The 68,218-nt window shown below is 43.1% G+C and overlaps 6 protein-coding genes across 22 annotated transcripts in view; 4 read left to right on the top strand and 2 right to left on the bottom strand.

The window, feature by feature from the left end:
• Positions 1 to 4,680, bottom strand: part of CA4 (carbonic anhydrase 4) — a 21,382-nt gene extending 16,702 nt beyond the window's left edge. For both annotated transcript variants that reach the window (XM_033004861.2, XM_033004860.1), the window contains exon 1: positions 4,510 to 4,680. In XM_033004861.2, the coding sequence (XP_032860752.1) occupies positions 4,510 to 4,567 (58 nt within the window). In that variant the 5' untranslated portion in view covers positions 4,568 to 4,680. The remainder of the gene's footprint in view (positions 1 to 4,509) is intronic.
• Positions 4,681 to 11,302: 6,622 nt separating this feature from the next.
• On the top strand, positions 11,303 to 13,252 carry LOC104359640 (lysophosphatidic acid receptor 1). The gene has a single exon (XM_009965437.3). It carries the CDS (start codon positions 12,161 to 12,163, stop codon positions 13,127 to 13,129), a length of 969 nt encoding a protein of 322 aa, XP_009963739.2. The 5' UTR covers positions 11,303 to 12,160; the 3' UTR covers positions 13,130 to 13,252.
• Positions 13,253 to 15,040: 1,788 nt separating this feature from the next.
• On the top strand, positions 15,041 to 16,540 carry ZNHIT3 (zinc finger HIT-type containing 3). Of its 2 annotated transcripts, none has more exons than XM_042791318.1 (5): positions 15,041 to 15,183; positions 15,430 to 15,461; positions 15,531 to 15,601; positions 15,682 to 15,769; positions 16,042 to 16,540. In XM_042791318.1, the coding sequence occupies exons 1-5, from the start codon at positions 15,104 to 15,106 to the stop codon at positions 16,230 to 16,232; spliced, it is 462 nt and encodes a 153-aa protein (XP_042647252.1). In that variant the 5' UTR covers positions 15,041 to 15,103; the 3' UTR covers positions 16,233 to 16,540. The 2 variants fall into 2 exon arrangements, with proteins under 2 accessions (XP_042647252.1, XP_042647250.1); XM_042791316.1 differs by having other exon boundaries at positions 15,042 to 15,183; positions 15,531 to 15,614; positions 15,689 to 15,769.
• Positions 16,541 to 16,594: 54 nt separating this feature from the next.
• MYO19 (myosin XIX) lies at positions 16,595 to 44,329 on the bottom strand. Of its 11 annotated transcripts, XM_042791308.1 has the most exons (26): positions 44,152 to 44,329; positions 43,668 to 43,730; positions 36,233 to 36,322; positions 34,229 to 34,373; positions 33,330 to 33,478; positions 32,985 to 33,098; positions 32,095 to 32,227; positions 31,807 to 31,876; positions 31,323 to 31,425; positions 31,012 to 31,108; positions 30,447 to 30,523; positions 29,999 to 30,089; positions 28,781 to 28,949; positions 28,414 to 28,487; positions 28,199 to 28,320; positions 26,332 to 26,445; positions 25,777 to 25,953; positions 24,727 to 24,873; positions 24,140 to 24,247; positions 23,187 to 23,257; positions 22,132 to 22,241; positions 20,101 to 20,264; positions 19,292 to 19,421; positions 19,019 to 19,104; positions 18,372 to 18,677; positions 16,595 to 17,419 (listed from the first exon to the last, which is right to left on the bottom strand). In XM_042791308.1, exons 3-26 carry the CDS (start codon positions 36,242 to 36,244, stop codon positions 17,291 to 17,293), a joined length of 2,898 nt encoding a protein of 965 aa, XP_042647242.1. In that variant the 5' UTR covers positions 36,245 to 36,322; positions 43,668 to 43,730; positions 44,152 to 44,329; the 3' UTR covers positions 16,595 to 17,290. The 11 variants fall into 11 exon arrangements, 9 of the variants coding, with proteins under 9 accessions (XP_042647242.1, XP_042647241.1, XP_032860648.2 ...); XM_042791307.1 differs by lacking the exon at positions 43,668 to 43,730; XM_033004757.2 differs by lacking the exon at positions 44,152 to 44,329 and having other exon boundaries at positions 43,668 to 44,143.
• On the top strand, positions 31,041 to 42,615 carry PIGW (phosphatidylinositol glycan anchor biosynthesis class W). 4 transcript variants are annotated; one of them, XM_033004764.2, is made up of 3 exons: positions 31,069 to 31,126; positions 35,715 to 35,718; positions 38,424 to 42,615. In XM_033004764.2, the coding sequence occupies exon 3, from the start codon at positions 38,434 to 38,436 to the stop codon at positions 39,952 to 39,954; it is 1,521 nt and encodes a 506-aa protein (XP_032860655.2). In that variant the 5' UTR covers positions 31,069 to 31,126; positions 35,715 to 35,718; positions 38,424 to 38,433; the 3' UTR covers positions 39,955 to 42,615. The 4 variants fall into 4 exon arrangements, 3 of the variants coding, with proteins under 3 accessions (XP_032860655.2, XP_042647248.1, XP_042647249.1); XR_004408855.1 differs by lacking the exons at positions 35,715 to 35,718; positions 38,424 to 42,615 and adding an exon at positions 32,152 to 32,248 and having other exon boundaries at positions 31,041 to 31,126; XM_042791314.1 differs by lacking the exons at positions 31,069 to 31,126; positions 35,715 to 35,718 and adding an exon at positions 37,422 to 37,638.
• A 42-nt stretch (positions 44,330 to 44,371) lies between the features above and the next one.
• Positions 44,372 to 64,422, top strand: GGNBP2 (gametogenetin binding protein 2). 2 transcript variants are annotated; one of them, XM_033004823.2, is made up of 14 exons: positions 44,372 to 44,495; positions 45,284 to 45,413; positions 49,327 to 49,407; positions 51,505 to 51,758; positions 52,795 to 52,893; positions 56,066 to 56,179; positions 57,874 to 58,077; positions 59,084 to 59,258; positions 60,877 to 61,071; positions 61,707 to 61,857; positions 62,037 to 62,162; positions 62,244 to 62,395; positions 62,797 to 63,045; positions 63,771 to 64,422. In XM_033004823.2, the coding sequence occupies exons 2-14, from the start codon at positions 45,321 to 45,323 to the stop codon at positions 63,972 to 63,974; spliced, it is 2,097 nt and encodes a 698-aa protein (XP_032860714.2). In that variant the 5' UTR covers positions 44,372 to 44,495; positions 45,284 to 45,320; the 3' UTR covers positions 63,975 to 64,422. The 2 variants fall into 2 exon arrangements, with proteins under 2 accessions (XP_032860714.2, XP_032860713.2); XM_033004822.2 differs by having other exon boundaries at positions 57,874 to 58,083.
• The last annotated feature ends 3,796 nt before the right edge of the window (positions 64,423 to 68,218 follow it).

Below are 68,218 nucleotides of genomic sequence, written 5' to 3'. Positions count from 1 at the left end.
CACACTGCAGTTCTGCATGAAGTCAGCCAAACAGTGAGTTAATGCAAATTGATGACAGTGTAGTGTACTCTCTCTAGTCAGGCTGATCCTTAAATGGAGCATTAATAATGTGATTGGGTCCACTGTGTACACGGAAAATTGCCCACTCACTGCATGTCACAAGAAACGGGCTGCGAACTAGTGAACAATGATTTTTGACCTTGGAGCTGTGATGCCTTGGGATGCATCAGCCTAGTGAAAAACCTGTCTGATCAAGAACCTCAATGCCTATTCAGGCATCACACAGACATATGCTGCTTAGACCCAGCATAGATAAAAAAAAAGCAAGATTCATCTCCTCTACGACATCAGCCATTCTTCACTACATGTAATACGCAATCACTCTTTGGCAGTTTGGAAGTCATGCATGGGGAACAGGGGCAGTTGTTGGATTCATATGTGATGGAGACAGAAGAGAAGATCTTATAATGCTTACATGCGTAATTCTTTGAGAGGAAATCTGGATCTGCAGATGAATGTAGATTACAGCAAGATGTGTCTGCACAGTACATGTTCTTGAAGAGCTTCAGACAAAGATTAGTGCGAAGAGAATCAAGGCATTCTTGGTCTGACAAATTTATCCATTTGTGCAATGGAGATATATCTGAATGTGACCCTGGCAGGCTACAGAAATGTAAGAAGTTAAAAAAATTTCAAAGATTATTTCATATATTACTCTAATACTGTCTCGTAGCTGCCTTTCAGGAATCTTCCAGTGATGCACAACGTTGTTTCTTTGCCTGCAGGGCTTGGTCCTCTGCCCCCCAAAATGGAACAGGCTGTTAGTGCTAACTGAAGAGCTGCTCGCTGGCTCCACTCATCTGCTGCTCTGCTGCAAGTGCTTTTCTGTCTTTTGCTGAATTTCAGTGTCAAAGAGTGAGTGAGAATTAAATTGTTCCAATGCCTTATCACTTTGTGCCTTTATCATAAACTGTTGAAGGAAATAAGTATACTCTGAGATTACAGGATTTGCATCCTTAGGTATCCTGATCAAGCAGTCTGTGTCCATTCCTGTCTCAGCCATAAAACTCTGGCAATTGTAAGTCAAATATGACAGTGGCTAAACCTTTGCTCACCATAACAGTCCCTCTTATAGAGTTCATTTGCTAAAATTGAAATGCAGGATCCATGTTTTATGGGGAAGTTTATTAGTAAAAAAAAAAAAAATCGGAGTCTCAAAGATATTAAGTACTAAATGCTGCTACTAGTTCAGCACACATGATAAAGCTAGAAAGTTCTTTGCTGGCTGAAGCCTGCTTAGGCAGTTTCTGTAGCTGCATGGAGAAGGGAGAGGACAGAGCGGTATCGGTGGGCATCTCTTACTCTCAGTGCACACTCAGCAACTTGACAAATGTGAGTCCTTGTTTCTTCTTGCATACAGTGGATCTGACAATGATGGCATGCACTGATATGTATGGATGATGGTAGGCAGACTCAGATAAGCCTTTAAATCTATGTTGGCAGCTTGACTTATTACAAGGAAGAAAGAGAAGGAAGCCCTAAGCAATGTATCCTGCATAAAGATCATAACTTGAGACCAAAAGTCTGTCTGCACTGAGATAGTCGAGTTAACTACTTTGAGATGTCAGTGATAGCTTGTCAGTTATATTTAATCATGTATTGGGTTAGGTGGGTAGAGACAGGAAAATTCAGGCAATTCATACCTCTTAAATCACCTACGGCTTACTGCCTAAACCAGCTACGGCTTACAGCCCTTCCTATGTGTTCTAGGTCTTACATTGCAGTTATTATTCTTCTTTCTTAAACAACTGAAAATGAAAATTTTCATTCCAGAATGTATCTAAGTTCACCAGTATCCCAATTTTGCCAACCCTAAAATGGATTTGAAATACAACTATAAATATACATGCAGTCTATATTATTACAACTGGAAATGGAAGAAGTTGCAACATTTATTTTTTATTATTCTGCTTATAGAGATATCAGGTATAATTTGTATTTGAATGGCCCTAAGGAAACATCAGACTGAGAATTAATGCTGACAGAGTCAATGTCATCATGGTTATGTAAATTTTATGGTTTTGAAAATAAAAAGTCTGTAAGTCAAAATATAGAAAATTAGAGGAACCATGTTCTATCATGAATCAGTCTTTTGAAGCATTAGAGCATGGACTGTGGGAGAGTGTCTTCTCCTGGCTGAGTCCTGGTCTGTGATAAATAGAAAGGTTAAGACATGCTGGGGTTCATTCAATTCCTCTCAAAGAAAATTATTATTCAGTTACACGTTGGAGTTGTAACCCCACCACAAGACTTCTACATGGACATATATTACTGTCCTCTGTAATTGTTCTCTGAGCGACTCTAGACTGAATTTACCATTAACAAACCTCTGTCTTAAAATCTTTGGAATATTCCTGTTGGAACACTGCAGACATTTTGCCTCTCTTCTGCCTGCCTAATAACAGTACCAGAAGGTCACTGATCTCTCAAAGGAACTAAGCAAGCCATTTGAGGTGCATCAGTGCAGCTATTAATGGCATATGTTAAATGAGGTCCATCTAGGTCAGTGGATGAGGTGCTGAATGGAGATTCAAGCTAGATGGTTTCTCTTCCTGGTGCTGGTTGATCTCTGAACAGGTGGCTGCACCAGTGTGCCTCGGTTTCCCTTTTGTAGAATGGGGATAATGAAGCTTGCTTCTTTATAAAGCCCTGCAAGGTCTATTAGTAATAATTTTAAGACAGAAGTACTCTGATATTGAGAGAGGTCAAGGCTGAAAGCAATTTGAAAGATCAGCAATCAGTCATAGTGACTATTTAGTCATAGTTTGGTGAATTATGAGGCTGCCCAGATTACAAAAAGAGCCCTGGTGGAGGTATGTTAACTGAGCTGATAAGTGGGTATCACTCAGGCTAGTTCTGAAAAGCAGTAAGATAGAAATTATATGCTTATTTAAAAAAAAAAAAAAACAAAACTTTCCAGTGTAGCAAAAAATAATTTAGGCTGATTCTCAAAAATTGAGGGTTTTTTTGGAATGTTTAGCCTTTAACTTACCATAATGTAACCTGTGAAGCTTCTACCTCAGGAAAAGATTTGGAAAAGAAGGTGGGGGAGAGAGTAGGTTTCCCGTGTGTCAATGACTGTGTGGTTTGCATTTGCAGTCAGGGAAGAAAGTGGAAATAATCATGGTTGGGGAAAAAAGCAACACAAAATATTGTACACGTTGCCTATCTTACTTCCGTCTGCTAAAGCACTAATTATTAATGCTAATCTAATGAAGCCCAGAAGGGTTTTCTAAATAGTCTTTCAAGATCCTGTAATAAATCACTTAATAGAGCATTAAATTTAGAAAAGTGTTAATCAGTCAGTAATCAATATCAAGCAAACACTAGTTGTAGACTTTGGAAGAGCAAAGGTTCGTTGTGTTTCTGTTTGCCTGTACCACATGTGGGAAGCCTTGGGAGAGAGAATACCCACAAAATACAGACTGAAGAAGAGGGAGGGTATTCGAACTGCCAGGTAAGAATCTGGAAGAGGCAACCTACTGAGTCATGGATATGGAGAATTAATTAAGAACAGAGAAAAAAAACATGCTGTGAAAATGCAGAGAAATAAAGGCTCTGCTCCATAAGGTACTTTCTGAGCATCTCAGACCTCTGTTACTTTAAGTCTGGCAAATGAATCTTGATCTGCTTTAAAACCATGTCCCTTTAACAGGCTCTTGGTGCAGTGCTTCCCTCTGATATCTCTGATAATATTGTATCTCTTTTTTTTTCCCTTAATGCAGTCTAGTCTATTTTAGTGCAAACAATAGACCCTTCATTACTTTTAAGAACTGCAGTGTTTATCTTTAATTTTGAGGCTGTGTGCTGATATTTACATAGGGAAAGTGATTTATTCAATATTATAGCATTGCTGGTCTAATAGAAGCATAAAAATATCTTCTGCATTTTTCAATACTAATTATAGATCACTATTTAATCTAGTCATCGTAAGTGCATACTGTACTTATGTACATAGTGCACAGAATGCAAAAATAGATGGATCTGCTGGGCTAATGCAGCAAAGACATATTGTTCTTTCTCTCTCAGTAGGCAACCATAAGAATTTCATCTTATATCATAAACAGCAAAGCAATATGAGTAGAAAACTAAAACAGGCTATTTTAAGTTTTAAGAAGTTTACAGATAAATAAATTGTTTTGATTTTTAAAATGTACATATATCATTAACTATAGAGATCAAGTCAAACTTCATTGATTTTTCTTGGAGGAAGAAGGCAACTAGAATCTAAAGGTGAAAAAACCCCTAACCACTCATCCATTCATGAGAAAAGTTTATACTTGATTTTTTTGCCATAAATAATAAGAAGCAGAGAAATAACTAAAACATTCTTAATTTGTCATATAGAAGAATTAGAGAGTCTGTACTGTATGTAGTGACACTCAGAAACAAATCATACATAAGAGTAACCTTGGTACATGGGGTTAGAAAGAGCAGGCAAGGACTTACCTACTGCCTCTGTCTTGAGAATGTGCAGAGAGAACAGAACAAGGAACAGCAATTCCATTATCTATTTTAAATAGGCTCAGTGTTGAAACCAGAATTGATTAGACTTCTTAGTATGTGATCATATTTCTGCTCTCAGTTTTATACTGGAGTAAGTAGTCCTGGACAGACCTGAAAGCCATAGCCAGGAAGGTGAACTCCTCCCCTTTGTAATTTCTCCAGATTTACCCTACTCCTGATTTGCCTAAATTTATTAATTTCTCCAAAATGAATGGCAAAAGGAGGAAGACTTTCTAGCACTAAGCAAGTAGCCTGTAGTGAATAACTGATACTTTGCCACCTATGCACATTTAGTAACCTATTACTAAACTGCTACATTTTTATTTACTAGTAGCTTTTTTTTCCTGACAGCCACATGCCATTCAATTAATGCATGTGTTAAAGTTACTGTTTTGCTTCAAAAAACCCAGTAAAACAAACAGAAAAACAACTCTCTTACCCCCCCATCCCTACCCCACAACCCTCCAAACAGCTCCTCAGGATTGGAGTAGATTTGAGGCTGGAAAATGGAACTTCTGTGTGCAGTAGCAGGAAATGTTTATTAGATGGCATACCAACACCTTACTTACACATGTGCTTTTGCACTTAGTTAATTAACTGAAAGCACAGCTTTTGTTTATTTGTTGGGGGGGGGTTGTTTTTGTTTTTTTTTTTTTTTGTTTGTTTGTTTTTTTTTTTTTTTAATTATACTTTTTCTTTGCTTTCCTGCTTCTGGTACTATAGTATAATGTATACAAATTTTTTTTTTTTTTCTGTCCCCATTACTTTCCTATCTGAATATTTTAATTCCGTATGTCAGATGCAGTGGCAATTCAGGCTTTATCTTCAAGAAACAAAGGTGTCTATGGAAAAGTGGCACTACTACGTTTTGCTCTATCATCTCTATTATAGACACATTTTCATCTTTTCATCTGGGGTTGGATTTTGATATATCTGAGGAAAACAAAAGAGGGAGTACAACTTCTTCCCCTTCCCCCAATGCCTCTCTGCCCATGAGGATGCAATCCATGTGCTGAGTTGGGTGCAAGAAGAAGATGCTTCACCCAACGGTCCTCCATGAGGGGGTGGACAGAGTGAAGTGATGTGCTGGCTGCACTGAGCAAGCCTCAGCATCCAGCATGGACTGAATTTTTAAAAAAAAAAAAAAAAAAAAGAGCCAAGAAAGTGCTGCTTGCCTTTCCCGTGAGCTGCGGGCTCCCAGGTGAAGAGTAGGGCCATTCTGCTGTTAGTAGTAGGGTTGCACAGGATCAGGACTGCAATAACAATGGGAAATCTGACAGCTGACTTATGAGCAGGTCTTTTATTCATAAAAAGGGTGGCTATAAATAACATTCCAACAATGAAGATTTGCTGGCTAGTGTTTTTCCATCCTGGATTAGTTAGATTAAAGCATGAACAGATGATGATTTGCCTAGCACATGGTGCTAAGATAAATTGTTACTGCAGTGACAAGAACAATAAGGGAATTTGTTGCATTTTTTAACTTCCTAGTTTGGCAGTCTCGGTGGAGCTATCTAGGCAAGGTGCATGCTGAGCACGTAGAGAGAAACAGGGGCGTGAACGTGGCGGTGTCAGATGGTGTCAGCCTTCAAGGGCATCTACAAGACATTTTACTCTTGGGCTTTTCTCTTTTTCTTTTCTGAGGATGGTCTTCAGTGGGGAAGCCGAACCAAAGCTCTTTGATTATTTTTTTTTTCACTCTATTTGTGTTTAGTCTCCTGAAAGCTAGGAGCCTGCTAGAAATCCTCTGTTTAAGACTGAAAAATCTGAGGGTTAAAAATTTTGATCTTGAAATTCAGGATTCTTGCTTTTGGCTTTTATTTTTTTCTTTTTTTTTTTTTTTTTAAACTTTTGTAATCCTTCCAGCCTGTCATTATTAGTGGCCATAAATTGCGCTGCAGTCATGTTAACTAAGTCTTTATTTGTGCTTGAAAGTGAAGGCAGAGTCAGAGAAAGACATTCCCTGTCCTTATAAAACCTGTAATCTAAATAAGCAGGGCAGACATCATGAGATCTTGGGTTTTTTCTAAAGAAACTTACCTGACAGGTGCTTGGTTATTGGTTCTCGATGGCATCTTTGCACCTAGGGATATTTTTGGAAGGCACTGCAATGCGGGTGGGTTTTTCATAAAGGCCTTTGGACATTGAACCTAAATACCTATAAGGATCTTAGTCAGAGAAGATAAGAGACAAAGTTATGCAGGGTGTCTATTGTAGATCACTGAACTCAAGGATGTTTTTTTCTGGCACAATGACTGCAGTTGTGTCATAGCTACAGGATAGGTAAGAACAGGAGGGAATATCAAAACCAGTGAAAACTGCTCTTATTTTGTGGCCTTGAGAGCCACAGCAGCAAGGATTTTGTAGCTGCTAGCTCCAAGCCTGGTGTCTGAAATGCATGAGATGTGACATTAGCCTGTTGCTAACAAAAGGGCTTCATGAGTGATTTGGAGGAACTGACGTGAGGGCTAATGAAGCTTGCATGTGTCTGAGCCAAATGATCCTGCCATGTGCTGAGGGAGGAAGGCCAGAGCTGTTCCTAAACCTTCCAGCCGAGCGGCTGCAGTCCCCTGTGTCCCAGCAGCACAGGCAGGAGGAGATGAGGGCAGGCTGGGTCTGATGCTGTGACACAAATGCATGAGAGTCCCAGTCAACATCAAGGTGGTGGCACAGCTCTTTGTGCTTGGAGGCTGAGCTGGTGCTCTTAGAAGGAAGATCTAAGGCTCGTGGGGGTGAGACTGACTTGAATCCAAATCCTGTTCACAGAAGAACTGACCTGGGAAAAATTATCACCGCAGTGGGAGAGGGAAGCACTTCCGAGAGACTTAAAACACAGATGAGTTTCATGATTAGTGACTGGGTAATTGGGAAACCTACCCCTCAGACTGAGAGAACACATTAAGTGCTCTTCATTTAGTTGCAATTTTCTTCATTAGAGCTCCCTCGCCACTGAACAGGAAATCTGGAATTTCATAGCTGTTGGTGTATCAGAAACATTAAGTCTTCATCTTTCACATGACAATGTGAGCTGGCTACCAGTCTCCCTGAGTCTGCTTTATTGTCAACCTTGTTCTACTACAAGGTCATTTCCGTGGAATAGCTGGAAGCATCTGCAATGTCTCTTTCTTTGGCCTTCTGCTCAGCTCTGGTGCATTAACCACTTACTATCTATTTTAGGCTGTACCTGAGGATTAGACGCTGTATTATGTTTTGTCATCGTTAGGAAAGCTGAACTTCTCTCCTTTTCCCAGTACTCATGTAAAGCATTGCTCTTTATGTGGATGAATGGTCTTCATCTGGTGAGTGACAAAACGCTAGCGATGTGCAGCTCAGCATTTCCTAGAATTATGAAGATGTATTCTGAAGGATGAATGCCTCTAAGCGGTATATTTAGCTCTGTGTTTGCAGCCTCTCTAGAGGCTTTGCCTGGTTTTAAAGCACACACACTTCTGACCATTGCTTTCTGGTAACAAGAGTCCTCACTGTGTCTCTGTAGTTGTTTAGTTCAGAAGGAAAATGCTCTTTATGTGGACCATTTCATGTCTAAAGGGGTAAGATGCATTCTGTCTTCTTTGCATATAAATTATCGGTGAGAGGCTTTGTTTCCCATGCAACCTTGGTTTCAGGTATTTTTCAGTGTTTGTCTCCCTTTAGACAGCATAATACAAGTTCCTCGAAGGTGAAAATAACAGTTCTAGCATCTCCGAGAAATGTTCAGGCTCTGCATTGAAGGGGAGAGGGCCTGGTTTGTGGGGGTGTTCTTGCAACAAGCTGTCCTTGCCATTATTTTGTGGCTTGCAGCCAGCATAATGCTAAACAGCAGTTGGATGCATTCAAGCCTGATGATTGCCTTCGCTTTATGTTCCTGGTGAGGGCCATGAAAACATAGCTGGGACGTCAGATAATTCAAAACCCGTGAGGCAAAAAATCCTCAAAGAGAGTGGGTGGAGGAGGAGCAGAGACCCTCTGTTTTGAAAACAACTCAAAAAAATCTTGGAAGGAGATCATACATCCCATTTGTGTCTTCCTCTCCAAAGAGGAAGACTTTAATCTGCATAAATTAAAACATGAATTGGATAAATATGCTCCTTATTTGTATTACTCCCTTTCCTGAATATTCTTTATTTACAGGCCTCATGATGCCCATTGAATGACTGAGCAGATGGATATTCTTGTCTCAAGGCTTTGCGGAAGGTCATGGCAGGCAGGAATTAATCTCCCTCAATACTCGCCCAGCTGCATGGCATCTGCCATTTTCTAGGTCAGGTTGTATGTTATCTGTGGCTTGGTAAAGTGTATAGTTGGAATGCAGGGGCAACTGAAGAGAAAGTTGAACTGTTGCATTTCACAGCAAAGGACTGGTCTTTCGAGAATGGGAGTGGGAATTGGATGTGAGTTCAGGGAGAATGTAACAGGAAAGAAACCAGAAGAGTAAAATCCCTTGTCCTTTCAGTGCCTTCTTTTTCTTGAATGTATAGCATATGTAGATGACTTTCAGAGTAACACCAATTCATCTGTAGCTTAATTGTGATATTTTGTTCTGATTTTCATTACATGGATGCTGCTTTTTCTCCTGCAGTTTCAGGCATACCTCAAGTTTCTTGGTGTGTTATCAGCATAAAGGACATCATAGAGAATTGCCATTGCATCACACTAAGGTAAAAGTGTATGTTGTCCAAGGGTTACTGCACAGAACTAAGACTCTCAGATCCTGAAGTTAATTTCCTGTTTTGAAATCAACTCTGGCATGTCACAGCTGGGGCCCATTATTCTGAGAGCTGCTGAGCGCTTGTGATTCCTGTTGAAGTCTGAGAGCTGTAGGTTACAGACACTTCTGAAACTGCAAGCTCAGTTGTGTGATGTTAGATTTTCCACAACAGCCACTTGAAATGAATGGTCGTTAAAAATTCAGCCTGAAGCTTCTCATGCCTCTTTCTTAGTCTCTTCAACATGTTCAGTGATTACTGTCATTTCCACAGGCAGAATCGTCAGATAATTATTATTGAACTTTGAGGTTCTGTACAAAATAATGCCATTTTGTACGCGTGACAAATATCAAAACACTGGCAACTTGGACATTCAGATGAAGAAATAATAAAATAATTATAGAACTAAAAAGTGTTATAGAAGGTGAAATCTAGATAAATACTAATAAAAAGCTTGCCAACAGCAAGGTACAGCCAGTGTTTAAAGTGTTAACCTGAGATAAAGATTAGATTCAGTTCCCTCCATACTGGACTTCTGCGTGATCTTAAGCAAATAAATGTGATTGTTCTTTTCCCACTTATAAAATGTAGATAACACGCTTTCCTCGCAGGTGTGTTGTGAGTGTAATCACAAGAAAGATTGCACAATTCCCAGAATATGGGAGGGTAAGAATACCCTTGAATCGAGATTGTTATACGTAGAGATTTGGCTGTGTAGGAGCCCTCTGCCTCACACAGTGTTTTCAATTCAAAGTGCTTTACATCCTGCTTTGAGAGCTCAAACTTTATTACAGAGGGTCGGAATATACAAATCTGGGTTTTTCTGTATATGTAAGCCCACTAAAAAAGCAGTTTCCACAATAATACGGTCTCCTTTAATCTAGCAACATTATGCTAATTTTTAGGCATTTATATTAGGGAAATAAGATTACAAAGATTTTGAGAAGAGCTATTTATATTACTTGATATTATTTTTAATTACGTTCTGATCTCATATCATTTAGTGTTTCATGCTTGAACACCAAATTTTCAAATTAGAGAAATTTCAAGTAGCATTTTCAGGAATATCTAGGGCACTTGGGAGTCCAAGTTCACAGATATACTCTTCTTAGTAACTAGAGTATTTGTAAAGATGTTTTACTTTGTGCATAGCCTGCTGTTATTAAGATAACATTAAAAAATAAATTGAATCAGAATACCTTTGTAAGTAAAATGGCTTTACCTGGATAATTTTGCTAAAGGAAAGCTGCTCAGTTGCAGATAGATGTCAGGTAGCAGCCAGAGCACATCGGAGATTTCTACTTGTACGTGGGCATTTTGAATGAAACGTGGGGTGACAAAGAGATGACCCACACCCAGCATTACAAAATATCTAGATTTTTTTCTACATTATTTCATATGTAGAAAAACATATCCATGGTGCTGTTTATATTGATGTACTGGTGTACTGTTCTGCTGTTTAAAATCCCCATATTCCCCACCGGATACTGCCTTGTTTGTTGCAGCAGTGCCCTCTCCTGTCTGATAGCATTGAATGTATGTCCAAAGAGCTTTTTTCCCCAAGTCTCAAATATTTTAATTCTCCTTCTTAAAAAATTATCTACCTTTAAAAAGACAGAAAGAAAAGTTTTAATGATATCGTGTTGCTTCATTAATGTACAAGTTACACAGTAACTTTAACTAAGCAAACACAAAATATCACGTAACAAAGCTATGAGTATAGATGTGTAATTTCCTATCTACATTCTCATCTAAGAATTAAGGTGGAAAAAATGGCATTTCGGAACTGCTTAGGCATCTTAAGTCTCCAATACAATTAATCTACTAAAGGGTTAAGCCAGTCTCCTGCATTCATTTCCTAATTTGAAAAGTTAATTCAACATCTCATTGAATGCATAATGCATCTCTCCTTTTTCTTTTTTTTTTTTTTTTTTTTTTTTGCTTGTAAAGCATCAGTATCTCTGATTTACACAAGAGAAAGAAAATCCATATAAGTTCAGGTGTATTCTGACAATTTCTGAGTACTCCAGTACTCAGTATGGAGATATTTCTGTGGGCCCAAGCAGAGGGAGCGTTTGTGGAGACAGACTCCCACCATTTTGGATCCCCTTTGAAGTGCTGCAGTTCATAGGGTTTTGCTGACAAGTTGGGGTTTGTTCTGTAGGTATGATTTAACTGTGCTTAGAAAACCAGCCACTGTTGGCTGCATCACTTTGTAACTGTAAGCAAGAGACAGTGAGCAACTAGGTTCTGTTCTCTCTTGCTCGATCTTGAGCACTTTAGAGGTCTCATGATGTCACTAGAGTTGAGCTGAAATTAGGACTTACATCCTCACTGAGCTGGGGTCCAGGTTAGTGACACAGCAGCGAGTTGTGTGTCACTATCTTTGAGTTCTCTCAGTCACATACTCCCCCCTCCAAAACCTAACAATTACTGCTCTCCATTTCCTGACTCTCTAATCCTTTATCCATTTAATTTATTTGTGAATTAAAGCTGAGTTAATTCCATATTAGAATATCCTTAAAGACTTTAAAACTACTAATATGACCCTTCATCTTCACAAGAACTGGCCAGATTTTGCTCTTGATAAAGATTGCTTTAAGCAGATCATCTGTATCGTAGTAAATGTGTTTTCCACTTTTGGCTACCCTAGCAACTTAAAGGTAATTGGCTATTCCCTGAGTTGGTAACCCAAATATTTAAAAACATGAATGGTTAAAGTTTAATCCACTGTCATGATGATGATGTGGCAATAGAAGCTGACTGCCAGGATTCATTCTTCGCCTGGAGAACAAGTTGGCAGTAACACTCACGTAGCACGGTCTCTTACGGAATATGGGATGAGTAAAGCAGACCTCGTCAACAGTTGAACGTAGGATTTCCCCACAATGAATGGATACTCAAACTGCTCTGTTAACCACACTGAAATCTGGAGTCATGATTTAGTACTTGCGCTGGGCATCCCTCAGCTGACCATTAACATAGCGTCTGTGATCTTCAACTGCACAGTCATCTTCACCAGAATGGCGACAAAGGACCTGCACAAGCCTATCTCTATTCTCTTCTGCAATCTGGCTTTTTCCGATCTCTTCACCAGCTTTTCTGGCTTTTGGATTTCAATGCTGTTCATCACCAACCCTGACATTACAATCTTTGGATCCAAGGATATGCTTGCCCCGTATGCCTTTTATACCATGTCTATTTTATCCACCATCTATAACTTGGTAAGCATTGGAGTTGAACGCTACCTGGCTGTGGCTGAAAGCATGAGGACAAGATTCAGGGTTACTAGGAACCATTCCATAGCTGCAGTTTTAATTAACTGGGTCCTTGCTTTCTTTTTGGGCTGCTTGCCATTGATGGGGTGGAACTGCTTGCATATGGAAAAAAACCTCTCTGTCCTCTACAGCCCATTTTGCGTCGACTACCTCATCTTCATCGCCATTCCCAATGTTGTGATGGCTTTTATTGTACCTTTGTTCACTTACCTTAGAATCATTATCATCCTGAGGAAAAGAAAGCTGAGAATGAAAGCATGTGGACAAGCTACTGGCACCTACAAATCAGCTGAAATCCAGGTTGCCAGAACCAGTATTTTTATTTGGCTCCTGACGCTGATCTCCTACGCCCCTTTTTTCGCAGGAGTCATCTTCGATGCAACTAACCACCAGTGCCACATTGATCTCTACCCCGGCGTCTACATCTTTCGAAACTGCACGGCGATGCTGATAACCATGAACTGTTTGGGAAACCCCATAATATACACCCTGAAAGCCAAAACGCTGGGGGCTAAACTCAAAGCTCTGAAATGCCTCTCCGCCAACCGTGTCCGCGCCTGCACTGTTGAGAACCTCTAGCCGGGACCGCCCTTGCTCCGAGAGCGCTGGTGCCCCCGGCCAGGCAGAAATCGGGAATTCCCGCCCGTCCCCGGCGCTCTGGGCGCTTCAGCACCCAGCGGGCGGACAGCTCCCGGGCGCGGCCGGCTGCGCGGGGCGCGGAAAGCAGCGCGGGCGGGCGCGGAAGGGGGGGGGGGGGGGGGGGGGGCTGGAGCTCGGGGGGCTTCTCGGCGGTTTTGGGGAGCGAGTGAATGGGGCGCAGCGTGGAGGCGGCGGCCGCTTTCCTGCGCGGCGCCGGGAGAGCTGCTGCGCGTCGGGGATAAAAAAACGCCCTCCGTTTGCGTTTGCTGTGCGCTTGGAAATGGGCTGCTGCTGCGCTCGCTTGGCTGCTGGGGCTCACATCCCTTTCGTGTCACTCGTCCGGTGCTGAAGGCTGTTAAACGGCTAGAAAATTTTCAGTAGTCGGGGGGAAAAATGTAATTTTACTTTCTCATTTACAGTCCGTCGAACTGTATCTTTGAACGTTTGATGAACCTATTAACGGGGGCACCCAGCCCTGTTTTACTGTTGTAATTTTAACTGCAATATGTAGCTGGATTACGTGGTTTTGTGAGACATTTGTGGCTACACTTTTCATATTTCTGCTTATAAGTAAAGGCACACTTGAGTCCGTGGCTTTTGAAATTTGCACAGTTATAAAATAAAATCTCATTTGAATTCTTCAGTATCAGAATTGCAGCCAAGTTGCCTGTACAAAACAAAATAAAAATGTCAAGCCCAAGTAATTTGTAAAAGGAAAAGGTCTTAACCCCCTTGTCTCTAAATAAGGAGTTGGCTACTGAATAGTTAATCTGTCAGATCCTAGTAGAGACAAATACTTATTCTTAGTTGTACAGGGATATTGTCTAAACAATACTTAAATTCCTTACCTCTTGCACAGTTACCAATTCAGAAGCCTCGATCAAATAGATCCTGGTGACATCAGCTCATCTTTCTGGTTTTAAAGTAAGCTCAAAGGTATCACACCCACACCGCGATAATGTTCCCACATTCACAAAACACACGCACGCATGGTCCAACCCAAATCATCCAGGCCGGGTTGGAGCTTTCGGGGATTTCTTTCCAGTTTGTTTGCTTTGCTGTTATTGTTTCAGCATTTCAAAAGGCTTGAGTGGACTAAGAACAAAACCTCATGAATCAGTTCCTGAGTGGGTATGAGAAAAGAGCATGTTCTGTGTAAGAAATGGGTTCACCCACTAATGTAAGAAATGGGCAAGCGCCATTACATGAACAAATCCGACACTTAGTGGTTTATGTTTATTGCCATAATTCCCCTTTTCTGTGCTACTTTACATTGAAGAACGCGGGGAGAATTTCTTCTGTTGGAATTCAAATTCAGACATTTAAGGAGATGGATGGCACTAAGTGATACATAATTAAAATGAATTATTTAAATGGATAATGTAACTCAGGCAAGACAAATCTGGCTCCATGATTTTTCTTCTGAACACAACGGTTCAGTGTTTTCTGTTAACTCCAAAGCCCTGTTTAGCTAAAAACTGAGCATCTGTCCCCTACTGAACGTATTTCAACCTCAACAACAGGAGATTCAGCCAGAACGTACCACAGGGCAGATGGTAAAGAGCAACGTGGGGGTGGTTTTATTACGTGACATTTATTATATGATGTGATTTCTATTCGTCCCTGTATTGACACTGTCAAGGTGATGCTCAACCACCAGATTATTTAACGCATCACTGCCTGTCGCAGTGATTGTCCTTTCAAAAGCAAGGTGGCAGCTGGAATCCAGCAAGAAGTCCCTCAAGATAAGAGTGTGTGTGTATATACAGATATATATTTATGTAAAAAATAACCCCGAGCCCTGGGGTGGGCAGGGTTGCGCTCGGCACCGCCCTCCGCTCGGCGGTGGATTAGCGGGCCTGGGCGGAGGCGCTCGGCGCTCGGCTGGGCGGGCTTGGCGTGGCGGCGGGCGCCATGAGGGCTCCGCGGCCGTGCGGGGTCTGCGGGGCGGCGGGAGCCGCCAAGTACCGGTGTCCGCGCTGCGCCAGCGCCTAGTGAGGGGGAGCGGGGGCTGGGGGGGGAGCGGGGGCTTGGGGGGGGAGCGGGGGCTTGAGGGGGGTCGGGGGTGAGGGGGAGCGGGGGCTTGAGGGGGTTCGGGGGCTTGAGGGGGGTCGGGGGTGAGGGGGTTCGAGGGTGAGGGGGAGCGGGGGCCGGGGGTGGGGGAGCGGGGGGCCGGGGCTGAGGGGAGCGGTGCTTCCCGCGCTTTCCCGGCGCCTCTAAGGGCGGTTCTCGCCCCACAGCTGCTCCGTGCCGTGCTGCAGGACCCACAAAGGTGAGTGGCGGGCGGGCCGGGGCCGGGCGGGCCGCACCGCACCGGTGCTAACGCCGTCTCTTCCCGCAGAGCGATGCACAGCGGAGCCGGAGCGGCAGCGGGAGCCGGAGCGGGCGGCGGGCGGGCGGCCCTGCCCCTGCCCCTGCCCCGCAGGTAGGTGGGCCGGGCGGGCAGTGAGGGCGCGGGGAGCCCCGGCTCCGCTGCAGCTCGGCCGTCCTCGCCCGCAGGCAGCCCTTGGTCGGTGGAGGACATCCTGACGGAAGATGACGAACGGGACCGCGTCCCGCTGCAGAAACTCAAGCTCTTAGGTAATCTCGAGAAAGCAGAAATCAGCTGGGTGTGCAGGTGGGAGTGGGCCTTCAGCACAGCAAGGGGAGACACGGTGCCCAGCAGTTCTTCATGGAGCACTGCAGTTTAGCCCAGCTGTGCCCCTCACTATAAGGCATCTGAGATTTAAATGTCAGATACCTGGTCTTGCACCATGTCTCTTTGAAAGCTTATTTGCAAAATAAGGGAGGTCTCAGCCACATTTGTAACTGCTCAAGATTAAGACTGTTTCGTTTTTTGTTTTTTTAAAAAGGGGAATCAGAAGAACTGAGAGGCTTGCTTCTGAACCCACATCTCAGGCAGCTACTGCTGACAGTCGATCAAGCAGAAGATAAAAGCTCCCTCCTGAAAAAGTACATGCAGGAGCCGTTATTTGTTGAGTTTGCAGACTGCTGTTTGAAGATTGTTGAACCTCCAGAGAAGGAGAACATCCTTCCCGAGTGAGCTACTTTGGGAACATTTTTCTTCCCTCTGACAAAAGATTTAGTAGCACCTCGTGCTACTGCGGTGCACCATTCTGTGTGCTTCCTCAAGGTTTGGTCACACTTTGCTCATGGATGTCAGCACTCTAATTTTCAGTTTAGAGTTGATAAATAGTGACGTGGTCTTTGACAGATATCTAGATACTAGGAATTAAACTTGATGTTCTGAGAACTTGCTTTCTGTTAGTACAGAAATACTGTCAACCATAGGAAATGTTGCTTCCCAATGACAATATTAAATATATTTGCTTTTCTTTTTTAATCCACAAACTAATCTGAAATGTTTTTGTTAACTAAACCTTGTTGTGGATGGTCAGACGCCTCTGCAAGGTATTTAAGAGTTTATTTAAAAGTGGCATGTACAGAAGAGCAGAACAATTTCAGGACCCACATGAGCACAATGAGACGGTGTGGCGCGCCTCCGCTGAGGCGCCTGGCGAGGTAACGCTGTTGACTGGGGAGTGCTGGCAACGAGTGGCAGTTGTGAGAGTATGCATGTTTTGGTCCTATAGATAAAAAACAAGAGTCCAGTCTCGCTTTTCCCTGAGACATCTGCTGTTAGTGTTAGAGCTGACTGCTACTCGCTTCCTCAGCCACAGAAGTGTTACGTTACTGAACGCTCTTGGTCAATCCAAATACCGTTGTACCTCCCAATGAGAATCCAGCACACAGCAGAAATGTTTTGCCTTCCTTGCTCTCTCTTCACCAGCCTCTTGCTTCTCCCAGGTAGTCCCACAAGAGTTCAGTTCAAGTATTTATTGCTTAAAGCGCTTGATCTATTTTAATTATGTTGAGTGTTCTCATAGTACTGATATTTTCTCTAATATGTGCATGTGTGTGAGAGGAGGAATGCCCCCCCATGCGTTCTAAATTTAAAGTATATTATCTTGTACATACAATGCATCAATGTATAAAGCTCTGAGGTAGCAGCAGATATGGACGTTGAGTAATTTGAAGGCAGCAGCTTGCAGACAGTCCTTTCCTGAAGGAACAACGACACTATATGCAGATGGCCAAAACCTATGTTGGAAGGAGTTTTTTTCTGTCCAGTAATATCTGGTTAAATCCAGTGATGGAATAGGCATCTCTGTGGGGGCTGACGTTTGCGTAATGCAGGGGAGACTTCTTACAGTGGAACTTGATAGAGCCCTACAAGAAAAAGAGGTGGAGAGATCAGTTGATGTTTTTACTAGACTTTGAGCTCATTTTGCTGTTCGAACTAAGTAGTGCTGTAGTACAAATGCAGCTAGTGAATATGAATAAGGATAGAGGAAAACCTCAAAAGGAGTCCTAGTACAAATGGGTTGAGAAGAAATGATTACTACAGAGAATACCAAAACTGTAATTTGAACTGAAATTAAGTTAAACTGAAGATTTGAGTATTCAGTCAGTACTGCTTCTTCCTATTTGTAGTAACTGACCAGGCACGGGCTACGCGCTTGCCCACATAATTTTATGCAACCTGGAAAATTTATCAGCAAAAAACCCAAGCACAGGCACAAGGTGATTTGTAACTAGAGTGGAGTTTCTGAGAGAAGTGCGTGTGGGTTGGGGCTTGTTTGTAGTAAATGGTATCTAAGACTATTCTGCATGTGCATAGGTGATGAAGTGCCAGAGGGTTGCTCCCCAGTTTCTGCCCTGAAAATCCTCTGTGCCAATTAGTCTGTGCAGTTATCTGCACAGTGAAGTAAATTCTGAATTACTGGGATATTATGAATACGCCCAGTGGCTCCTCCCCAAGCAGATGCTTTTTCATGTGTTCACCCGTGGTGCAACTTGAGTCCCCTAAGCAAAAAAAATACATAGGTCATCATCAGAGCCCCTGTGAGAATGCTCTGCTCTCCATCTCTGAGGCAGAGCTTGGGGCGGTTTGTTCCTATGACAGAGATTAAGGAGTTTTTAGCTGAAAGTCTCAACTCAGCCCTGGGTCTGGCTTGACCCACTGATGTCAGAGTCACCCTCGCGTATGTAAGCAGTGGAGAAAGGAAGGCTGTAGCTTCAGAGCAGACTGCGTGGTTGCTCAGCTCGGTAGCAGAGTTCAGGTTGCTGAACTCACGGCAGCTGAGCTGTGCTGCTGACCAGAGGGCGGGAGGTTTGTTACCTGTGGGAGAGCTCTGATGGAAGTGATGCCACAGCCAAAGAAACAGCTTTCCACCTTGTAGCAGCCGCTCTCCTGAAGTACCCTGAGGCATGCCAGCAGGGCCAGGTCCCTCCGAAGCCCCGTTACAGTAACGGGTGCAGCAGCCAGGACAAGGCCGAGAGGCCAGAACTGAATTATTGCCTGCAGAGGCCAACTTGTTTCCAAAGAGCAAGGTGGTTTGGCCGAGGTCACCGTAGCTCCAGGAACTGAGAATGCCTTTTCTTCACCCTCGTCCAATTCTGCTGCTGCTAACGCAGCCATTTTTGCCTGATGAAGGGAAGCAGAACAATATTCTTGAATGAGATTCTCAAAGATCTTGAACAGAAGTTAAAACTGCAAAATTAAGAGTCTAAAAAAGAGGGCATCTTCAAGGACAGGGACGCCCTTTGGGACATTTCCCCATTTTATGAAGGTAAGGAACTGCACTGCCCCCCTGCAGAAGCAGCTGTAGGGGACTGGCATCCATCTTCTGCATTTCAGCTTAAGATTTTTCTGGAGAACTGGCAATATTGGGTTTGTACAGCTGCCTGACAGAGGCAGATTCCTTCTCAAACACTGAAAAGCCTCAGTCACTCACTTTCAATACTTCCCTGTACCAAAGCACTTACTTTCCATTTCCTCCAGCCACGCTTAATGACATCAGCAGCCCTGTGCATCCTTTGGAAGCGGTTCTTGGCTAACCAGGAACGAACAGCTGAAGATTTAATGAAAAGAAATCTGAGTAGAAAGAATGTCAGAAGCTCTTGCACACAATGTAAGCGAGATGGCACTTGAGCTTTCTCCGGGTTCGATTAACATAACCGCTCCTGCCACTTTAAACTTCCAGTGTAACTGGAAATGTTACTTGTTATACATGTTCAGCCACACCCTTATCAAATTACCTGCTTGGATGACAGTTGCAGACCATCGTTCCTTCGCTCGTTTCTTCTGTTTAAATCTTCTCCAGCAACACTGAATGCAAAATGCTTTCTCGTTTAACACCTCCGCTCTTCTTGCTTCAAGCTGCTCCAGCTGCATTGGGGATACACGCCTGCAGTTAGGGACGGAGTTGTGTTCACAACTCTTCCCTCTTCTACAGTCTCTTGGTGTTTGTCAGAAAACCACGTGCACATTTCAGTGTCGTAAGTGCTGGATGAGGTTTTAGAAGTGGGAGCACTTCATTAGTGCTTATTAGATGACATGCAAAATGAACATGTAAGTATCTGAGGGGGAAGAGTGTGTTGTGGGGGGAAAAAGTGGCCACTCCCAAAGTCACAGTAGCAGCTGGCTTAAAAACCAGCTCAGCTGAAGGGGGTTTCTTATGGCTGCATCCTCTAGCAAGCAAGCTTTGCCAAAGTGCCGTGGTCTCCCTCGTCTCTCACAAAGAAGCTGCTGAGGCCTGTCGGAGTGGCCAAGTCCGCCAGCTGAAGCTGAGGAAAGCTAATCTTCACCAAACAGGGAGGATACTGGTAACAGGAGACACAAGTGCAGCTCCTTGCCCGTTAACAGCAAGGATGCCATTCAACAAAGTGCTTCTGATAGTTGGATTCTGATGGATGTTTGATTTAGTTTAATCATTTGGGAAAATGTCAAATTCTGGTCACACTTGCGTTAGCAGGAGTATCACCTAAACCGTGATGATAATCTGTGCCAGAATCCTCATTGTGCAAGTACGCTCCCAAACTGGTAGCCAAGGAAATAGCACTCTTACCACAGAATTAGCCATAAATACTTTGGTTTTGCCACAGTACACCAAAGCGTTTTCTGCTCCGTTCCCTGTTTGCTCAGCAGTAGTTTGTCCCACAACAACATTCTGAAGGATCTCTAAAACAACAGAGCGTGAGGCTTTGTCATCACCCACCTCTGGAGTCTTGCCTGCGAAGGAAGCATTGAAGAGAAGGCATCACACCACTGGGAAATCAGGACCAAGTAATTGTCTTTACACCGAGACTTCTTGGCCATTGAGGGGGAACACACCTACACCCAGAGGGGAGGAGGTGATGGCTGAGACATCACTAGATCTAGGTGTGTTTAGAGGAACAACGTGACAGCACCGATGTCACCACGTGCTAGCAACTAGAAAACCAGCGTGGTGTGTTTTAATTAGGATGTAGTTTGGGTGCTGTTTTATCACCTCTATTATAAGCCATCCAGAGGTAGCAAATGCCATTTTGGGTAGATTTCAATGAGGAGAAACACGTAAAGGGGGCTCAGCTGTTCTCACATTGTTTAAAGCGTCCTACATGGAAACATTAGAAAGCAACAGCAATGCAATTAAGAATAGATTTGAGCGGCTGAGAAAAGCTGGTGAACTACCCAAAACTCAACAGTGTTGAGAAGAAAGAACAAAAAGCAAGGAATTAGACTCCTAGCCTTAATATACTGAAAGATTCAGGAACAGAAAACAAATTCTACGGCTTTCATGGGGCATCAGAAGCAGCTACAGAGACAGGTACTAAGCAGGAGTTCATTGCAGCAATGAGAGGTTATTAAAACCATTTCTGGGACACAGTACACAATGTTTTACATTATGAGACAAACAAGTTAGCCAGATTAATCTGTTTGCAAATAGAGGTAGACTTAATTCAGACCTGTCCTTGATAGAGATTGTGTTGTTCAAGGCAATGCTGCATGAGTTTCTGCATGCCCAGTGCAGGAACTTGATGGTCTTTGTATCTTTCCATCCTGGATACTGTTTGCTTTTCTGCTATAAATATTCTAAGGAGATGAGAGCATTTTAAGGTACTGAAAACAAATATAAGCAATCCTTGCCTACAGGAAGACATCTGGTGACTATGATGGTGTTCATGGGGCTGGGGTGATAAGAGAACCAAAAGCTTATCCCCGTGTTTAGGAAATTGTTTTGCTTTGTTTGCAGCTTATTACCTGCTAAAGATAAAAGGGACTGGTGACCTATCACAAAGAGGCATTTCAGCTAATGGGTTTAGAATTGAGGGAGAAAGATACGGTGTGTAAGTAATTTTCCAGCCCATACTTCATTACTTCTTTCCATTTCCGCCAAGTGAATAGATTTTCAGCCACTTTACTTATCTAACATAGGCTGGTACTTACTGGTCCTGCTTCCCACGTCTACTGGTTACTGAACAGCCCCACTGGGAGAAGATGGGATTAACCTAGGAAAGGGGGTTGCAGTAACTTTCAGTATTAAATGTAACCACCTGATGAGCTCCTTCTTTCAGGGGTTCATACCAAAGATGTTACCTTGTAGACTGGATTGTGTTTTTTAAAGTCCATCCTCGCTCTTGCTTAGAAAAAAGAATCTCATACAGATGTTTGCAAAAGGAGAAGAAGCAGCAGAATCCAGGTAAGCTAGAAGGCCAGTGTGTTCAGCAAGAAAACAAGGTAGGGGAAAAAAAAAAAAAAAAGAAAGGAAGGAGAAGGAGTAAGCAAAAAGGTAAGTGGTTTTCAGGTCTACTCAAGAACCAACCCTGAATCAAACTATATCGGGGGAGAACCCCAAACACCACGGTAACTGTAATTGTTCTACCCAAGAGGAACACAGAAAAACAGCAGTAAGATGACAAGTTTGCACCTTTTAAAAAGAGCCTGCCGTAAGCATTAGGCAAGTCAGAAACTCAAGTTAGTGATAGATTAGAAAAATATTTTGAGACTAGTGGTGTCCCTAGAGCTGAATACAGTAACTGTACCTGATTTATGCGATATCACATTGGTGCAGTGATAGTTTTACTGGGTGGCAGAGGGATTTGCTAAAGAAACGTACCTTCCTTCTGAGCAGTAAGAGAGTTGCTCTTGTCACACGCGCTGTTTTTATTGGACCCACATGATTTTCTCAGTATTTCATAGCGCTCAGTGAAACTTTGGAAAGGGATCCTGATAGACAAACATACAGTCAATTCTAGGCGAGTATCATTTACTATATGGTAAATAACCTGTCCTCTGAGGGGGAATAATGGCAGAATGGCTTCAGAGATCCAGAACACAGAATGCACATAGCCTGATGCCTCTGTAGTCACCAACATGCAAGAAAATTCAGACTTTCTGAAGAAACGCAGGAGGCTGCCTATTGCCCAGTAACAGACAGTGCCTGTAACAAAGACCGGGCAGGAATTGTGCCTGTTTCTGGTAACGGTGAGCTTCACCCCATCCATGCTGAGCTGTCGGGGGCGTGACGAGCTCGGGCCTTGTTCCCTCCACCCTTACGGGTGGTCACGAAAGCTCAGTAAGGCGTCTGGCAGCGACGAGATGCTCGACCGCGAGATGACTACGCTTAGATTAACGCCAGTTATAATTTTAATTGCTGAAAGAGTTACTGCGAAGCCGCATTCAACCAGAAAGTTTTAGTACATGACAGTCCACATCAAAACCTCTCTTCCCCAGCTTCTCAGACTGCGAAGGTACAGTGAGCTCTCAGACCAGGGGTGTGTTACAGACACATCTGGACTTTGTCAGTGTTTGGTATATTTTTAAGAATCCCATTCCTGAATGCAAGTTGTGCTAGCACTCGCTGCTTGTTATGCTGCTACTGCAATTTTGGACGTGCTGAATGAGCAAAGTCTCATTATTGAAAACACAGACCAACAGATTTGTGACAGGTATTTTTGTCTCCAAAACATTTAAGAGAGGTGCTCAAGTAAGCTTAAAAGCAAGCAGTCAGCAGAACTCTTCAGATAGCTTTGAAAGAATGAGTTTTGTGGTCGGAAACAGACTGCAAAATATTTGGATTTCCTGCTTATAAGCTCTTCTGAATAACTAACATGCCACTAATTGCTATCAAAATGGATTATGGAAGATGTTCCTCATGAAGTTAGGACTTACCGAATGGGGAAGCCCGCTGCACTGATGGTGATGGCTTCGACTATTCCACACGCCTGAAGCTGGCTGAGAACCTGAGGCATAAATTGAGCTGGTTTTAGGGAACCACTGTCCTTGTGGAAGCTGCTGGCAGGGTGTGCAGAGGGGGTGCTCGAGCCCGGCCAGGCGCAGCAGCCTGTGTGCACCCCCACGCCGGCACCGGGGGGCAAAGGGAGCGGTGGGAGAAGGGAGTTAGGCAGCCACCCAGCTACTCCTTTGAGTAACACCCAGAGTAGGGGCAAGGTAGTACGAACACAGAGGGACAGTCCTCCTGTGCCCTCCCTTGTGGTATCCACACACCCTGCGCTGCCCGAAGGCAGAGGAATATGAAAACCCAGTGTTGGTATGTTAATACTATATGCATGCAATCAGCAAATTCTCCGAGTGTTTTAAATTAATGCGGCACTACTCCAGCTGCCTGGTTTTGCATCAGATGAAGTTGGCTAGTTATAGCTTTAGCATCTGCTGCTCTGCTCCCAAGGACATGCCTGTCGGCTGATCTCATCTAACTTGTCCTAGACTAGACTCCAGGAGCAAGCAAAGTTTTGTTGTGGGCATTCACCACAAAGATATCTGCGTGACCAGGACTGCTGAGCAGTCAGATCACCTTTATCTGTTTCAAGGGCTGGGATGGTAGCAACCCCAGATAACCCAGGAGCGCTCTGGTAAAAGAAATTCTCATACAGCAACAAGTAAGTTGCATCTGGAAGAGCTGCTGTCGTTACCAGCTCCACCTTAGACAAGCATCAGCAGTTGTTCTGGAAGGACATTTATCTTGGAAGCTCCGAAGGAAAAAAGCTATTTCAAAATGTGCTGTGAAAAGAGCTTTGGAGGTGACTCTAGATCGTAAGATACCCAGTGCAAAGCCCTGCACAAAGTCTCATTGACTCAGTGAGGAAAGGCTTTGGATAAGTTACCTCTTCTCTTTTAAAAGTCATTGCTCTGCAGTCAGCATTAGGCTTGATGCATCGGATGTAATGTGGTGTGGTACTATTCAAAATCTGCATGAGATGTTCAAGTGAACCCTGTAGAAGACAATTACAGGTTTAATTAGAGGCTCCTCCTCCACAAGTACTTTAGCTAATCAGTGGTCTTCTATAAAAACAATGAAGCTGCCTTTTGTAAGGGTGGCTTTATGGACTCAGTAGCAGCAGAGCTTTTCTATAAGAGCAGCTTGAGCAAAAAATCCACTGTATGGATGCTTTTGTAGAACTGTTGATGGCAAGTTCAGAAAGTTTCCAAAATTAGTGCAGGGCCATTAGCTAGAAGCTAACCCCTCAAGAAGAACAGGTAGGAAGAAACCTCAGAAAGGCAGATGCCCAACTGTTAAAGGAAAAGGTAAAATCAAAGTGAGTTAAAACCTAGAGAATATCAAGAATCTGAAGCTATTTCTGTTTTACGGCTGTTTCATTTTAATAACATTTACTGATCTTGGTCCAACTATACTGTTTTCTCATCTAGTTATGAAGAAAGCAGTAAAAGCAGAAACTTGAATAGGATGTACCTTGAACTTTGACACCACTGTAACAACAGCTGCTCTGTTCTGGCTTTTGATGTTATTTTGGTTCCTTTCTGTCACCGGAAATAATTTTTGAAGTAAAGGATCCTTAGAATTCTGCAAAACGTGGACCAGCTCTGGTGGAACGGGGTCCTGCAAACACAGGTAGGACTCATTAGTATTTTGACTTAGGCAGAAACCTGCCACCTTTGAAAATGATTCAAAATTCCACATCTATAGATGGAATAGTATTTCTGATGCCAACTTTGATTTAACCACAGCTGTAGCTTCAAATCTGACTGCATACATTCATTTGTAGTCAGATTCAAGAAAAAAAAAACAACCAACCAAAAAAAAAATGTTTGGCTGAACATGTAGCAGACCTAGTCAAATGTACAACTGCTCTTAACATTGTTCTCATTACACGACTTAAGTGAGCTGGAAGTCTCAGGACTAGTTTAATCCCCATAGGACAGTCTGCAGCAGACATTAGTAAGTTTTCCTTTTAATTAAGAGATGGTATTTTATTGCATCACCTAAGACCACTTGCCAGAATTGCTGGTGATGTCAGAAATGACAAGGGACCTTCATAACTGCAGACTATTTCACTCATTCCCTGATGGCCCAATGAAGCCAAAAGTTGAGTTTCCTGGTACTGTCAGTGCTCTTGTTTCTCATAAACTTACCTGCTTGTTTGGGGGAAATGAAGCACTATATTTATGGTTATGGAAATGCCCTGATGTCATTAACCCTTCTGCATTGTCTCAGAATTCTTCAGGAATGGAAGAAGCCCTGATTTGGTTCACTTAATCCTCAGCTGAAAGGTCTGCTAACAGAGCATTTGCTTGTGCCAGTGATGGTTCATCGAAAATCAGATCAAGAACGTGTTACCCAGCTTTACATGGCCTGAAGGATCCAATTGGAACAAGGTATGTATATCCAGTAAGCATCACTGAATATACTTGTTAGCGGTACTTTGATTTAAAACGCTTTTGGTCTGTAAGATTTTTTGGTTTGATTTGATTTTTTTAAACAGCCCTTTCTGAAAACACCTACCTTATTTTTTTCCACCATTGCTGCCAGCTGATAGCAGACTTTGCCAGCATAATGTGAAATAATGAAGTTGGGCTTCTTACTAAACTTGTTTCGACTTAAACATTGGTTATTGGACAAGGCTTTCTCAATCCGAGTTTGAAACAGGTCAGTGTTAGAGGATCTATTCAGACGGCACTCCTGCATAGCATATGAGACAAAATTGCAGCATCTCTTATCTGTCATAAAGAACTGTCTTTAAAAACTAAGACACATTAAAATAAAATCATATCATTTTACTCTTAGGGTTGCTTTGAGTATGCAAGCCCTGACATATGGGGGAGCAAGGCAGGGGAAATGTAATTAAGACTTCATGTTTGAATCAGAACATCCAGGAGCAGAGGGAAAAAGCTTAGACTAGGAAGAAGCAGTGTCATGACTGTACTAAAAAATAAGCTCTGCAGAAATTTTATAGCTGAGAAGTTTCCTATTAATGTAGTTTTCATGTTTTCTTTGGTGGCATGGGACAGAAGGAAGGCAACTAAGACAAAAGCATTAGGGGTTTACATCCACACTTACCTCATTCAGCAAAGAAAAAATGCTGAGAGGATTGCCCTCTATCAGATCGAGGCAGTTCTGGTTGTCCTGGTAGTTTATGAAAGACCACTGCAGGCCTTCAGCTGCGTATTCTTCCTGAAGTACCAGAGAAAGTGGTTATTCTGCAGCAGAGGGCACTAGAGCTCAAATAACTGTATCCCCTGCTGCAGTTCGATGCAGTTACTGTTTAACAAATTAATCCCAGGCTCAGCCTGCTCGTCCAAAGCTCAGTTCATGTTCAACGGCAATCTTGAGAGAAAAAACAAATCAAAACAAAACAAAAAAACCCCAACAAACGAGGATATTTTACCCCAGGTAGCTTCTGAGTGTGCAGCAGCAGATCCTGCTGGAACAATTTATTTAAGTATTTCTGAACGTCACAGATTTATCAGAGCTGCTGCAAGGCTGCTTTGTAGAATAAACAAACATAAGCCTCTCCTGGCTGCACTGAGTTTTGCCCTGAAGGGCAAGGAACACACAGAACTCCTTCCTTAGGTTGGGACATAGCCCTAAACCGATCGTTGTGTGCCTGACTACTAGGTGGGCTCCGTTTAAAACAAAGCCTGATCCAGAAGGAAGCGGGGAAAGATGCAGGTTGAAATAATTTGTACGATATTTATGCTGATTTACAGGACAAACCATCAGGAGTGTTTAAGAGGCACAAGCTCTGGCCAGTTATTTTAAAAGTTTCCTGCCAAAAGCCTGCTCAGCACAGCCACTAATGGCGTTTAAGTGGTTTGGGACACAGCCAGATCAAGAGAGGTAAGAGGGCAGGCAGTAATTGGGAGGGGTACTATAAACAGAGGTCATGAAACAGTTTGAAGGAAAGTAATTGTGTGCTTGAACTTGGTTTCCATCTTCGCTGACCATTAACCCCTGGCATACTGATGAGGGCAGGTAGGAAAAAAAAAAAAAAAAAAAAAGGCTGGGCATAGGAAAGAACAAATTACAGTCCCAGAGGTACTTATCTTCTGAATAAATTGATAAAACTATGCTGTGAGGCAGAAGCCACCATCACGTTGGTGCCATAAAGAAAATAATTTCCCAAATTCCAGTTCATGCCAGAGAGCGTTGTGGCAATGTACGTATCACGTGGAGGAATTCAACAAGAACTGAAGCACATCTGTCAGAGTAGCAGCCCAGGCCTGGCAGGGACTCTGTAGCTTTCAGAGCACTCGGATGAGGACTGGAATTAGCAGCGTGTGGCCAGCGAGGCAAGTGGCCGCAATGCATTCACCTTCTTTACTGTGAAACGACACGACTCGTGTACCTCCTCGTTCAAACAGAAAAGCTGATGCGCAGCGTGGTTTTGTCTTTAAAGGTACTGGCACAGCAGCTGGGTTGATGAAGCTGCTCTCCGGCGGCAGAAGGCTCCGCCAGGCACCACGTGCCTGTTACGGGGTTCTGCTGGGCGCTCTGCCTTCGCACTGGGGCCAGGTCTAGAAGCTCCCCCACCCATTTAGGTATTTTATGCTTGATGAAGAGAATTAACATGATTATAAGCAGCAGCTTCCAGGAAAATCTCAATTTAGGCTACATTTATCTCAAGAATTTAAGTGTTTGGCGTTTTGAGGGAAAGCAAACAGTTTAACAGGCCACAGAGCCAACGCAGCTGTACAATAGGGAACAGATTTCCAGTACCCAAGAGAGAAAGCTGTCTCATTCCACTAGCTGCCTCACACTCTCCTCTTTAAAAAAGCAATTGTTACTCACTTCCTACTGATTTCTGTGGCACTACTTACTCGACTGAAGGTTGCAATCTGACCAGAGGCACAGAAATACAATTAAAAAGGCAAACAATGCTGGTTTAAAATTAGATATTTAACATTTGATCTTAGTGGGGTATTACCTGCTGTGCCTTCAGATAGTGTGCTACAAAATGCTGCTGCAGTTTCTCATTGGCATAGTTAATACAAAGCTGTTCCAAGTTGTTTTCAGGGAAGGCTTCAAAACCATAAACATCCAACAAACCTGGAAGGAATACGAGAAGACGGTGCACTTGGGTTTAGGAGCAGCTGGAAGGACTTACGGTTACGCAGTTAAACCAGGGTTGAATAACCATACCTATGAAGCTGGTCCACACTGATGGATCTGCATAGATGCTTTCATTTATGACCAAAACGAGCCATTCAAACAACCTGCAGACAATGACAACCGGGTTAGTGTTCTTTTACCGCTCTTTACACCGGTATCCCATGGAAGAAGCAAACAATCATGACATGAAACAGCAGTTCTCTGAAGATCTCTCTCTCAGATACTGCAGCTATGTCACTATCTACAACTGAATCAAGGGTGTGTCGAGAGGGGAAGGGCAGGTTACACCATTACTGAGCCCAAGCAGAAAGCCAGAGAAAGTAAATCCCTCTGGCCTCCCTATTCCCTCACAGAAGTTATACGGATTAGCACAGCAGCCTGGCCGACACGTCCTTACCTAGCATAGATCACTTTGGCGAGGCAGTCCCTCCTCGTCTCACATTCGGCTCTGGAGCATGGCTTCTTGAAGATTTGTTGTTTTCCAGCAGTTATTGTTCGAATTCTTAAGGATTCCAATAGTTCCTCAACGGGTATCTTCAGCAAATCTCCAGCGGTCTTCACAAAATCTTGTTCAGGAAAAAAACCCAACATTGCAAGGTTATCTGGAGTGTCAAATGAATGCAGCCCCTTGGAAGTTATGGAAGGTCTAGAGATAGTACAGAAAAATGACACTTCCACGACTTCACCAACTTAAATGTGGATTTTGGATCTTTTTACCCAAACTTGGGAGAAAGTTTTGCAAGATTAGACTCTTAATTTGAACGTACAGTACCCCTAGGATTTTAAGTACTCTCTTTCAAAGGAAACAATACCAAAAAGTCTGAAGTTTGCCACACTGAAATAGGCATTTTAGAGAGTACTCTCTAGGTATGTCTTTGTTACTTTTTTACTGTTTTTGAGCAGATACCTCTAAATCCAGATAGTCAAATCAAACAGTCATGGCCAGAAAAAAACCAGGGACTTGGGGGACAGTAAGGAAATGTAGAAGAAAGACTATTTGCTAACAAAGCATTTAAGATCTTGCTAACCTCAGCTGTATGCAAAACTATTTGAATATATCAAGTAGTGTGAATTCGGAGCATGTGAAATAATAGTAGGAAACTTCATTATTCAGAACAGTGTTGTAGTTCTGAAAAAAACTAGATTCACAGACCTCCTAAAGACATGCAAAACAGCCTACGTTCTACGCCGCAAATTAACAAATTTGCTGTTACTCAGAGGAATTTTAGGCTTTATCATGAAAACTTCAAAGCTTTAATTTTAAAAGCCCTGCTCTCCACTCTGGGTCAGATTTCTAAAAGTCTTGTGATGTCAGCGTAAGATTACAATCAAGAGGAACAGTTCTGCCAGTAATCCTTCTGCAATGACTGTCTAATGCTGCAGTTGTCTTGACCTGTAACGGAAGGATATTATCTCTCAGAGCAGGGGAGCATTAGGCTTTTGTTTGTTCAGTACTTTGAAACCACGAAGTACTGAACAAAAGCACACCTAAATTTTGGGTTGCCCATGACCTTGATAGTCTCCTATCATGCAGGAGAGCATAGTAATCCTTTCCATTAGGCACCTGGACTAAGATAACAAGGCTCTCTGAAGCGTGGTGTGCTTGTTGCCTCACCTTTGGTTTTGTCTTCTAGTTCACAAGGCTGAGACTCATCCACTGGATTAGAGAATTGAACGTTTCCAAGATGGAGAAGGCCTGACAATACCTGAAATATAATCAATCATTGAGTTTTCTAAAACAGCTCTCCTCCAAGGCAGTGTCCTCTTAGCCACATGAACAGGACAAATCAAAACACTTCTGCACAAAAAACCCCAAGTAGATTCCAAGCCTCTATGTTAACTCGCAATTACTGAAGGAAAACTAAAGTTCACAGGTGCAGGCTTTTAGCTAAGATGTAGCATTTGGCTATGCAACCTAATGCGTAGCTGCAGGCCCTCCAGTCAGGAGTACCTAACAAACCATGTTGTCCGTTGATACAGATTTACTTCTGCAGAAATCCCACATTAAAAAGACACCCCAAACATCATTAGCAGCCTCGTGGTGACCATGCTTTGTACCTGACCTTGAAAATATTGTTCTGTGTGGAGCAGTCAATGCCCAAGTGAAACATTGCATCTCTGGTCACCTCGAAGCAGTCCTCTGAAAAGCCAAACAAGTGCTATTTTAAAGAAAGCCACGCACACAAACACAGGTAAGCAGAACACGCTACACCACGTCCAGTTTAGCTGGAATTGCCAAAGGAGACCAAGGGAGCCAGATGCTCTTTTGGTAAATCCCAGAGTACGAGCTGGAGAACCAAGACATTGACTTAATACTGACTCTGTGGGGCTCTGACGTTAGGCAGCAGGTTGCTGAAGCGCATCCAAAGACGAGACAGTTTCTAAACAGAGCCACAGAGAGATGCAAATTTGCTAGGCCAGAAACTGCTGTTTTAAGCCAGGTGAAAACTCTGAATAGTGCAAACTGAAACTTAAAGAGAATCACATTAATGCAGGTGGCTTTGCAAAATCTCTGCTGTCGGCTGACCAGCCTCGGTCATGGGATTTGCTAGGACAGACACACTTTTGCCTGCCTGCCTTTAAAGTTACAGCCGTTATTAATGGAGAGTTTGTGCAACTAATCTTTACCATCTAAGTTTCTTTCAGAATTTGGCAGCCAGCGGTAGTCAGCCCCTTCTGGAAGGTTCCATTCCAGCCTCTCCTCTGCAGTAGCACCTTTTGTGATCTGGAGACAGAAAACAAGGTAACTATTGAATTCTGCCTTTGGTATTTACGGCTCACAGACAATGAAGAATATTACGTACTGGGGGCACAATTTAATTTGGAAGCATGGCAGACAGGAAAACTGTCAAATATTGAAAGCTGCAACTGTGCTAAATCTGGTGATTTCACCCCTGCTGTTTGTCAGAAATACCTAGAAAAACTAACAGAAGGCAAACCTGATAGAAAATATGGAAGTTTCTTTCATTGGGGGCCTGATAGGCAACTCTGGTCTTCTCCAAAAGGAAAGTCTGAATGGAAGCACTACTCAGATGGTGGAGTCTAGAGGGAGAAAAAAAAAGCAAAGATTTCAACAAAACTTCCTCACAGAATCCGAGAGGTGTTGTCCTGTTTTGATACCAACTGACTATGAATGCTCTGCAGTTCACCTTCAGTTTTGTGCAAGCTTAATGTAGTATTTTGTTCAGAATTCTTAACTGCATCTCTGCTTTCCCGTTGCTCTCTTTTAGAGATAGGTCAGGGTGAGAGCTTGCAGGAAAAAAAAAAAAGATAATAACAACAACAATAATAATGATGTAAGCTGCCAACCAAAATATGTTCTAAAAACAGACAAAATATTCTAAGGCAGACTTCAGAAAAGCTTGTAAAGATTTAAAGGAACAAGACAATAGATAAGGTTTTTACACAGTAATTAATTATTACCTGTCTAACTGAAGCTGGATATATTTTCCAAAACGGCTACTGTTGTTATTCCGCAGGGTACATGCATTTCCTGTGAAATTGCCAGTGACAGACACAGCATAATCAGAGTGGTTCCACTCTTCCACATAGAACATACAGACATTAAGGGTGATTTGTATATAGCTCCAGTATTTGAGGAGTTTGTCTTTTAAGGAGAGGACCAAGAGCTAGCTTAGACTTGTGTGTTAACAAAGAAAATTCCTATAGTGGCCACTACCTCTTTTTTGCTGTTAAAAAAGCCTCATTTACCAAATGCTTCCATGACAGGGTTGGAATCCAACACTCTCTTCTCTATCCTTTCCACAGTTTCATTGCCTTTTGGGGACATAACTGAAGCAGCAACAGAAGCATAGAATTTCATAAGGCAGCGGGACGTCCAGGTCTGCAAGATAGAGACTTGACAATAGGTCTTTGTTTTTACCACATTATTATTTATGTTAATTAGTGAAACAGTGCTAGCTTCTGAAAACACAGTATGCAGCTGGCGATGATGCTAAAGGGCGTAATTGTGTCAGGTTTGTAGCTCTAGTTCAGTGGAAACTTTCTGTGCATATGCTTACGTGCAACAGACGTGCATTTAAATGCTGCTGGAGTCGGAGTGCTTTGCTGAACGGCAGTTTTGTCAAGATGTAACCATCTGGAAGCTCAGCTAGAATTAACTGCTAGTATCTTAAGATGAATTGATTATAAATGGACTTTTGAGTCATTCACACTAAGCAAATCAAACCCTTCCTGAATAGGGATGGGCCATTAGAGAAGGGCCTAGGATAGGATCTGAACTCTCCATTTCTTCTAACTCCCTACATAGGGTTTGCTTAAACCCACACTAGCTCCCTGACAGCCTAGGCTGAGTCGTTAACTCAGGTGCAATTCCTTTTGAATGATTCAAATCTAGCCCTCCCAGAAATTACAGATGTCACCTAAAGAGCAGCTATATTAAGTAAAGTCTATTTAACTGCAGCAATCACTTAATGCTTTACGCATGTTTCAAGAGAGTCGTGCTAGAGCAGACTGGCTACGTGCTCTGTCAGAAATTTTTTTTTTATTTTTGTCTTTGCTTGTTCACTGAAACACTATGCACTACAAATCACTAGCAAATCTCAAGCCTTAAGAACAATGTCAGAGAAAAACCTCCTCACCTTCCCAGCACCACTTTCTCCACTCACAATTATAGACTGGTTTACAGGGTCTATCTGGCTTTGGACGCTTCTGTAGGTTTGCTCAGCCACTGCAAAGATGTGAGGTTTTAAATCCTGGCAGTAAAAGAATATTCATATTTTAGAGAACAGTAATTACACAGTTCAACAGCAATGGACAGCAAAGGTCTTCTCACATTTACCTGAAAAAAGTACTGCTCTTTTATCAGAACTCGTATTTCACTAGAAGGGGGTTTTATCCTTTAGGATTATTTTGCTCATACAGATTTTGACAGATTTGGCATCTGGGTTCTGCGGAAGGACAGTTATTTCAAATATTAGGATTACCTGAGGCCGAAGTGCAACATGGTACTCTCTCATAAGTTCAGGTGAATAAAGGCAGGAGACAGGCTGAAATGGATTTAAAGCCACCAGGCTGCAGCCAGCATTTGTATAAAACAAGTTTACTGTGTATCTTGCTTGAAGACATTTCAGAACTGAAAGACACACCTTCTGTTAGCATCTTTTGAAAAGTGTACTTGACTCTTCCTGTTTGCAACAAAAATCTTCAGATATGTTACCTATTAGGTTTAATAGAGAATGAGGTGATCAAGAGAGTGATATGGCTCTAACATACATATCGATGACTTTAAGAGCTGCTCTTATTTTTAAAAAATGTTAAGTGATCTGCTAACTATTCTATTCAATAAATCCTGTGCTTTTATGAGGTTTCACGTAGTCAATCCTAGAAAGCAACTCTGTTGACTTGCAAATCAGAGGCAAGAATTCCCCATCTGCACTAGGAACAGGCCTTAGCTTCTCTTAACAGGATCAACTTTAAAAGTTGAGCAAAGAATTTACTTTTCCAAACCAACTTCAGGGATATATTTTGAAGCTAAGTCAGAGCCCCGTTTTCTGATATGTTCCTATAACGTATATGAACATACCACCAAACTGCAGTCACAAGGTCATGCAGGAGTCCTTCAGTAGCATTAACTCTGAACCGCACCCTGGCTACCTGAACCAACAGTACAAGTGTGAGCTCTGTGTGCACAGCTTGATAAGAGACCAGCACGGCTAAATCTACAACAAAAGTATTTTGAAAAAAACTCAGCAGAGATAAATGTGACTTTCTAAGGCTTTGAATCTCTAACTACTGTGTTCACGACAGCATTAATGCAATGGGAACATTAGTAGCCACCAGGGAAAGCGACTCCTCCGAGATGCTCCCCTGGCTGGCTGCTTACCTGTTGTAGTTGTCACCGGATTAACTTTTGTGAGGTCATCAAAAAGATGCAGTTTCTCTTCATCACTGAGGAATGCTCTAACTTCTTCTTCAAATGATTCACTGAGGTCATTCTGGATGATAGAATCTTCTTTTTGGCCATTTTCCTGGAGAGGATGTCAGGTCAGCACCAGTCAAAAGCTGAATATAGCTGGACTTTCACCTCACCCACTACAGTTTATTCTGCTTCCATGTAACAGAAGTTCAGTCTCAGCAGAAGACATAACTTAGGATGTCTGAGCTACTCTTCCTCCCAGTTGACCTTCCCCTGCATCAATGGTTCCCATGGGGTGCTCTGTTTTTAGAAAGGTATTTTCTAGCATATAAGAGATGGCAGGCTGACAACCCTGACTGTAAACTGAATTCATCGCTGGTAATTCTAGCTGTAAGCAAAGGCACGCAGAAAGAACGTGTCCTTAGACTCACACTACCTGGCACTTGCAATTTTGCAGGTCGTTCAGCACAGACACACTTATACAATGTTCTGAACTGGCATATTTCTAAGCCTATGAATGTCATACATTCAGAGCAAACGCTGCCTTGGGCAGAGGGAAGCGGGAAGGACTGGCTGCAGAGGCTAAGGCAGAGCTGAAGGCTACTGTGGTCCAACACAAATGCAGTTTTCCTAGCAGAGTTTCATTTTTAGGGCAGGGATTGAGGGTCCCAAGAATGAAGTTGCAGAGTGCACGTGTTGCAGCCAGGGGAAAGAAATGGTGTCGTTGTAAGAGTTGCCTTGTATTAGGTGAAAATCTGCCCCCTTTGAATCACTTAAAGTATTTAAATCTTAGCCTCTGGGCTCCCATGTCCTTGACAATGTTAGTTGGCAGGACACATCTGTTGTACAAACGTAATGGAAAACTTAGTCAGGAGAGAGACTTCAGGTCCTGTTTGTCATTTCTGGGGAGAAGAAGAGAGAGGCTAGGAGGGAAATGAAGAAGGGAAAAGATGCCAGTCCCAATTTTTGCATTCTAGATATTCCTTTTCTGTTCCCCTTCTAGACAGGAAGTCCTCCAAAGTAACCTTACTCATTTATATTTAGTAGCGTAAATCTGCAATTCTTTACAAGTTAACCAAGCCAGTGAACAGTATCACCTTGTTTATACAGAAAAAGTGCTAAATGTAGTTAGCAGCATTCCCACTACATGAGCTAAGCTCATTATTAAAGGGGAAAATATACTGCAAAACCTCATTAACATATTTATAAAAAAAAAAAAACAGCTACAATAATGTACTCATTTAGGAGCATTATTAGCTTTGGCAGACAGCATAAGTAGTTCATTTCCAGTAATACAAAATTTTACACAGCAGGGGAAAAAAATAAGCTTTGCAATGCAGTTAAGCATTGCCATCAAAGTGATTTCTGTTATTCTCCTCTGAATGAACATTCAGAAGCTTGCTGCTTGCACAGAGAACAGACACGCACAATTATGAAATACTCCACGGACAAGAGGAGTTTCTGCCGGTTGCCCATTCTTCCCGTGCCCTCCCATGGGTTCGCTGTATTATGCTGGCACCAGCCAAGTTAAGGCCATTGTGCAGCTGATATTGCAAAACCTGAGAAAGGGCTTATTTTTGCTCCCCTGCACCCCCCTGCTCAACATCGCTTCATCGGAGAAGAGATGATGATCGCTTAGCCGAAAGAAAAATGGTATTTGAAAATACAATCACTTCTGATACCTACACTGCATAGCTCATGTGTCCATTAACTTTACTGGAAAAATGTCCTTAAGGATGTGCTTGCTACATGCGTTAACACCTGCCCCGTTAAAGCCAACGGCATAACAAAAATCACCAGCTGCTGCTAGTAACACAGCTCAAAACCACACGGTTAATAGTCCAGTCAATTCATGAACTAGGGGAGAATATACTCATGGGTACCTAATCTTGACTGCATGGAAACAAGCCAAGAATTCTTTCCTGGCAGTAAGATTTAATTAGCACACACAATTTCTGGTTTTCTTTTTACCTGCTTTGGCATCTTGTCCAACTCTATGGATGGGAACACTGGCAAGGGCCTTTACTCTAGGGTATCTCATTCAAATCAGACCGGAGAACTCTTGAATTAAAAAAGTAAAAATAAAGTTAAATTATTTAGAACAAAATATTTCCACACAAGTCCTTCTCCAAAGGGTTCCACAAGCAAAGCCTAAAGGCTTCAGACAGAAGCACTGATCTTGGTGGGGCCCCTGTAACGCTGGAGATAGAAAGCCTACCCGCGCTGTCAGGGTAACATCCCTACATTCCGCTTGCCCCTGCAAATAAAGCTTATTTGGAGGGAATAATATATCTTTCCTTACATCAAGGAATAAAATGCTTTGTTTCTCTGAATTAATAAAGCAAGGTTTCTTAGAAATTGCAACTTTGTTAAATTCCTCCTGTTAGGACAAATAGGAAAGATTTGTGGGTCTGCTGGCGCCGGAGCAGCCGGTGCTTTTGGACAAGGAGCGACTCTGCGCAGTGCTGTATGCTGCAGGCACGCCTGCTTGCTGCCCTCCTCCTGTTTCCTCTGAAATCAGCGGGAGCCAACCCAAGGCGAGTCAAGCTCACCACCCTCTGAATTTCTGTGATAAATGCAAATTCCAGTCACATAGCCGGGAAGAATTCTGCCTTCTTCCAGCAGATGAAACTGCCCTTACTTCTATTTTATTCTATATTATTCTATTCTATTCCATTCCCATTCTCATCCCATTCCCACCCCACCCCACCCCATTCCTACCCGGCACAAAACCACCATTTGCAGACCACTTCGACCCCCGAACCCAAGCGCCCAGAGCTCACGATACACGCGACCATCGCGACCCTCCCCGCTCCCGCGGTTTCTAACCCAGTCACAGCTTCGCTTCCCTGGAAGAGGCGCTGCCGAGCGCCGGCAGAGGAGTTCCCCGGGCCAGTTAAACCCGTTCCCCGAAGGCCACCGGCTACCACCGCTCCCCGCCGCGGCGGCAGGGACGATCTCCCGAGCCTCAAGGTCGCTCGCAGCGGGCCTGCCGGAGGGGTTGGGGGGGTGTGAGTGTGAGTGTGTCCCCCCACCCCACCCCGCGCCCCCCCAGACCGCACCTTCCCGGGCCGGCTCCCTCCGCGGGGTTAAGGGCGGGCGGGCCGCGGCCGATCCCCGCGCACTCGGGCGGAGGAGGCGGGTCCGGGGCGGCGGGAGGTGCCGGTGGTGAATCGGGAGCTGCGGATGATCAGGCTGATGCTTCCCGCTGGCGAAAGTGCGGGCGGGGAGCGCGGCCGGGCTTTACCTGCGGCCGCGGCGGGGCCGGGCCCGGCCCGGCGGCTCCGCGCCCACCGGCGGGACGGGACGGAGCCGGGAGCGGCGGGGACGGTGAGGACACGAGATTCCTTCGTTCACAGCGCGGTTCCCCGGGGTCGGTCGGTTTGGTTTGTTTGCTCGCCCCGACGGGGCCTCGGCGGGAGGAGGGGGGGGGGGGGGGGGGGGGGGGGGGGGGGGGGTGCGGCGGCGCTGAAAGGCGGCTTTGTCCGTGTGTCCGTCCCCCCCCCTCCACCACACACACCGTACACCGGGACGCGGCTGCCTGGGCTAAACACACAAACCGGGAATTTTGACGAATTTATGCTTTTTCCATTGAACGTCTGTTCTCTTGAAACGGGCCCCGCAAGGCAAGGGAGCCCTGGGATCACTGCGGGACTGGGGCTTTTTTAAAAAGGCGCAAGTGGCTTTTTTTTTTTTTTTTTTTCCAAAAGGTTGCAAGTGGGGGTTTTAGCTGCTGTTTTTATTGCACGTCCCAGGCGACAGGAACCTCACTAGGGCCACACTTTATATATCTGTTCCATTTATGCTACAGAGGCTATGACTAAGTATATTCTGCAGAGCAGGGCATACAGTAAGGTTAGTCCTAATGTGAATATTCAGCCGGGTATTGGATATTTAGAGATTTGCAGCGCAAATGTGTTCCAACTCTTGTTGGAACACGACACGGTGGGGTTTGCCGTGCTGTCGGTCGGCCCGGGTTCCCAGGCCAGAGCCGAGCGTCGGCACCCGCCGCTGCAGCACCCCGGCTGCTCTTCTCCAGCCTTTCAGTCGAAGGGTTACTGAAAAACAGGGGACTTCTGACCTGCATGGAAGATGCATTTTGGGTGGAGTTCAAAGAGCCCTGTTTTACAGAACTAACTCAAGTTCATGCTTGTGTTTTCAGAGGAAGGAGGATGGCACAAAAACACGTGAAAGAAGCCTTTATCAGCAACTTAAACGGAACTAGTTTGGTGGAGATTACACTAGGCTTGTCTCTAGCTCCCCTCTGCCTGCTTTGCAGGGGTCTCCTCCTGATTTTATATTACCTGCACTATAAGAAACCGTTAAGTTCAAGGAAATACAGCCTGCTGCTAGATTTCCTTGTGCTGGTATCTCCTCTCCTGTTCTCCTGTACAGTCTTGTCTCCAATCATCTTTTTCATGCCAGCTATCATCGCAGCCTTCTGTGCCGGAATATTTTTTAAAATATACAGCCAAAGTAAACTTGAGACCAGAGTGCCTTTTAGGCAAATTGTGAAAGACTTCCAGAAGACATACTTGGATCCAGAATACATTCCAGCAATAACTGTGTTTCGCGTTTATGTCAATGTGTTGACATCAATCAGCATTTTAGCAGTGGATTTCCCGCAGTATCCAAGGCGATACGCCAAAGCCGAGACCTATGGAACAGGAGTTATGGATTTTGGGGTTGGAGCTTTTATTTTTGGTAATGCTCTTGTTTGTCCAGAAGTCAGACAAAAGTCTCATGTGACGCAACCAAAATTTTCCAATCTGGCCAGGCAGTTCTTTTCCATTTGGCCGTTGATTTTTCTTGGCGTTGGACGACTGCTTAGTGTTAAATCTATAGATTATCATGAACATACTTCGGAGTATGGAGTGCACTGGAATTTCTTCTTCACCTTAGCATTGGTGAGGCTTGCAGCATCTCTACTTTTAGCCATATTTCCGAGAAATACTTCTTGCATTGTTGCTATAAATCTTGCTGTACTTTATCAGGTTATGCTTAACACCACCCCTCTGAAGATGTTTATCTTGCATGGCAGCAACGGCAGAGATACAAGGGTTGGCTTTTTAAACGCCAACAGGGAAGGGCTGCTCTCTCTTTTTGGCTATCTAGCCATATACATGGCGAGTGTCCAAGTGGGACTCTGCCTGCTGCAGTTCAGAAACTCAGTGAAAGCCTGGATGGAGGCAGTGCGTTTCTTGCTGCTGACAGTTCTCCTGCTCTTCGTATTTCTTCACGTGTTGCAAACATACGCGGACCCCGTGTCCCGCCGGATGGCGAATCTCTCCTACTGCATATGGGTGCTTGCTCACTGTCTGACTTTCTTTATCTGTTTTGTAGTGACCGACCTCACGTTGGTGTTCACAAAGCTGCTTGTGAAGGGCTCCAGCGTGCCCTGTTGCTGGAACGCTGCAAAGCCTCCCAGTGCCGGTAAAAAGCACGGAACGGAGGCCGTGCCTGTCGGAAGGGAAGGCAAGCTGCCACACATTTGCCTGATTAGTGCTATTAATAAAAATCAATTACTATTTTTCTTGCTGGCAAATGTTATGACTGGTGCTGTGAATATACTGGTAGATACAATCCACAGCAAGGCTGCATTTACATTATGTATACTACACTTGTATATGTTTTTTAACTGTTTAATTATGTATATACTGCATGCCAAAAATATAGTATTAAAGTTTTGGTAATTCCACTCTGTCTTAAGTGCACTAGTTGGACTTTGTTTGCTGTAGTTGAATGATGGTATTTTAATGGAAAAACTAGTATTTTTCCTGTAAGTTTTGCAAAAATTTATAACTTAGAATAGCTTTTTATGATTCAGGGTTGATTATTTTTTTAATGGTTTGGTTTACCAAATTATAGAGTCACTGCTGTTACCTGCTGGAGTTGTTACGCATTCTCCTGAAAACTTAGTTCTTGTGGTTGTTTGCTGAATGGTCCTGCTGCTCCTACAAGCACTCATGCAGAAGAGTAATGCAGACATTGCATTTGCAGTTAGTGAACTGCGTTCATACCCAAGTGCTGGTAGAATTAGTTAACAATGTATAGAGTAGAAGCCAGATGAAAAGTAAGAAAATGAGTAATTATACAGAGACTTAGTTGTGTCAAGATTTACCTAGTTAAGGCCCTTGCATAAATAATAGATAAGAATAATTCTTTATATAAAATGTATTGAATTAAGTGGATACTTAAAAATGTTTTGGCCCCAGTCCTGAAAAGATTTATGCATATGCTTGACTTTGATGGCAGTAATTGTATGTGGAATGTTAATCATATCCTGAAATCTAAATTAGCCTTTGAATTAAAGCTAAATTTTATTTTCATCCTCACTGATGAATATAAATGAAGACCCTAGATAAAGTTTGATGCTCTGAAGGATAAAGCTCAACTGCAGATGAAGCAGTTGTTGGAATTTGTGGTGCAGATAGTAAGAGCAGCACAGCTTTTTATAAGAAAATACAAAGATCCAAAATGACTTCACCCCCAGCCTGCACACCAACATGTTATGACAGCTCATCTTTAGGAATGCTGTAAAATACGGTCTTCAGCTCTAAAAGTACTCAAGGCCCACTTACTTGTCTATAAAATTATCTTAAACAGCAGCTCATTTAGTCCTGTATTTTGACAGCTGAGATGTTTTCAAGTGGGAACGTTCTGTATTAATTTTTATTAGCAAACAAACTGTGTGCAAAGGGAAGAAGCATGACACAGGGGGTCAAGGTACCGGCAGAGCATTGACAAGAGATGTGCCCAATTTCTCTATCACGGTCTTCCTGAAAGCCCAGAGCAGAAGATCCTCTTTGTTCACTTTCCTAACTGTGATGGTTCTTCCTGACCTCATTAAGTTGTTGAGAAGAGAAACACATTTAAAGATTGTGAGGAATTCAATAGTGGGAGCTGTAAATACTTAAGAAGTAGAATACAAATGGTAGTTGACGATAGATGTCTAATGTCAGTGGAGTTACAGCAGGGAACATGGGCCATATTTCATATTTCTCCTTGTCTATCAAATGTGATGAATCATAAAACCTATGGAGATTAAGCCTCTAAATCAGATTCCTTAAGGCAGACATGCTGTGGAATATTCTTAAATTTATGAGGTTCTCTTAGCTGTTGGCCAATGGAAAGTTGAAGTCAGAGGATTATTGGCTGTGGCCGTGCTGATTCCATGCTTGTTTACTTCCCGGTTATAGCCATATAGTCTTCAGAATTAAAGAAAACCAGCCTGTGTTATCCTGGGGACAAATGCAATTAATTGGCAACAATGTCTTATAAACAGTTGTCAAGGTTTATAGCAGAGTTTTCTGGTAACTGGTGTACGTATGTATTTTAAAACATTTCCTACCCTTGCCCATGGAAGGAAGGCCTCCATCATGAGCTGAACAGCGCTACTGATTTATGCAAAACTACTCATGGATATTAATTTTGAAATATTTGAAGCGCAAGACCTGCAATGAGTTCTGCCTGTGAGCACAAGTCTATCAGTGTGATTCAGAATTAAGGCATTAATTGGGTGTGACAAAGCCGAGTTGTGTCTGGACAAGCAGCAAACTATCTAGATGCCGACTCCATCTCATTGAAGCAAAAATTACGTGGGAGGTCTGCTGTGTCTGTGCAGAGCCCTGCTAGCGCCGCAGAGGCAGCAGGCTGGCAGGTACCAATTCCAGGGCTGGAGCTGCGGTTTGCAACAGCAGAGCCGGCAAACGGAGGGGACCGTGGTGCACAGGTAACGAGGAGAGTGAGAGGACCCGCCGCTCTCCACAACGGCACAACACCGCACCGTGAGGCCGCCTCCCGCTTCTAAAGCCATACAAAGTAAGTTGTTCACCACTGAATTAATGAGAGACAATTAATTCTCGTTGCTTATTGTCGATAACAAACGCTGCAAGCTATGCCTTGAAGCAACCAGCATAGTTATTAATGATGAATGTTTAGACTATGAATAGATACAGATAATTAACCGTGCCTCTGAATGAACCAAGAAATGCAAGCATTCTTTGATCACAGAGTTTGTACGAGCAAACGGCACTGTAATGAGTTTGGAAAGATGCAGGAGAAGCTAACACTACCACAGAGCTGTGGACACCTTCTCCACACACACCTCAATAGCTGGTAGCTCAGCGGTTGGTAAGAACACGAACACAGCATTTCACTTCACTCTGGGGTATGTTTAGACGAGCAAGCTTGTACAGATCAAAGATATATTTTTAAAAATCAGAAACTTTGATTTAGCTGTTACATAATTACTAGAAGTTAGAGGTCCTTCAACCAGTAAGACTAAACCAGTTCAACTATAGCATGCCACTGACTGCAATAATAATAATAAAGCAGAGGACTGGGAGAACAAACTGTTTTGTCTTTGCTGCTGTAATTCCACCGAATTGCCTTTTTGTAGGGCTGCAGGATAGAAAAAATATGGTGAGAGAGTAGAGCTGCTTACATTTATCCTTAACCTTGTTATTTGTTAAACATTAGTAGCTTCTTACCAAATTTAATTATTTTTAAGGATCAACTCACTAGCATGCCTTCCCTTCCAACCCAGCAGTGTCTCTTTCCAAGTCAAATGTTACAATAAAGATTTCAGGCAGTATCCTATTTCAAAGCCACTATGTCCTAAAGAACAGGTATTTGCTCCAGGCGAAAGAGGGGCATGCAAATGAATGGCATGAAGGGGCTGTCTGTCTTTTCACTGTTTGGTGGACAACAAGCAAGCTGCATGTTCCAGCAACTTGAAAAAAAACCCCAACAACTTTTCCGTGGATGAAAATTACATGAAACGTAATGGTGCTTTTCATACATAGTTTATCAATATGCACGCTGAGAATACAAAATTTGGGGCGTTGCTGTTCTGTCTGTGTTGTGGGAGCAGAGGGGCAGAAGTGACACAGGAGCCCGCACGCTGAACGGACCTGGCAAAGACAACGTTTGCTCATCGCAGCTCGGTGCACTCACAATACCCTAATGTGAGAAACTCTCCCTTGTTACAAAATGCCAGCTTTCTGTTTTGCTCAAGAAGACAACCGTGAAAATACACAAACTGCAAACTGTGCAGCGACGTGGCTCTGCACAATGTTTCCATTAGAGATGCTGCACGATGAGTTCAAGCAAATTAACTCCTCCACTAAAGATGGTTTTTATGCAGAAGGAAGAAAAAAAATGATTCTGCTCCCTAATTGCCTCCCCTGCATTTTCTTGCAAGGACTTTAGTATCTATATACATACATGACAAGAATGAACAGATCAGCTGTATTATTTAATAGTTCAAGAAAGACTATGTTTTTTTGGGGGGGGGGCTGCCTAAATTAAGCAGCCACAGGATTTCTAGCTGGTTGTGCTAGGATGCTGCAGAAGCCAACAGCCTGAAGTTAGAGACCATGAGCCCGACTGAAGCCTGCCTTACCTGGCACGCAGTCAGGGCAGGGAAATCTGAGGCCGCACTTTGATGCTCGGGCGAGGCGCAGGCCTGGGTGCAATTTTTTTTTTTTTTGGTTATTTTTTTGTTCGCTCACGCTCCCCGTTGCATCGCGCTCAGCCGCATCTCCAGCAAAACCAGCGCTGAGGCCGCTCCCCTGGTTCGCTCCAGCCACGACCCACTCGGGACAGCGGCGGGTTTTCATCCCGCCATCGCTGTGGGGTCGAACCCCACCTGCTCCCCCCCCTTTCTTCTTGTTCCCATCAACCGCACCTCACCGGGGTCGCTCGCAAACCCTCCCCGCACCCCACCACGGTCGCAGCGCTTTCGCAGGGCGAGGGCCCGGGCACCGGCTCCCCTCAGCGTCCCGCCGGCCCCTCAGCGCGGGAAGGCGACGGCAGCGGCCGCCTCACGGGAGGGGAAGGCCCGAGCAGCCGCCCGCCTCCCCCCCCCCCCGTCCCCAGAGCCCTACCTCAGCCTCCCGCCCGGCGCGCTGGCCGCCATCTCCCCCCCCCTCCCCCGGGGCCGGAGGTCGAACGCGGCGCTCCGGCCGTTTGTGACAGGGGCCGCCGAGCAGCTCCTCGGGCGGGGGCGGGCGGTAACGGGCGTGAGCGGGGCAGGGCCGCGGCCGCGGGCGGGGAGCGGCGGGGCTCGGGCGGTCTCTCGCGAGAGGAAGGCGGGGCGGCCCCGGGGCCTCGGCCACCGCCTGCGGGGAGGGCCCGGGGAGGGGGAGAGGAAGGAGGCGGCTCTGTGGCGGAGCCCGGGGTGTCCGCCCGCCTGTCAGAGCGCCCGGGCCGCCGACTCGCGGAGGAGCCGGTAAAGGCCCCGAGGAGAAGGGATAAGGGGCGGGGGTGGCGGGCCGCAGGGCAGCGCGGTAGCCCCGGTGGGGCTGAGGGGAGGCGGGAGGAGGAGGAGGGAGGCCGGCAGCCGGCTCGGCTTCCCCGCCATCGCCGCGCCGGCTGAGGAGCGGGGTGGGTCTGCCGGCCCCCGCCCCGGCTGGCCCATCTTTCCCCCCGCCTGGTGCTGGGGAGCGAGAAGGCGGCGGGTCAACCCCCCCCCCCCCCGGTGCTTCCCCGCGGCTGCGGGGTGCGGCCCGCCGGCAGGTCGCCCCGAGAAGGGGGGGGGGGAAAGGGGGAGAGGCGGCCCCTCGCCCCGCCGCCGCTTCTCGGGGCGGGACGGGGGGCGGTGGAACCCCGCTCCGGGCTGGGCGGGTCCCCCGCCGGCCTGCCTGAGCCGGTGGCAGGCGGGGGGGGGGTTGAAGGGGAGCGGCGGGCTCCATCCCCCGGCCGTGCCCGGCGGAGGGCCGGGTGCGCTCCTCCCCGCCGTCCCCTCCCTTTCTTCCATGTTATGTCGCATTTCCCAGCCTCTCCCCCCCCCCCCGGTTCCCGGCCCGTCGTCTTTTTGAGTCCCTTCCAAGGCTTGAAGCGGCGGGCAGGCTGCGCGCCCGGGCGTGGGCTGGGCGGCGGGGCCAGCGCTCGGCGTGGTGAATCAGGCGATGGGGTAAAGCAGGCTGGTTGCCGGGCTGGTGAAAGTGTGCCGGGGAAGCGCGGCGGGTATTTACCTCCCCGGGGGCGGGGGGGGGGGGGGGGTTTGGCTGCTCGCAGGCTGGAGCTGGGGAGGAAGCAGCGACAGCAAGCAGAGATGGCGCGGCTGGTTGCAGTTTGCAGAGACGGGGAGGAGGAATTCCCTTTCGAGAAGAGGCAGATTCCCCTCTACATCGATGACACCCTCACGGTGAGTGCCCGCGCCCCGCGGAGCGCCGGGTGTCCCCGCGCCTCCCGCTCGCAGCGTGTGCGGGCGGCGTGTTGCAATTCCCAGGCGAGGCCTTTTCCCCAGACAGGCCTCCTCGGCTCCTCCTTTGCTCCTGCAGCGTTAATCTTCGGGACTTCGCAACACTCCGGGTTAGCAGCGCTTAATGGGGCAACTTTTTTATCTGATTCCCAGCTCTAAAAACATGCAAACCGCATAATAAGAAAGTTATTGCTGTAGTGGGGCCTGTGCATAACTTGTTTTCGAGTGACAAGCGTGTCTCAGTGCCTGAGCCCAAATGTGGACCTAAGCCGTTTTTCAGTTAGTACGGAAGGGAGCCATATTAACATCAAAACTCTGGTTTACAACGAGACAATTATTATGCTCCTAAAAAGGCAAGAAAAGGCTAAAGGTGTTTTTGAAAGCTCTGGCTTAGAGTAAGGGTTATCGAGTCTGTAATAATGTGCTGCCATGTCTACACTAACAAATCCGAGAGAGTTTCCATTTCAGTGTGTCACTCTGAATTGAAAAACATGGGGGTTTTGCCGTTTCCAGAAGATTCAGTGGAAAAATGAATCAAATGCAGCTTGGAGGCTCTCTAGTCTCCCTTCTTTTTCTCACATGTCTAGAGGAGGGCTCAGAAATTGTACCGCAGGTGAACACAGAGCAAATGGAAAAAAATTCTCTAACTAGCCAGTTGTCGTTTGTTTTAATTCTGAAGGTGTGAATGTGTTGAGTTGAAAATAAAGTTGGACTTAGATAGTGTAATTGGGCATTTTAATTATTCACATTTGATTTCTGTTGCTGTCAGTGGCGTGACAGTAACTGCCGTTACTTTAAATGGTGTAAAATGTATGTGCTTTAAATTCCTAATCTCCTGGTTTAGTATGGGAGAATGCCTGACTTGCATCAGCTAACCTCATCAACTTTGTCATATAATTTCTTCCATCTTCCAGAACAAAATAATTGAGTATCTCCAGACAGCCTCTTAACCCTCCATCCCACTGTTAAAGATTATCTCTCTCAATCCCATCTGGTTTTGCTACATTTGAAGAAAGGGATTTGCTCTATTTTTACTTTTGATTATTTTAAATGATGGCATGTTATTAATTTACCAACTATCAACACTGGTTTTTTGGCTTGACATAGTCTGTCATCTCTGGTTAACTATGCTTATGCATTAGGGGACGTCTCTCCTTAAGTGGTCCAAAGCAGTATCTAGCTCTCCCTGAGTGGCTGATTACCTGGAAGCCCAGCACAGGTTAGGAATAGTGTAAGTTTGGGGGTTTTGATGTCTTGGCTGTACCTTGAAAGTTATTTTGCTCCTCCATTCTTCATGTAGTCTTAAAATCTTAGATTTCCATTTTTTTTTTTTTTTTCCTCTTCCCTCCCCCACCCCCTGGATTCCGTAGTAAAAATTACTCATTAGATTGTGTGAAGTAGAACAGTTGCCATGCTCTTGTTACCTTTGTTGTGTTTAATAGACTGAGAGAGAGGGAGTGAAAATTCGTCTATACCAGGTGTCAGGTAGATGACTTCAGCTGACCTAAAATTCCCTTTGTGGTTTAGTTGCAGAATTTAACGCCAGGCTCAAACTTTGTGCAATTGCACTACGTTGTCACTATCCTTCTACTTCTTACCCCAGAGGCATGCCATACTCATGATTGAGGAGGTTCCTGTAGCTCTAAATCAGTTTTGTATCCATGTGGATGAAAGGCATTTCTGCAAGTGCAAGTCATCCTCACCATGAAGAAATCTTATCTCGGGTCCATTTTTTTTTTTTCCATTCTGTTACTGTTGTTACAAAGTACTCGGCTTTCTAGGTGGTTTCTGGAGGCTTTTATTAAATAAATCTGCAGAAGCAAGTGAATGTACTCTTAGCTTTCTTGTCTCAATCTTCTATAATTTATGTTTTAAATTCTTAATGAGAGCTATTGCAAGACATCCAGTTGTCTTTGAAACATAAATCTACATCTGCAGCATTATCTTTAAAAAACAGTGGCGTTTATTGATAGTAACCAGCTTCTGTTGACTTCTTTTAAAACTCAGATTTTAAAAATAATGGGACTACTTAATTTCTGTTAGTCAGCTGGAAGATTTAATCTATGCCTTAAATCTAGAAATAGTGAATCAGTGATTGCAAATTAATGAATGAATGGCCTATAATGCTCTTAAGCTTGTAACGTTGCTTTGTAGTAGCATAGGAAGCTGTTTAGGTGCAATGTGATACTGCTCCTCTAAATGAATTGTTCACTATCACACTTTTCTATTTCTTCTGGCTCAACTAGAAATTAAAGGAAGTTTAAGTATTTAACCCTTTTCATTTCTTAAGCAGCTTTTATGATTTCCAGAAGGCATTCCATTTGATGTGGTATTATGGGAATTTTTTCTTTAGTTCAGGGTGTGATGGTGGTTGATGTTTAACCACTTAATAAAATCTCATCAGACACATGAATTAATTTATTCTTTGATAATTCCACTCTGTTAGACAACACCCTTAGGTGTTCTTTACGATAGTGGGAGATGAAGGTGAGGGGGGGAAAAAAATACGCAGACTTATCTATTCTCTCTGTTATTAGCAGGTAGACCTTTTACTTTTGCATGTAGCTCATTCCCCACAGAAGCATCTAATTAGCAATTTAGGCAACGTGTAATTCTGCAGCAAAAACTTGTGCTGCTGCTTAGTGTGTGTGGGTCAGAGGCATGAGAAACTGGAAAAGAAATGCATGGGAGGTCAGAATTTGTACTGACCGTGGCACTGTTCTGCACAAAGATAAGGCAGCTGTGCTAATGTTCCCATTCTAGCACATGTAAGAGCAAAATATTGCCTTGCTTTCTGGCCTTGGAGAATAGATGTTTATTTTGGAGCAACGTTGAGTGCCTGTAAAAGTAAATGTACAAGTTCTCTGGAGGTAGCATCAGCAATTAAGACGACGGCAGGGAATTCTGTCTTTACTAGGCAATTGAGAGAAGGTGGAGGGAAGAAAAAGGATGAATCAGACAATTTCATTTGGTGTTAGAGTTATTAACCAAAGTTGTTATTTTGTCTTTCAGATTTTAAAGTGAACTTTCAGTATTCATATTGATAAATCCTTTATATCTCAGTTTGGACAAAGATCATCAACTAAGCCAGCCTTTACATATTTTTGTAGTTGATTTCATTTTTCTCTGTAGTTGTAAAGTTGAATTTTTGACTGAAAATTATTTTGCTGATTTCCTTCCCCTCCACCCAGTTTCACACCCCTCACCCCACTCTCCTCTTCCCCCCACCCCCGGCCAAGAAATTGCTCTCTTTGTTGCTCAGTAATTTGAAAACAAATGTTATTAATTAATTACGAGTAATCACATTGTTCTGTAAGCGTAACATTTTCCTTTGACCCACTTCAGAGTTGCAGCTGCAATCATACAAAACAAAGTATACCTTGGAGTACCTTTTTGGGTTAATATGATTTTAAATTAGCCTTTGAAGGAGTTGACTTGGTCATTAAACTATTGTGAGTGTTTCTTCATAGCTTTATAAATTGAATTAGGCTGTTGGATCAATTTGGATCTCAGTGTGTTGAAGTACAATTTTTTTTTGAAACTGAAACAGGATCTCAAGTCTAATATAAATGCTGCTGTTCCATTTAGCAACTTTTGCTTTTTCTATAATAGCTATTTAAGAGTTGCCATTTATAAACTGCCTCTAGAACATTTCTGTTAGTGAAACATTTAGTTAGTTTGCTGAAACATTCACTATATTAAACTGTTACTTTTATCCTTTCCCAAGCATTCCAATAGTTACGTGAAAAGAATGAGCATTTAACGTAATTTCTGCCTTATTTCCCTCAAGCAAATAAAATCAGCTAATCCTCTGTCTTTGACTTTTTTTCTGAAAGCTCTTTTTTCTCTTGTACAGATGGTGATGGAATTTCCTGATAATGTGCTAAACCTTGATGGACATCAGAATAACAGTGCACAATTAAAACAGTTCATTCAGGTAAATACATCCTTCTCGTTTTTAAAGAGGCCACATATCAGATCTTGCTTTCCTTAGATTTGTACTTTTGCTTCTCTGGGAGGTTGTTGCTCCTGGAATGGCTGAAAAGACACGTCAGCACCTATATGCAATTACGTATTGGTACCAAAGTACACTGGGTGCATTCGTTTTCTCTATTTCACAGCTTTTATACACCGTCGCCTTGTCAGGCAGCAATTGCTGCATATCACGTTGGAATTGAAAGCTTGTAAAAACAATGCATCTTCTGGTCGCTGCTAGTTTATATGTAATGGAAACTACAGTTTCTAAACACATTTTGATTATCTTTTTTTTTTTTTTTTCTAAATACTTCTGAAACTGCTTTTTCAAGTGGAAGTGTGCATTGCTTAAGATCGAGTTCTTATGATTAGTGCCATACCAAGATAGAACTAATGTGCCAGTTTATAGACTATATAAATAGTGAGAGACAATTTTGTGGTATCCCTGAAGGTTTAACAGTAGAAACTTCTCTGCTAGCACCCTGACAAATAACCATAGTGCTGCAAAACCTGTAGCAACTGAAAAAGTGTGCCACTTGATGTCCAAAGGAACTGGCCAGTTTGCTGATATGCAGCTTGCACTTTTTCACTTGTGGTTTGACAGCAGCAGTTCAGACATACGCTGCATATAAACCATAGATGTGTTGGGAAAACAGCTCATTCCTGCTGTTGCTTCAACGAGTACTATTGGCTACAGGAAAGAGGATTATTGCAGAGTGATATCACTTTTCTGATTATTCAATGTGCTTGCCTTTAAGAGTACAAACCTTAAATGCTATCTAATAATAGCTTTACTTTTCCTAACATGTAAAGTGAGCTGAAAATATTTTCTCTTTTCAGTTGATGTATTTACACGTTCCATGGGATTGGTTAGTTTTGCTATGATGTATGGTCTTCTCTTTCATTTCCCAGAAGTTGTGACAAGTCATTTCTACATTAGGAGTGTTTAAGTAATGTGATATGACAATAATACAGAAAATACTGTCGTGGCAAAACACTCCCTGTATAAATACGACTATGTTTGCAAAGCTATACTTTGTATAACCAGGGAAAAGCGAGGCTCACAACTAATACAGTGACAGGACTCTGCTTTTGCAGGTGATGTTGGAAAGTGCCAATAGTGCTGATATTCTAAGTGTAGATGTGTTGGTTGGTGTGTGAGGAAGAGACTGACTCTCTCCTGCATAGCTGTGCTAGTGGCAGTTCATTGTTGATGAAGTCCAAGCCAGTAATTTAGCAGTTAGAAGAAGAAATAGAAGGGTATGTACTTCTTGTGTGTATGTGTGCCTGGATGGGTTTGTCAGAGGAATCAGGAGAAGCTCCTAAAATTGTTTATTGACATAAGAAATACTAGAAGGTGTTCTCTTTAGTGTTCTATTATTAGCACACATTGAATGTTCACTACTGAAGTTAAATACTTCACCCTCAGTAATAATGTGTGCTTTTTACAATTTCAGGTGTTAGAATTGTAATGGGAAATGGCATTTAGCCTTCCAGGCAAAGTATTGCTAAATTGTTTTGGTCTGAACAGAACAAATTTGTTGTAAATGAGATTTCTATATATGCCAATGAGCGTCAAGGAATTTCTATGTGCCAAACGTAAAAAGGGCACGAGTAGAAGATGAAAACTTGCAGAACTGTGTGTGAGACCCTTTGCTAAAACATCCGTGCTGAGGTGGAGAAGAAAGGGCTTCCTGATAAGGACAGGGAGGTGTGATATTTGTTCGGAAGCAGCGTTTGCTGATTTGAGTGGTAGGAGGTGGGAATAAGAGGAGAAAAATATTAGCTTCCTTCCAGAGGCTAGACTGTAGGACTTGAAGCAGAATTGCTTCCATGATATTAACAAGTGTGGTTGTGTTTATACACTAAGCATTTAAAGTGATCTACAGTAAGACAGTGACCTCAAACTCTGACACTCGCACAGTTTCCACAAGTGTATTTTGATAAGGAAATGCAATTGAAGGTGAAGAAATCTTTACCAGTTTAAGATGTGTGTGTAGGGGGGAGTTGTTTTGTTTGGTTTGGTTTTTTAATTATTTAATTTCTTTTTCTTTTTCAGAGACATAGCATGCTTAAACAGCAGGATCTAAATATTGCCATGATGGTAACATCACGTGAAGTTTTGAGTGCACTTTCTCAGCTGGTCCCATGTGTTGGCTGTCGTCGTAGTGTGGAACGTTTGTTTTCTCAGCTTGTTGAGTCTGGAAATCCAGCACTTGAGCCCCTAACAGTAGGGCCAAAAGGAGTTCTGTCTGTAACTCGAAGCTGTATGACTGATGCAAAGAAGCTTTATACACTGTTTTATGTGCATGGGTAAGTGTCTTAGAACCGCTCAGGTTATTATCATCTGGGGAGAAGGAAAGCTAGCTTCTGTGCATCTGACTGCAGCTTTCTTGGTGGTACTAAATTGTTGCAAGTTTGAATCTTACAGTACATACTTGACTTTTACAGCCGTATTAAACTAGTTATTGTCTAAACTGGGAAAAAACAAACCAAAAAGACTTAATATTTCATATCATCAGTTGCAATGCTGTGATTGCAATTGAAAGATACCAAAATTAAAATGTTTAGTCATTAATCTGAAATAGACACTTTGGGTTTTTGTGATCTCTAGAAGAATAGTGTTTCTTCGCCCTACTGCTTTGCATGTTAAAAATAATAATTTTTAAAATGAGTTAACACACACACACCTCTCCCCAGGCCCCTTACCCCCCCCCCCAAAAAAAAAAAAAAAAAAAAAAAGCCAAACAAAAAACCCAACCAATTTTCTACTCTTGGGTAGAAAGGTAACACTGAGAAAATGAAACCTTCTGGGTTTGGCTAGCACAATAAATAGCCTCAGTCTCAGTGCCATTTGTTTCTCAGCTGTCAGCAGACCAAACAATGACTGCTCACCACAGTGTGCCTTTCCCTTCCAGTTGGCTTCAGCTCACTCTACTTCTTGCTCCAGTTAGCAGGCCAGTGAGAAGTAGGAAAGGCTGGTGCAGATCTGGGGATGTTGAGATCTGGAGGGTGGTGTAACTTGATAAAGTGGTCGTAGTGGTTCCCTACACTTTTGAAATAAGCATCATTGCTTGAAGTCTGTTCCTTATGAAGTTATGCAATAGCTTTCTAGATGTGGGTTATCTTTATCTTGCTCGCCAGGATCTGTCTGGAGAATCTATACTGTATTTTCCTTGTGTACTGCAGAATTGTAGGTCATAACAAGTAAAAATGGGGGACAGGAAGGAAGTTTTATATTTAATATTCATTAGCATACTTGTTTCTGATGCATGAGCTGAATCAAGACTTTTAAAACTTCTCTGGATAACCATATTTTCAGAATACTAAGTTATATTTTTTTCCATAGGTCCAAACTAAACGATATGATTGATGCAATTCCCAAAAGTAAGAAGAACAAGAGGTGTCAGTTACACTCCCTGGACACACACAAACCAAAACCTTTGGGGTAAGTTTGTGTTTAGCATGCACAGTTCAATCTAAAATATTTTAAGGAACCCAACTGTTGATACTAATTTATTTTTAACCACTGAGATCAATTCTTACGCTATTATCTGTTTGCCAGAGTAGTCATCTCCAAGCTATTTGGAGATTGTAGTAGACCCACATAGTTGTGGGGGAGAGGAACCAGAGGCACCCAGGACTTTTGAGCAGTGTGTGTTGTAGGGCACAAGCCTTTCTCCACAGATTTTCCTGAGAAGGTAGTTAGCCCTTTTTTGTGCAATAAGAGCAACTGTCTTATCAGTAGGATATTTAATACTTTTCCCCACTGCCCTTGCTTGCACTTTATTGACTGGACAAAACTAGTGCTATAGGGTCTTCTGCCATCCCAATGTAAGATCTGTACTCCTTCCTCAGTGTGAGAGTTGTCCCTCTGCCCTTTGTCAGAGGCCCCTGGCGCAACTGGTGATGCTTTTGTATAAAGTTTAAGGCTATGATATGAAATCAGCTGTTTCCCAAAACATTCTTGTTAGTTCTAGCTGTTCCATTTTTGGCTCTTGGCTTTTGGGTCTTTTACTTGGTGGTGGGGTCTTTTGTTTGGTTGGGGTTTTTTTGCATAAAAAAATCTCTGTGTTTAAAGTCAAAACCCGTTGCCAAAATGCAGCTTAGCCATTACAAACCAGTGATCTCTGAGCTTTTCATATCTCATCTGACGTACTTTAGAATATAGTCTGCTCAGGGCATGGATGGCTTCTGCGTTGTGATATAAACAATGCTCCCGAAAGACAAACTGGTTTTTGTGCTCTACACCAAAATGATTGATCAGCACTTTTTCTCACATTGAGTTGAAAGGGTACATGCTAAACAAATATACATCATTTTGCTTGGGATTATTAAAAATGCCTTGCACAACTATTAATAAAGGGCTTTATTGTGGTTGGGCTGCAGGATTAAAACTAAAACTCTGTAAAATGTATTTTCTCAAAATGTGACAGCATGTTTTGAATACACCAGTGAAAAAGATGCATATATGCCTCTGTCTTGAAGTTGAAATTTTTTGTTTCCAGCTGGTTAACTAGAAAAACACTCCCTGTAAACCTCTTGTGGATTTGGGGGAGTTTTCTTGTTTGTGGGGTGGTTTTTATATTTTTTTTTATACAACAACCAGTAAATTAGACTACTATGCTTAGTTGGAGTGTCCAGGACCTTTTCTAGTCAGCTGTGTTCCGCTTCTGGTTAAGCGTACAACCTGTGAAAGCTTGAGCATGGTTTCCAGTTACAGGACATGTATTTTTCTGTGCAGACCTGAGTCTCTATGGGTTTAGATAAATCCCCTGAGATGCTAAGCATGTGGAATTTGACACTTGATTTTTACTTGTGCTGCTGGAGGATAGTGGTAGCTAATCATTACGTCCTATTATATTTTGGTTACAGGCCTTTCATATAATTAGTTCAAAGCTTATGTTACACAAGTGAAAGACCATAGGGGTATGCTTTTTAAAAATAAAGCAAATTCAAATCATTATGTAAGTGGGTTTTTTCCTTTTTTTTTTTTTTTTTTTTTTTTTTTTTTTAAGTAAGATTAATCTTTTCTGTGTAAGAACATATATCATGGAACCTGCACTTACCATTTTGGCAAGGCACAACAATTCCGATACTGAATGAATAGAGAGGAAAGAAAATGCTGCCTTCATTTCCTCAACTCATGCTGGAAAAAATCCCCTTAGTATTTTGAATGTTGGCAGGTTAATAGGGAATATGTGGAAGGAGCAGTATTTGAATATACTGCAAGTAAAGCTTTCAGCTTTATCTGATAACTCTGGACAATCAGTGTAGTTTGCTAACGAAACCTGGCTTGCACTTTGCTTGCTCAGTCTATACCCATTTGTTATGCTACAGAAGTGATCAGGATGTATCAGTACTGATACTTCTCCAAATAAATCTGCTGCCTTGAGTAGAAGCGAGTACACTAACAGCCTAGACATGGAGGTGTCAAATAGAATTGTCTGACAGAACAAATTTTATTTATCAACTTAGAGTTTCTGCTTGACTTCATTACAAGAAACTTCAGATGAGTTGCATCTGTTAGGCATTTTATACACACAGAAGAGGCTTTGAATTGTAATTGTGTGTTTAATTATACAAGTTACGTAACTAGCTAATACCACTTGAGAGTTACTTGACGTCCTTGGTTTCAGTGTGCCTGGTTTATGGCTATTTGGTTCCATTCAGGGCTAAGGAGCATTTTAACCTCTCATAAACGCAAGCCATATGTCTGGCAAACTAGATAATAGCATACATAAATACTCTGGAGGAGCTAATTATTAAATAGGAGCGCTGCTTCCCCTGTTTTTCTGCTCTGTTCTATCCATACATGAGCTTAAACAGAAATGACCACTCTGATAAAATGTCAAGTGTAGACAAGTCTGTAAGTAAACATGACTTGGTATTTAAAGTTTGTTCTTTGCTCTGTAAGTGTACTTTCAGCATATCCAAACGTGTGTTGTGAAGTTTTGGGTGTTTAACAAGTTTTGAAAATTCAGAGTGTGTTATGGTTTCTTGTGATGGTAGATGTGTGAAAGTTTGCTGGGTTTTTTGTTTTGCTTTTTTTCTTTGGATTTTTGTTTTGATTTTTAGTAAATTGTTGTGAAATTGAATCTGCCGGAAGTATTTAAACTTGCATATGCTTATACTTAAGGTTATATTCTGAAAAATTACTACTGACTTTCAGCTGTAACTTTCAGAAGCCATTATGAATTTGGGTTTATAAACATGGACAGCAATTCTGTATCTCATGTCCGACCCTAACTATACTCGAAGTTGAGTCTTAGCCTATATAGGATTCAAAGTAAATTAAGGAACATGATAGCATTTCCATAGCATTTGTTTAGGAAAAACGACTAGGTGATAATATATATGGTATAGGTTTAAAAAAATGTTTTTTTAATACTATGTGACAGTGAAGGGAGCAGTAGCACACTCAGTACAGAGAAATTAAGTGCAGATAAGAAAAATAGTGAAGACAGCAGGAAGGAGGAGAGCAAATGTAGCATCATTTTCCACTATGGACCTTTTCGGGGAGCAGTCAGGTAAACTAACAATGCTTTGTTTTGCTGCGTCTCTAAACCCCTACAGGATCATGTACAGTCTTTTGTTTCTTTCTGGTTTTTTTTTTGCAGGGGTTGTTGGATGGATGTGTGGGAGCTCATGTCCCAGGAATGCAGGGATGAAGTAGTTCTAATTGACTCTAGTTGTCTTTTAGAAACATTAGAAACCTATCTACGAAAACACAGGTATGTTAAAAGAGCAAAGACGCACCTTCATTTTGAGGAATACTTGCTGCATTTTTTTGTGACTCACAATGTATGTAGAGTTCACACATTTAAATGTGTGAGGATTCTTCTGATACCCTTCTAAAACTTAAGATCTAAGCTTCATGGTGATGGAGAACCTTGCCAGATTGCATTGTAACAGTTGATGAGACTAAGATGGTGAAATATTCTCTGTGTTTCACCTATCGTTACATGTTATGGTCGGGGAAATGTGGAGACCTCAGACAAAGCCATAGATACTTGTCTTAATTTTTTTTTGGTTAGGATTAAATTACGATTTACAATTTAATGTATTAAAACTGTGTCTATTCTTTCACAAGTAGTCCACTCTGTTTGGGACTGTGGCTTCTTTTAGGCTTTCGGGAAGTATGTGCAAGTTCAAAATAATGTTAACTAAACTAATAGAAGCAGATTTTAGGCTTGGTGCTCCTTGTAAATCACTCTTCTAAAGCAGTTGTTTATGACTTAGTAGTGCTAGTGCTGTTAGGTCTCTCTTGCAGGGAAAAAATAGGCCACTAAGTTGTTGTTGCACGTGTATGGTAGCTACCATGCTGATTAAAAAGTTTCAATTTCCACTATTCTCAAGGTTCTGATATAAACTGTGGGGGCACAGATGGGTGTGGGGGTGGTGGTGGTGTGGAAATAACACTTTGGAAACAAAATAACTTTAATCTCCTGTGACATTAAACATGGTGTTGGCAGCGTTCCTGATGCTAACCTGCAATAATATTACTGTTTTCTTTCCTTTCACCGCAGAAACTAGCCAGTTATCATAGTTCTATCAAACATGAAAATATGTTTGACTTAGTGTTGTCAAGTGACTGGACAAACTAGGAAAGGCAAAAACACCATCCAGAGATGGCATGAAGAGCCAGCTTTTCAAGCTGAAAGCTGAAATGTGAGCAGCTTGTCTGACTTGCATTTTTAAAATAATACAGCAAGAGGTTTTGTAGCTTCTTGAAGATTGCTCCTCTTATAAAACAGAATGAGCTTAATTTGGTTGTATTTTATTTATGATGGACTTCATAACCACACTCTTCTCGTATGAGTTATCTAAGCTATCACGTGTTTAAATTGAGGATGTTGTGTTATACATAAACCTTTTTTGGCTATCTGTGCAGTAATCTAATAATTCAAAATAAGTTTAAAGGTGCTTGTAGTGGAAACATTGCTGTTATACAGCAGGCAACAGAGGAAACTGTTTTCCTTATTGCTTGTCACTCACTTGAGTATACTTTAAGTAATTGCTATAAAGTAACTTGGAGTGCGTTACTTGAGAGGAATTTTTTCCTGGCTTGTACTAATGATTCAGTTTGTTCACTATTAGATTTCTGATCTTTGAAGGAATATGAAATTGCATATCCATGTAGGAATTTCTTCATGTTAACAATTAGCCTGATCTGTGCCTTGGAGCATGAAAGTTGATATCCAGGCTTGTAATATATGATAGGTAGCATAATACATATAGTAAACTTAACGTGGCTTACAGCCAAAGCCTTGCTATTTTACCTTTGGAAGTAACATAAACCTTACGTGACGTAGTTTAAATATAGCATGCGCTGTGAAATAGCTCGGTATATTATAACTTAGACTAAGAGGGTCTCGGTTTCTGCTGGAAGAAGAAGTCAGTTCTGTGACGTTCTGTTTTAACACAGGTTTTGCACTGACTGCAAAAATAAAGTCCTTCGGGCGTACAATATTCTCATCGGTGAGCTAGACTGCAGCAAAGAAAAGGGCTACTGCGCCGCGCTGTACGAGGGCCTGCGCTGCTGTCCCCACGAGCGCCACATCCACGTCTGCTGCGAAACAGATTTCATCGCACACCTCTTGGGTCGCGCCGAGCCAGAGTTCGCAGGAGGGTATGAGTATGTAATTTGCTAGAGTGGGCTATCTAGCGCTTTGCTTCTTTATTTTCTTATTGAATGTATTTTGCGAAAGTGATTTTTGCCTCCTTGCTGCATAGTGAACCTCTGAATGTAAATATTCCTGGTGAAGTAGACTTTCAAGGTAGCGCTTCAAAGTAGTGAAGATTTTATACGTGCTTTTGACTTCCAAGTGCATTTAACTCTGACGGCAAGACTGAAAGAAATTGCCAAATGTCTTCTCGTTCATTTGTTCACTCACTAGGGCTGCCTGCTTTTCCATTGAGGTGTTCAAAATATGCGAAATAGAAGGAGAACCTTGCTTGACCGTTTTACCAAATGCCAAGTGTTCAATTCCGTTTTGGCGCCATTTATATATTAGAGTAATTTCTGAACCCGTTTTAGCATCTTAAAATCTTCCAATGAAAAATACAACTCTGAGCTCAGTATCTTTAACAGTCATAATTGTTTGACTAGAAAGGTAAATCCTTTTATAATGATTTGTCCTTAATAGTTGCTAGATACAGATTAATACTGAAATATTTTTACTTTGTACGGTAAGTATGCGTGTTTAGTCAGCTTCAGTTAACTGACACACAAATGTCTAGGAAGCTGAAATACTTGCTTTATAAACTAAATACAGATTCTAGGAAACCAAAGACTGGCTGCATCTCCTTGGCATTAAAACTCTGCTGATCCCTCCTAGTAGGAGCGAGCAGAGACCGATGAGGCAGCACCTTCAGAAGCCCCCGGTTGGAAGGCACAGTGCAGCTTCACGGTGCCGTGCACAGATTAACGTGTCGGGAACGTAGTGGTGGTTTTGACCTGGTCCTTTCTATTTTGCATCCGCATGCAGCACAGCAGAACTCGGATTTAAAAAGCTGTTCATGCAAACATATCTTCAGTTGTACGTAAAGAAAATCCGTCATTGAACTGCTTTGATCACTCGGTAGACTTCCAGCTACTTTAACCATACTATGCTTTGGTTCGACTCTTCCTTTAGACGAAGAGAAAGGCATGCTAAGACAATAGACATAGCCCAAGAAGAAGTTTTGACCTGCCTGGGTATTCATCTTTATGAAAGATTACACCGAATCTGGCAAAAGTTGCGGGCTGAGGAACAAACGTGGCAGATGCTTTTTTACCTAGGTGTTGACGCTTTACGCAAAAGCTTTGAGGTAAAAATCAAGTTTTATCTAACTTGTATTTGAACTGCTATAGTAACCGTGTGCATTTTCACTAAAGTTATTTTTCTGCTTTCTACTAACGTTGGGCTGGAAGGAGCTTCAAGGGTGTTGCATTCAGTCCCTTGCTCAGGGCAGGCAGCAGTTGTGCCGTGTCAATGCATAGCACAACTGAGTCGCATTCCGATGTGATGCCTACTGGAACGTAAAAGATTGAGGCTTGCTCTTACTTTCCAAGCTGCACGTTACAGTACGCTGGATCTTCTGTGTTTTTAATTCACAGTGAAGGTGTTTCTACCTGATAGCACTTAAAGTAGCTCTGGCTACAACAGTTTTTATTTGGCTTATTAGTGAAAATGGAGGATGTGCTTTTGAATTACAAACACAGCTGCTAACTCTTGCGTTTGGTGTGTTCCAAGTGCACTCCGTAATCCTGTGGGATCTTGAACTTCAGACAGAACTCTGTGCAGTTCCTTTAACGTATGCCAATAGTAAACTGCCCCTCTGGTATGACACATCTTTTTTGTTATGTTTCTTTTCCATTCATAATGACTGTTCTCTAAAAACTGCTACAACGTTAGAGGAGTAGGAACAAAATCAGTTTGGGAAAGATCATAGTAGGACCCTAATCTAGGCAGTTCTTTGAGTTTTTTCCAAGTAATTTTTTTTTTTTTAAAGGCTTATTATGGTATGGAAGTGGCATTGGACTGCAGACACTGTGGCATTTTTGTCAGCTTTTGTCTTGATGTTTTTTTAATCTAGTAAAGTATGGTGTTAAATTCACTGGCATTGTAAAACTCTGGTAGTTATACTGGTATGCAAGCTCGGCTACAAATTTGAAATAATGAACTGTTATGTCTTTATATGGTGTCCTTTTCTAAGGTGAGTGGGAATGATGATGTCTCATTTGGGCTTAAGGGGTTCCCAGAGTGATCTGGGGGGGGAAAAAAAAAAAAAAAACAACAAAAAAACCCACAAACAAACCCCAAACAAACAAAAACAAAAAACCCCCCAACCAACTAACCAAAAAAAAAACCCAACCATTAATTTATTTTTACCTCTGGAGGAGTATTGATCCAGAGTAGTTTAACTGTACTCTTGTAGCATCGTACGTAGATGTACCATTATGATATTTGTTCAAGATTTAATGTTAAGGAACATATTTAGATACATTTATACCTCAAAATTGGACTGCTTAGAAAATCAGTTAGATTTTTCACTGGTTACCTGCGACAGAGCTGCAGGAATTCTGAAGTAGTTCTAATGTGTTGTTGGTTGGGTTTTTTTTTTTTTTTTGTGCTGCTGTATTAAGTAGAGTATCTGCCAGGTAAACAGATCCAAAAATGTGTCCAAGTCTGCAGCTTTTCACTGAAAGTTGTGAATCTGGTCCATAAGTTAAATGCAGTGCTCCCCCCCATACATGCATCTTCTCCAGCAATCTAAATTTAGTGACTAAATCTAAACAGGCATTTTTCTTCTATAGTCAGTAGTTGGGTTGCTCTGACTTTGTAATAAAAAGGACTTACCAGCTATTTTCCTCCTCCTTTTTTATAAATGTAAAAACCTTGAATTGTGTTAACATCTGTAAGCAGATCTAACCTCTTATAAACAGATGGCTGTAGAAAAAGTGCAGGGTATTAGTCGATTGGAACAGCTTTGTGAAGAATTTTCAGAAGAAGAAAGAGTGCGAGAACTTAAACAAGAGAAGAAGCGCCAAAAACGAAAGAACAGACGGAAAAATAAGTGTGTGTGTGAGATCCCTACTCCTTTGCAGGCAGCAGAAGAAAAGGAAATAAATCAAGCAAAGGTAAGCATTGATAGCTGTGGCTTTCTGCTGGTGTTAAATAACTAGATTTCTAATTTGGTGCCACATTTGTCAGTTCATTCTTCCACATTAGAATTCTTGAGAGGTTTTTACTGTATTTCAGTTTTGGGAACTACTTTGTGATCGCTGGTGGAATTTAATACTTTCTCAGATTAGTGCAGTCTTTTTGTAAAGTAGTTGCCTGGAACTCCTTAGCTTTTGGGGGTTTCAGTCTGGTATGTTGCTTTTTTTTCTTTAAAAAAAGAAAAAGCCTACATCCAGGCAGTCAGGTTATAACTAGAATATTTTTCAACTATCATTTCTTAAAGATTATTTAGAATATGGGAATTCAAATGCTGGTTGCAGACAATTACTATTGAGTTTTTGGAGAGGGGGAAGCTTTAATTGACCAAGTACAATTATTATTCTGGATCCTTAACTTAATGGGCTAACTGTAGGTCATATTCTTGTGGGGAAAGTAGTTGGGTTTTTCTTCTCAGTTGTCCTGTACTGCTGAAGAATTACAAGCAGTGCTGTGGCTGTTATCAGTCAGTATCAGCTGTTTTTCTTCATCCTTTATAAAGATGCTGGCTGGGCGACTTTCAGTACTTGCAAGTATTTGTTGGTTTTGTTTTAAGGAAAATTCGAACTTCACGGAAAGTAGCTGCAAAGCCTGTGGTAGCACTGATGAAGCTAACAATTGTGTAGAAGTAATTGTTACTAATGAAAGCACTTCTTGCACCTGTCCTAGTAGTGGTACCCTCTTAGGATCACCTAAAATCAAGAAAGGTACGTTTAATGTCATTTTTTGTTTTTAATTTAAAAACATTTACCATCTATAGGGTAACCAGTGCTCAACTATTTTTTTTTTAAAACTATCTTTTTTAAGAATTCTTTCTTGTTAGGGGCGTAACTAGAGAACTTGCACCAGCTACTTTAGACGACGGTAACTTTTCCCTTCGTCCCAGGTTTATCTCCGCACTGTACTGGTAGTGATTGTGGCTATTCATCTAGCATGGAGGGCAGCGAAACGGGATCTCGAGAGGGGTCAGATGTGGCCTGCACCGAAGGCATTTGCAACCATGATGAAAATGGTAGGTTTGGTAAGAATGTGCTACTGGTTTAGTATCCACAAAATGTAAGTATCTGAGAAGAAAATTCCCGGTCTTTTGCAGGAGATGATTCGTGTGTCCATCGCTGTGACGACAAAGAGGAGGATGGAGATAGCTGTGTGGAGTGTTGGGCTAATTCAGAAGAGAATAACACAAAAGGCAAAAGCAAAAAGAAGAAAAAGAAAAGTAAAACTTTGAAGTGTGAGAATGAACATGTAAGGAACATAGTTATTCCAGAATGCTCATTTAAATGCATACATTTTAAAGTAGTTACAAAAGTATTTCAAATTTCAGTCGTGACTAATGCTGGAAAAAGGGTAACGAGGACCTGCTGTTACCTCTCCATCCAAGTTTTGAAATCGAGGTCCTTCCCAGAATAGGTTGTGGTGGAAGGAGTCTTTTCTTTCCTGTGTTCCTAAGCATGTGCACTTTTGCGCACTCTCAGTGAATTAACATGTCATTCCCCCCTCCTCCTCGGGTGCACGCATCTTAAAAACATATATCCTTTCTCTTTTGAACTTTTTCCTTTCCTCTTTCCTTCCTGCTTTCACCTGAAACTTGAACGTTTCAGGTTTAACACTGCTAGTAGTTCATTACAAGCTCTTTTCAATTTTAGATTCAGAAACTTGGAAGCTGTATGGCAGATCCAGGTAACAGAGAGACCTCAGGAAATATCATGCACACAGAATTTCATCGCGACAAGACCAAAGACACGCATGCTGAAAGCTGCTGTAGCTCAGAAAAAAGCGGGCAGCAGTTGCCTTGGTTTGAGCATATGAAAAGTGTGTCACAGTTTGCAGAACCTACAGAAATGTCACTTGTTCCCGATACTGGAAAAGGTGCCAAGAGCTTAGTGGAACTCCTTGTAAGTAACCGCTTCCTTTGCATTTTAGGTTATTGCATACTGCTTTAAAGCCTCGGGATTGAGAACGGGGTTTAGAACTCAAATCCTGCCAAGAACTGTTACAAGAGAGACCGTAGCTGAGCTGGGGTTCATGGCTTACTCTCCCAGTGTTTAGTTCGTGTGCTTTTCCGTGTTCTCTGTAAGGGAACTGAGTGCAGCTGAGGTGCTTTGCAGAGGAGAAGTCGCCTGTCGCTGGAATGTGAGTGACAGAACTGGTATTATAAGTGTTCATTATCAAGGGTTGCATTATTCCATAAAATGAAGTGTGCATTATTGCTGCCTTCATGCCTGAAATATTACATCCCACTGCAGGCTCCTCGGACAACTTTCTTCTATTTCCCTTTCCTTCTCTTCTCATTCCCCTCGCTTTACATTCTTCCCTCCTTTTCATTTTTTTGTTTTGTTTTGTTTTTTTTTAAATTCTGGTAAAAGCCGTTCTCTTTCAGTAGAAATCTACTAAGCCTCTGAAGCTTATTCTGGTAGATTGTGCGATTGCATAGGTGCCTCTTGCCTGCAAAACAGCAGAGTATCGGGTGGCTGGATCAGCCGACTGAGCCTCGTGCTGTCGTGACATGAGGCTGCATCTTCTGTCAGGGCAGCTGTAGGCAACGCGTACAGCTGCCGGCCGGGTGTACTGCCCAGGAAGGGCAGTGCTCGACTTCTTAAATGCCTGTTTTCATTTGTAGGATGAGTCTGAATGCACTTCTGACGAGGAAATCTTTATCTCACAAGACGAAATACAGTCCTTTATGGCGAACAACAAGTCTTTTTACAGCAATAGAGAACAATACCGACAGCATCTGAAGGAGAAATTTAATAAATACTGCCGCTTAAATGATCACAAGGGGCCCATTTGTAACGGTTGGTTGACAACAGCTGGAGCGAACTAAATACAATAAAATAGCTCTGTCTTTCACTGAAATTCTCAAGATGACTACTGCGCCTTCTCTTTCAAAAACTTAATTTAGTGACTTATGGCAAAATTTTTATCTTAAATTAATGTGATTCTTTTTTTCTTGGTTTTTGGGGGAGGCTGGTGGAGGTGATTTCAATAATTTTGTTCTTTCTTCAGGCTTGTATCTTTAGTTGAGTAGCTGTGCAAGCCTCTTATAATTTAAGCCATCTCTTTTCATTAAATGTTTCTCTTACTGTGAGACTTACAAAAAGCAAACTAGTGGCAAAGTAATGTTGTACCTATAATTCTGTACAGAATGACAATGAGCTGAATATAAGATTTTACAAAGTAGACATCCATTTGCAAAATGTTTTGGATGTAATATGTTAAAGCGCAATGTGCAAAATTTAAATAAAGAATATTTATTAATATGCATAGTAAAAGTTGGTGTACACGTTTCTACTTCAAGCGCTCCTCCCCAGCGAGCTGAACTCTCGCTGCTGGGACGGACGGCGGTCGCTTGGGGGGCGCGAGGTGAGGAGACTTGCGCGGGAGGAGCGTGGAGCCAGCGCGCTTAGTCTGGGGGTGGCTTTGAATTCATTTCAGCGCGCAGCCTGTACCGGTTTTGGTGGCTTCGTTTAGTTTTCCATCAAGGCAATTACCAACGCCGGTGAGTTAGGAGACGGCGGTGCTCCTTCTCCTTCGACGAGGCAGACTGGAACCTTCTGCGTGAGCCCGTTGGAAAGTAATGGAACAAAAAGTAGATTTTTCAACACACCTTGACGTTTTCTAAATGGAATAATGAGCTTTGTTCCGAGAACACGACGGGAGCGCTTTCGCATAAATATCCTTTCCACCCTATCTTGTCCTCACAAATGCAGTACCTGATGGCTTGTTTGTAGGAGGGTGATCGGGGAAGATGCGGGATGTGGAAGATGAGGAAAAAGCAGTTTACAACCTGGTACTGAATCCGCAAGATGAGGTGGTGGTGGGTTCTGCAGGGTGAGCGTCCGGGCTCGGCTGACGTGAGGTGATTCTGCGGCGCTTACACCTGGAAGCTGTTACAGAGCGGTGCGCAGCGGGAGATGGAGGCTATTCGTTGTACAAATACAGCTTCAAAAATGTAGGTGTTAAAAATTAGGTATACAACTAGAAATCAAGATAAAAATATTTTCATCATAATAAAAAAGTCCCAAGGAACTTTGGTATTTAAAGGAGATCATGCTCTGTTGAGGCACACCCCCACTCGGTTATTTGATAGCTCCTTTACAAAATCAGATGTTAAAATAGGTTTTTGAGTGAGCTTTAGCTTCATAATTTATTCCAAGTTAGGTAAATAGTCCCTTTGGATATTAGTTAAGATATACTTACAGGTTATTTCACTCAATTACAAAACACACAAGAAAACTAAAGATGAATGCTCTTTGGCTATGCCAACGCTTACATTTTGGTGGCAGCTGTCACTAAAAGAGGAAAAACGCTGTTTTGGAGCGGGGGGGGCATGAGCAGATTTACAGAATATCCCAATTTCGTCATTTTCTGTACTGTGGTCCCTTCATTTTTTCCTATAAAGGGAAAGAGGTTTGTTTCCTTGACTTTGCTTCATGCTTCAGCCACGCCGCAGCGGCCCTGCCTGAGGGTTAATTCGGAGTATCGGGGGGCGCGTACCGGGGGGCCAGAGTCCTGAATTTTCACTGTGAAATTCGGCTTCATGAAAACGAACCTCCACCTTCCTCTGAAGACACGCGGACTCTGGCCTTTGCCATGGCAAAGGGCTGATTTTGCAAAAGGAAGAAGTTTCTGTGCTTAACGCGAGGAAGGGGAGTCCTCGTCGTGGCCCTTTCTTTAATCAAATTCTCCGTCAGCTCTGGGAAAGCTGCCGTTCACTTCAAAGAGCAGAGCTGGGTCAGAGGGGTAGTCGTCCTTGGTAACTGATGAAACCGTGGAGTGTTTGTTTTGAGCTTTACCAGGAGCTGAAATAATGGAAAAAAAACTGTTTTAGCTGCGGTGTTATTTGGCACGCGGGGTCACAGCCCGGAGGATGCTCGGCTGCCGGCGGGTGCTGTACCCGGGCTTCTCCCCTTGGGAAATGCCGCTGTGGATGTTTGCCTCTAGGGATTTTCTCATGGCCGAGGGGCCCTTTTCAACTGCACCAGCTCCTGCGTCCTGCTGCCCAGGCAGGAGCCCTGCGCTCGCTGCAGGCCCCGCACCCACCCAAGCTCAGGCCCTCCCTCCCCCCCGAAAATCTCCTGCACCCCTTGCCTGGTTGGGTGAGATACACAAGCGCTGCTTCATTGGTGTTTGTTTTTTGGTTTGGTTTGTTTGGTTTTTTTTTTTTTTCACATAACCAAATGAACCCAAATGCCTCTGTAGTTTATCCTTTTTTAGTTTTCAGTGACAGGCTGCGCCATCAGCTCTAGGGGGTGGTACTTAGGAATCAGACTTTTAATAATGTTCTCCTTTGTTGCTTGTCAATTGAAAGCAGGTTTAAATTAAGCTGCCCAGCAGCGCACGGCCAGTGGAAAAGGGGAGAAAACCCCTTCAAAAATGGTTTTCCCAGCACGTCCTTGCAGCAAGCCATTGCCCCCAGCTGTCGAGGGACCCTGGAGGGCAGCACTTCTGCTCCAGAGCAAAGGCAGTTAGTTCTCCCTTAAATTCAGCCCAGTTAAACTGGGCAGCTCGCCGTGCCAGCACGGGGAAGGTGGCAGGAGCGTGTGTGGGGTCAGAAGGCAGCAGGATCAGCAGGATGTACCCAGGGAAACGCTGGGGCTGGGGGCTGCAGAGCCTTCTCCTCGCCCAGGTTTACGCTTGTTTTCTAAACTTCTGCTACTGGTTACTGCTCCAGATGCTTCTGCTGTGGAGGGTGTTTGGTCTGTCCTGCTGGTTAACTGCTTCACACTTCTTACTAAACCCCTGGGAGGTCGAGGTGGCGGGACTGCGTGCTCCGCTGCGAGAGAAGTCGCACCCAGGAGAAGAATCCCCAAAAGCTGAGTTCTGTAGAAAGCCTGATTTCCCATTTCTAACTAACCTATTCCCCGTGGAGGGTGAGAACGGCCCACCTGTCTTACTCGAGAGCTGTCTAGGATTTTGCTGTGAAGCTTACGAAGGACTGCAGCTGGATCCAAGCACCGCTGAAAGACCTGCTTTTATTTTTTTTCCCCCTGTATTATCTGCATACATCTGGTCTGCATTGTCCAGACCCGTTTTTAAGTTCCTTGTATTACCGGTTTCTAGTGGGGAACCCGAATGTTGCTTTTTCAGCAGCAATGTGCTCGTATCTCAGATAAACTGGGGCAGGGAGCTCTGCAGAGCGTCGCTCACCCCGCTTGCACAGGTGCCGGCTCCATCTCCCCCAGGGATTTGAGCACCCGGGTGGTTTGGATGCCTAAAATCTTTTTGATTTGATTTTGATTTGATAGATAGTTTTGGCAAGAACCGCAAGTGCTTATCCTCCTTCAGGTCTGCACAGTCATTGCCCACAGTGAGGACAATATTTATTCTATTTATCTATTCTATTTCTGTCTATATAGTCACACTCACATATTTACAGCTCCCCGTTTGCCCACAGCAAGTAGAGAAGATCTCGCCAGGGCTCGCTGCCCCATTTCTAACAGAGATCTCTACTTCCGCAGAGTTTAAATAGAATTGTCGAATCCCAACCTTTTCTTCTTTCATAAATATTTCTACTTTTGTCTCTTCTGCTTCAATTAATCTGCTTCTGCGGAAGTTTCTGTGATTTATTCAGGTGTGGTCCTTGGCAGGGGGGGGATGATGGTCCCTTCACCGAGCTGCTTCACCTTCTGCCTCTGAGCCCACCGAAGCCGGGTTCTCCCTCCCACCCCCGTGTTTGTGTGCTGGGTGGCTGCGGTTGGGCTCCGGGTGTCCGTCCCAGCACCCAAAGCTCCTTCCCAGGGCTCCGGGTTTTCGGGACGGGGGGTGGGTGCCAGCTGGGTGGGAGCATCTTCTCTGCAGCAGGAAGGATCCTGCCCCCGGGGTGGCTGTGGAGGAGCAGTGAAACAGAGGTAAAAAAATGCCCCCAGCAGTCTTATTTTCAAGACCTGTATTGGATGCTTTTTGACTTCGGTATAAAATAATTAAGCAGTTTTCTCCTCCTCGTTGTATGTTAGAGATTGGCTAATTCGGTCAGGGGCAGGGTGACAGTACAGCTCGTGTAGTTACTACGTGGTTGAAGAGAACAGGAGTTACCGTGCCCATTTCCTGCTAATGAGCTATTTTTGA

This window comes from Tyto alba, unplaced genomic scaffold, assembly GCF_018691265.1.
Source record: "Tyto alba isolate M040663 unplaced genomic scaffold, T.alba_DEE_v4.0 Super-Scaffold_19, whole genome shotgun sequence".
NCBI classification, from domain to species: Eukaryota; Metazoa; Chordata; class Aves; order Strigiformes; family Tytonidae; genus Tyto; species Tyto alba.
This window is presented reverse-complemented; position numbering and strand designations above follow the sequence as displayed.

What these genes read in the sequence shown, in the direction of transcription:
- LOC104359640 (XM_009965437.3), top strand. Translation starts at nt 12,161, where the DNA reads ATGAATGGATACTCAAACTGCTCTGTTAACCACACTGAAATCTGGAGT.
- ZNHIT3 (XM_042791316.1), top strand. Translation starts at nt 15,104, where the DNA reads ATGAGGGCTCCGCGGCCGTGCGGGGTCTGCGGGGCGGCGGGAGCCGCC. An exon ending in CCCCTGCCCCTGCCCCGCAG is followed by an intron (nt 15,615 to 15,688) that starts GTAGGTGGGCCG and finishes CCTCGCCCGCAG; the next exon opens with GCAGCCCTTGGTCGGTGGAG. An exon ending in GCAGAAACTCAAGCTCTTAG is followed by an intron (nt 15,770 to 16,041) that starts GTAATCTCGAGA and finishes TTTTTTAAAAAG; the next exon opens with GGGAATCAGAAGAACTGAGA.
- MYO19 (XM_042791308.1), bottom strand. An exon ending in CAATGGTGGAAAAAAATAAG is followed by an intron (nt 24,874 to 25,776) that starts GTAGGTGTTTTC and finishes CTGTGTTTGCAG; the next exon opens with GACCCCGTTCCACCAGAGCT. An exon ending in CCATCAGAGCTCTCCCACAG is followed by an intron (nt 17,420 to 18,371) that starts GTAACAAACCTC and finishes TTTTTCTTGTAG; the next exon opens with GGCTCTATCAAGTTCCACTG.
- PIGW (XM_042791314.1), top strand. Translation starts at nt 37,448, where the DNA reads ATGATCAGGCTGATGCTTCCCGCTGGCGAAAGTGCGGGCGGGGAGCGC. An exon ending in AGCGCGGTTCCCCGGGGTCG is followed by an intron (nt 37,639 to 38,423) that starts GTCGGTTTGGTT and finishes TTGTGTTTTCAG; the next exon opens with AGGAAGGAGGATGGCACAAA.
- GGNBP2 (XM_033004822.2), top strand. Translation starts at nt 45,321, where the DNA reads ATGGCGCGGCTGGTTGCAGTTTGCAGAGACGGGGAGGAGGAATTCCCT. An exon ending in ACACTGTTTTATGTGCATGG is followed by an intron (nt 51,759 to 52,794) that starts GTAAGTGTCTTA and finishes TTTTTTCCATAG; the next exon opens with GTCCAAACTAAACGATATGA. An exon ending in CACAAACCAAAACCTTTGGG is followed by an intron (nt 52,894 to 56,065) that starts GTAAGTTTGTGT and finishes TTTTTTTTGCAG; the next exon opens with GGGTTGTTGGATGGATGTGT.